The following is a 69,311-nucleotide window of genomic DNA, read 5'->3' as shown; positions in this document are numbered from 1 at the left end:
CAGCTTGAAGGCATCTGGAGGTGGGGCGGGGGGACGTTCTTCCCCGTGGGTTCCGGAGTGGTGCAGGCCCCACCCACAGCCTGGATCTTCTCATTTCAACACAGGGTCCCAATGATCTCCTTTTCCCAGCCCCTGGAGGTGTCCAGGAGAGATGGGTCATGGACATATCATATCCCATCGAAGTCTGGGTTGGGACCCATCCCTAAGGCCTGTCTCTCGTCTCTATTAGTGCACATGCACACACACATCCAGTGTACTGCAGGCCACCCTGGTGCTTGCACTGTGGACTGCCTCTTGGGTGGGCATCACACCATCCCTCCCTCTCCCCACGCTGGACCACTGGTATCTGGGTCCTCCTCTGCTCCAGCAGGCGGCCAAATTCTTCCCATATTTTTTTTCTTTTTAAGTGCAGAACACCTTTCTTCCACCTCTCCAAGGCGAATCTTCATCCTTCGAAGGCACACTGGATTTTCTGCCTCAGCTGAGGAGTTCTGAATCGAGAATGGTTTGCTCTTCTCCCCAAGGCTATGGTTCATCAAGCACAGGAGGCCAAGGACTGCCTGCAGTTCAGAATTTGAACGATGCCTGGTCTGAGGGATAGCAGAGAGATGGGAAGAGGAGAAGGGTCCCTGCAGACGTGCAGCCCAGACTCACTGGAGAGGCTCTTCCCAGACAGAGTCCAAGCCTGGGCAAAGGCAAGGACAGCGCTGCCCCCGCCCACCCCCTGGGGCAGGGCCAGAGTGGGGAAGGGCTGCTCTCAGGGCAGGTTTCTCCACCTCCACGTGGCTGACACTTAAGCAGAGAGGTCAGTAGCATCCTTGGCCCCCGCCCACTAGGTGACAAACGTCCCCCAATGCAAAACTGACTGTGATTGAGACGCACCACTCCAGGGAAACCTGTTAGAACAGGGCTGGGCGGCTAGAAAGAACCCCGCCTGCACACTCGTTACCTCTGGGCGGGGGGCAGCACCACGAGGCTGCAGCTGTTGGGGACACAAAACCACACCATCCAGACAGAGAAGGTTCCAGGCTGGGCTTCCCAGATCTTGGGGTGCTTTAGCCAGATTCAACTGGCCTTTTGCAAGTTGGGTTACACGTACCAAACCTACGTAGGTTCCACTCCACAGTGACATGAAACTGTACTTAAAGCTACGCCAGAATTCACGGGGCAAGAAAGCAAGCATGCTGACTTGTGGGAGCAAACCCCTAACAGGAGCGTAGGCCACTCTGCAGACCACCTGGAGCCCCCCGGGACACTGACAAAACAAGATCCCGTGTTACCGGGTTGCTGGCCCTGGCCAACCTTGGAGTGAAGGCATCGAGAGGCCTGGAACTGGACCCTTGGGTGACGAGGGGCTGTCCTGCCACCCCCGCCCCGCATTCCCATGCTGGGAACAGTGGGGGAACCTGCCCATCACACTGCTGGTGGGTCAGACACCCAGGCCTACGACGGGCGCAGAGTTTTCTTTTTCTTTTATTTGTCTACATTCAGCTTAATTCAGATGTACTGCCTGAATGATCCAGACATACAAAAAAAACCCCACTCTTTCCCACTGGTTTTTAAAATAAAATCTTCACTTATAAAACTGAAACACTAAAGCATTAAAATACAGAAAGCTCGTTTAACTCACTTCACAAAAGCATTAACAGATGATGTATCCCTTCTGGAGCTATTTAAAGACAAACTGAGTTAACGCTAACACCAATTGTAAATAGACAGAGGGATACTTAACTGTAAGAACTCAAACTCTACTCAGACAAAGTTGTAATGGCAACTAACAAACCATCGAAGACACAGAAGTCCCAAACACAGCTAAATAAGGGTCACAGGACGGGTCACGGGAGTGACCAGCTGCACCGCACAACACAGCAATGTGGACAGGTTGGGGCGAGGGGGCCTGGAGGGGCCAGCTGACATGTTAACTGTGATGCATAAAACTGAATCTTACGACGAGGGGGAAGTGCAGAAGGTACAAATCTTCACCCCTCGGGGGGCTTTATCTATACTGGTAGTTCATGCTGTGGTCTGCGTTTCTGCCGTAGCCGCCCTGTGAGGACTGGTAGGAGCTGGGAGGGCCGCTGTAATTCTGGCCGGACCCGGGGGAGTTGTAGTTGGACTGTGACGAGTAGCCTCCTAGGGAAGAGAGGGGTGGGTTAGAGCCAAGGGGCGCGGGGCTTGCCCCGCAGTCAGAGCTCCGGACCACAGCCAACAAACACCCGAGCCACGTGTGCCCACGTGGTGTCCGCGGGTGAGGCCACGGGCGGGGGGGGGGGGGCCTGCCCGTGGGGGGGCGGGGTGCAGGCACTGCCTTTCCTGCGCTGTCTGGTCTGGTCGTCACCACCACCCTGTGATGTGGACCCACGGACCCCGGTTTGTCAGGGGTGCGGGTGGGCCCGTATGGACAGCAGCAGTGGGAGCTGTATCTGGGGGCTGCCTGAACACAAGGCCGAGCCCAAAGCTCCTGGCCGGAGGACACACGCCAGACTGGGCCTCAGCCCTGTCAGCGTTTTTCCACACAGGTGCCAGCGTCTTAAGAGCGGGGCAGCATCTGGATGTCTGCTTCTGAAAAGCCGAGAAGCTGGAGGTGTGCCCGCAGCCATGTGCCCACGTCTCCGTCTCCTTGTCCCCGTCCCCACCCCGCATGGAAGCCAGATGGCACGTGCCGCTGCAGCCCTGCCTACGGTGCCCGCCTGCCCACGCCAGGCGTACGATACCCCTCACCGCCAGACCCCTCCCGAGCCGTGCTGTGCCACCTGCCGATCCAGGCCCACCTTGTTTGCCTTGGTATGAGGAGCCGCCCCCAGAACCTCCGCCGTAGCCCCCATGTGACCCTGGGTTGTAGGACGACCCGCCTGAGCCGTAGCTGTTCCCGCCGCTCCGGCCTCCACTACCACTGTAGTCTGGGGGAGAGAAGACAGTGCAGTTAAGGGGCCTCGGTGAAGACACAGCTGGGGCGGTCTGGGATCCTTGTGGCCCCAGAAGGGGCAGGCCCCAGGCTGAGACCACGGGCCTTTGCGTATCCCCCTCGTCCTGGCTGCTTAAATCTGGCACATGTCAGTTCAACTGAGGAATGCTAGGGGCGGGCCGGAGCACTGCAAGGTCCCCGTGCTCTGGGGCGGCCCGGTCACCAAGTTCTGAGGCCCTGTTCCACGCTGTCTTCCCACCCACTCCTCCAACCCAAGCTTCCCCCCACCTCGGGAAGCACACAGCAGCTTCTCCTCCCACCCACCTGTCACCAGGCACCCAGTGCCCTCCGCCCACACAGAACAGCTTCTTTAAAGTCCCTGCCCCACCCTGGGGGGGTGCCTGGGAGGCTCACTCAGTTAAGCGTCCCACTCTTGATTTCAACTCAGGTCATGATCTCATGGTTCATGAGATCAAGCCCCACGTGGAGCTCTACGCTAACAGTATGGAGCCTGCTTGGGATTCTCACTCTGTACCTCTCCCGCTTGCGTACTCTCTCGCTCTCTCAAAATACACATTTAAGGTCCCTGGCTTTCTCGCTGACCAACGTCCCTTCACAGGAAACAAGTGCACATCTACACTTTCCTACTCCGCTGCCAGGGCAGCTGCAGCCTGCTGGGTTTGTGCATGAGGTGGAGGGAGAGGTGGAGGGAGAGGTGGAGTGGAGAAGTAGCTCACGCGCCCTCAGGGGCCTGATACAACACTGTCGCCTGAGCCCTGGAGGTCACTTCACAGCAGCCGGCCCAGACTCAGACTCCACCCTTGTGCCCCAGCCTCAACCCACAGGCCTCCTTGGCATAGGAGCCTCCGCTAGGCCTGCCTTCGGAGGAGGAGATGGATGGGAAGGGAAAGGCACGGATCTGGGCCAAGGGAACCCTGCCTCCAGGGTTTCCCTACAGCCCACCCGACAGCCAGCACCACCCGGCTTCCTTCCAGTCCCTCAGCAAGAGGTCAGGGCAATGCTGAGCTTCCGCCACTCCACGGGATGCGCCGCTGGCCTGGACCCCGGCCAGGCCTCGGGGCCCTGGAAGCCAACTCACTGAATTTGCTCTCGTAGCTGTAGTCTGATCCGCCCCCGCCCCCGGGGGAGCTGTAGGAGTTTGAGTAGGAGGAGTAGTTGCCTTGTCCATGATTATAGCCCTTCTGCTTTCCCTGTGGGGGGCCGTAGTTGCTGTACTGGCCCTGGTTGTAGGACTGCTGCTGGCCTTGGTGGGACTGGTAGCCTGAGCCGTACGAGGGCTTCTGCTGGCCCCCATGGGGCTGCTTCTTCCCAGCGTGTTTCGGGGGCACTGGTGAGTTGTAGTTGTCGCCTTGGTAGTAGGAGCCGTAGCCAGAGGAGCCACCACCGCCCCCGCCGCCGCCACCACCGGCATTCCCAGAATGCCCTCCGTTGCTGTAGAACTGACCTAAACAGGAAGGCAGCGGGTCAGGCATAGGATGGGGGAGCCGGGGGAGGGGAAAGACAGGGAAGGTCGTGGCTGTGGGTCCTGAAGGCTGACCCGCAAGCCCACTGCCCAGGCCAGGGCAGAGGAATGGAGGTGGGAGGGCGAGGAGCAGTGGCTCCGGTCCTTAAAGCAGCCTGGTTTGGACTGGTCCAGCCTTCAGCTCCACTCACCCATCAGCTGATGACAACAATGGATCTTTGCCAAGCAGCGGCAGGACAGCACGCCAACAGCAGCTTTTGCAGCGGATGTCAACATTACAATGAGATGAGATCCGAGCGCGAGATGACATTCACGACTGTTACCCAGATGTCCCCAACGGTGACAGGGAAAAAAGCAAAGCCCCAGAGAAGCAGCCGGCCACCCCCACCTCCCCCCCGCTGTGCTGGGAAGAGGCTCTGCAGTCACAGGCCTGGGTGACCCCCAGACATTTAATGAGGCCCCTAAACCTGGTTTCATTCCTGGAACAACTAGTCTGACATGGTTGTTGGAGGAACAAACGGAGACTTGGCCAAATGACCTGGGGCGTCTCTCTGGTGTGACTCGTGCAAACGTGGGGGAAAGGAGACTGGCTAAAAAGTCAGGATCAGAACATCCAGGCTGGGCCTCAAGCTACAGCCTCAGACGGCCCCCCCAGAGGGCCCCTCCTTGTTCCCAGCACAGCTGCCGGGGGCAGGCAGACCGAGCAGGATTGACAAGCGTGCAGGGAGGCCGCCACATTCTCAGACCCTGAAGCTGAGAATGTCACAGTAAGACTCTCCTTGGTCACCAGGTGTAGATCCCACGAGACAGGTATGTCCACACCCCACCCCCACCAGACACTCAGGTGGGCCGATGGGGGATGGGTGGGCTAAAGTGCGGTGGGAGGAAGGGGAGGCCGGGGCGTGTGGGTGGCTCTCGAGCCCAGCAGGGCAATCCCCAGCGCTCACGTGGGGGCAGCAGAGCTCCTGGCTCCCGGGGCAGGGGTGCCTGCGGGCACACCTTTGCTGGTCGGTGCTGCCCATCTACAGACAGCCTGGTGCCCCTCCACCCCGCACCGTGCCCAGGGTGAGAGGGAGGGGGAGGGACACTCCCACACAGCCTAGCCTTCCTTCCCACTTAACATCAAGGGTTCCCCACCTTTTGGGTAGAGTTCTAATTTGGGAGTCATCACGTGCCTTCCACCCACTGGAGATGTGCACCCCACACTGCCATGTCTTGGATTGTTTGAACAAGAATTTGGATAAAACTGATCTGTGACATCAGTTTATTTTCTTCAGGCGGCCTCCTCCACCCCTCCACCCGCCCCCATCACAAAGCCAAAACACCAAGAAGGACATGGCCCACGATGCAAGGGAACAAACATGCGGAGGCCTGGCCAGGAGGCTGGAGGACAGGAGGTCCTCTTCAGACCCCCTCTCAGAACCCCGCCACCTCGGCTGCCCCACAGCCTAAACTGAACACCTCCTCGTCCCTCCTCAAGCACAGGAATGAATGAAGACGCCAAGTACTGAGGACTTGTTACTTTAACATGTATTGATTAAAAAAAAAAAAATAAAGGGGGGGGGGAGTAGTTTTCAACGTCATTTCAGGATAACTATTTCCTGGTATAAAAAGACATTATTCTCAAACAATAACTTTCTAAAAAAAAAAAATACATCATGCAAAGTTTTAAAAAGTTTCACTGAATGTTTCAAACCTCTGGGAACAAATCGTATAGTAACCATTTTGACCAGTTTTTGCCGAAGAAACGCAAAATCTTGCAAGTCAACTCAAAGACAGGCTTTGCGGCAAAGGCCTGCTGACCAGAGCCCAACCATGCCCTTTCCAAGAAGGACTTCCACTAGGAAATGGGGGTCTCAGCAAAGAATCCCACTGCCTCCGTGTGCCTCTGCACACAGGGAGAAGTCAGAAACTCCAGCCTGCACCCTAAGGTGAGAGGGCAGAAGATTCCAGACCTTCTGGAATCCATCATGGCTGCACACCCAGCAGCACAGGCCCCGCTGAGGCCGGTTCTTCAGTGGAGAATTGGGCTACGTATTAAGTCTTTCTGCTTAATTCTTTTTAAAGCCCCGTTAAAACAAAACAAAAAACAAACTCTAGAATCCCATGCATTTGCAGCTGTGATTAGGACTTGCAAAATTCCACGTTCTCTCTCCCTCAGAGCCTGTCTGTTTCCTGCACTAATAATGGAAGCACAGTTTTGATACCTTTGAGAGTTCACCTCTAACTAAACCAGCCACGAAATACCGCATTCCCAAACAAGAACCCACCAGAGCATTTACAAAAGGCGGGAGAGGTTAACTTAGCACAATGTACAATTCCCGATGTTCCCCACGTTTTACAAGATTTAAAAAAAAAAAAAAGGAAAAAAAAAAGCCAGTTGCTCTGGATTCAGATGTGATAAAATCGTTTTCATTACTGTCAAAGGCATCAACCAGATTTGGGAATTTGTTAAAATGTTAAAAATTCATACAAAACCTGCTGTAAATTAAGACAAAGGTAGATTAAAATGCATTATTATCTGTCTCTTAAATAAAGTAATGCTTTCCATAAAAAGCAAAGGTGGGCTTTTGCCTTGATGCTGACCAACGCTGGCTCTAGAATTCTGTGCAATTCTGCACAAAAATGCATTCTCTGAAAATTGTTTTCCACTTATTGTGAACTTCAATATGACCAAGTTCAAAGGCAAATCACGATAAAAACTGCCATTGTCTTAAATTCTGCAGGCTAAGAGTTTCAGACAAGCTGCGGTGACAAGCCACGGTTGAGAAACCCAGTGAAGCACAGGGGCACAGCACGGACACTTTGGGTTTTGGAGTTCGAGAAAATTGGAGTAAAAAGTTGATTTTGTGTGCAATACTTTTAGATGCTCTAGGAAGACCCAAAATCATGATAGCCGTAGCAGTCTGTGAAAAAGTCACCTACAAAAGGGGGAGACAGAGCAGAGAAAAAAAATTAGAATTCTTTTGAAAAATGGCACAGAGCGCCACATTTGAAATTCATGTTTTAGATTTCTCTGCTCCTGTAACCCCCCAGTGAAGGCTCCTTCTCAAGACAAGAGCTGTGCACTGTCAGGAAAAGCATAATCACAGGACTGGTGTTTCGCATGGCTTAAAGCAGAGAAATTTAAAATTCTGACTTTTAAGAAATTTTCAAGTCACACAAATACATGTGTTAACATTTAAAGAACACACTACACTCTTGCAGAATAGGGGCTTGAGGACCATCTGCCCTAATCACTGGGAAAAGGTGCGAGCCGCTCTTAAATCTCAAGGCGGCTGCTGCTGGTGGGCCGCCCCGTCCTAACTCCGGCGTGGGAGCTCCGCTGTAGCTTCCCCCCAAACCGCAGACAAAGAGAAACACACACTTACTGTAGCCTGCCGTTGCCGAGCTGCCTCCGTACCCATAGCTGCCATATCCGGCGCCTGGAAAGGAACAGACAGGGTTACGGGGTGGAAGGCGGGGCTGCCCTGCCCCCGCCTCTCCCAGAGTCTCCCGCCGGTCACCCGATCCCAGGGGACCCACACGCTCCCGGGAGCAAGCAGGGCCCGTGGGGACGACACGGGATGAGAGTCCTTACCGGCGTTCATGTAGCCTCCATGGTTGGCGCCACCAAATCCTCTCCCTCTCCCTCGACCTCGGATGTTCCCTCCTCTTCCCCGCCCTCGGAGGTTGGGGGGCGGGGGCACTTCATTATGCATGGGGCCTCCCATGCCGAAGCCAGGGTTATGTGGCTGCACGGGGAAAGAACGGAGACCAGTTACGTTCACCTCACACCCCAACCACGGGTGAGTTCGTGCCACGGCCGGAGACCACAGGGGCACCGCTTACCTTAGCAGCAAATTTCGGTCCACCTCTCACAGGCACGGGGGCTCTCTTCTTCTTGTTGGCTTCCAGGGCGAGAGGGGCATCGGGGAACAGCTTTTCTAGTGCAGCGAGAGCAGCATATGCTTTTGCCACCTTTTTGTTTGAGCCAGCACCCTGAAACTTCTGTCCATCCACCTCGACCTGGGAAGAACAGACGTGTGTCGGTGTGGCCCGACGCCACCCTCTCCTGTGGCAGGGGGACTCTCCTGGGGGAGCTGGCCGCTCACCTCCATGACGAAGCGCTTGTCGTGGCTGCCCCCAGTCTCGGAGATGAGCTCATACTTGAGGCCGCGCCTCTTCTCATTGAGTTCCATAACAGGGTTCTTGCCGTGCTTGGTCAGGATCGGCCCCTGCTGTTTTACGTTCTCAGGGAAAACAGAAAAGAAAACCAAAAAACTCAGCTAAGGGCTTTCCAGCACGTATAGGAAGGCAGCCACCCCTGAATCATGAAAAGACGCCCTCCACGCTATCTCCCCTGCTATCTCTCACCACCCTCGCCCCCCCTGGCCTCTGGGAGTCATCCGAGGGCCTCCCAGCAACGGGACTGCCTCCACCTGCATCCGACTTCTGGGGAATGACTTGACTTTGACCCAGGGCTGCCCCACTGCAGCCCTGGGCACTAGGTCAGCATCAGCAGGGCCCTCTTGGTCGTGGCTCAAAGGCTCACGCCCAGCTCCCTGTATAGGCTCCTGGACTGGAAGTTACTCTTTTTGGGGAAAATGAGCAGGACCAGTAACCACCCTGGTTTCATAGAACACAGAACTGCCTGCTGCATCCTGTCGGGCACTCCGGCACCCACCACGTGCTCACCTCGGCAGTGGGATCTGAGGGGAAGGTGGCGCTGGGGGTCGAAGCGGCTTCCACCACAGGTGGAGGGGCCACCACGGCCGGCTTCGCTTCCGTTTCCTCGGCCGAGTCCTCCCCCTTGCTGGACTCTCTGCCTTCAGCGCCAGTAGGGAGGCCCATGTCCTGTAACACCTGCAGGAGGGACACCCCCAGGGCCCCCAGTTAGGGAGGGCTTAGTACCAGGGCCAACCACGCAGCTCTCCCCCCACCCCCTGGATCCTGAATCAGAAGCTTCTAGGGTGGCATCCAGGAATCCAGAGGGTGTTTTCGTCACTAGCCATCCCGCTCCCTTTCCAGCACGAAACTCTGATGCCCAGCCACATCTGGGGACTCTCTGTCAGCCACAACGACAAAGCTATTCTTCCACGTATGATTTGGCACACATTCAAAAATCGACTCCTCTCAATTTTCACACACTCTCTCTAAGCCTCACGCTGTCCACACTGGGGGTTTTGAGACCGTGTAATGGTTCTGAAGGAGCCCGACACACAGAAGCACTTCTGTTGTCCTCAGAACAAGCACACGGTGCACAACACTGCTCACCACACTTACCTTAACGGCCACGTGAAGCTTGGCAGTCTTTTTGGACGGTCCAGAGGCCTCGAATGAGTTGCCATCTACCTCCACAGACATGGTAAAGATGGGGGCGTGGACTGGACCGGTCTGGGAAACCAGCTTATACTGCAGTCCTGGCTTCAGCTGGTTTAGTCTCATGAGAGCATTCATAGCCTGAGGCGGCTCTGCCTTCTCCTCTAGAGAGAGAACACCAACATCATTCTGGACTATTAGCCAATGCTCAACTGGGGAGGAGGAACCGCTGCTGGTGGCCTCCTATGGCACGGCACAGCGGCCCAGGCGCCTGCACAGGCCAAGGCCTCATCTGTGTCGTTCCCGAGTACACTCACCCCACTTTTTGTTCTACGTCTACGTTACGGTTAGTCATTTCAGAAAAGATCACATCTGAGAAAACTAAAGCCAAAGCGAGCATCTCGTCACTCTGGGATGACTCTTAATTGAGCCAGATGGAAGATACACTAAGGGCTAGAAGTGAATGCTGGTACCTTTCTTCTGAATCTTCTTCTTCTTTTTGCTGGGAGACTTTTCCTCCCCATCTTCCTCCATCGGGCGTTTCATGGGTGTAATGGCATAGGTGGTGCTGGGGGGGATTTGAACTGAAGGAAGAGATCACGAGAGAAAACAGCTGAGAATCCCTCCTGTGCTCTGCGAGGAGTCCGTGCTGCCGCTGCCCAGCCTGGGGCCCAGGCCCCACGGCATGCTTACCTGTGTAGTCCACTGGGTTTTCATTCTTTGGTTTCTTGGGCATCTTAGAAGGCAGAGGGTCCATACCCAGAACTTTATGGAGCTGGCCAAACGCAGCAAGCCGCAGAGCATGCTGGAGAAGGGGAAGAGGACCTGACTTAGCCACCCTGTGCTCCTCGCCAAAGTGTGTGCGCTTGCTAATACCTTCTGCAAGGGGTGGGAGCTGAGGGGGTTGCTAAGGGTCTCCCCTACAACAGCAAGGGGTCCCCCAACAGCCAGGGGAAGGCCTGACTGCCAGGGCCCAGCCTTGCTGTGGGGGAAGGCCAGCCTGTGACCACCCCCCTCAACAGGAATACAGGAGACCCCAACCTGGGGACTGGTTGCCACACGGAGCCACGTGGTGGGCCTGCAAGGGAAGGACCCTGGAGCAGTCCACACAGCAAATACATCTCCCCGCTGAACTCGGTGTCCAAAAACAGCACTCGAGCAGGCCGAGGGGATAGGCGACAAGCACGCGTGGCGCCAGGGGAAAGAAGCAGCCCAGATTGGGGCGCCCTGTATCAGGCACGATCCCTTCACCTTCGATCCCCAACCTGAGCCTACGAGTCCAGTGGCTACCCTGAAAATACCCAGTAATGGAACTGGAAGCCAGTGATTACAGACTGGGTAAGGGCTCACGTTGGCAATGGCGATGACTATACCTGCGCACTCTGTGTGATATCTTCCCGTTGCTGTCTGTCTAGATGCCCAATAGCATCAGTGGCTTCTTTTTCACAAGGGTCATAAATGCCAGAACCATCTGAAGGCAGGAAACAAGGAAGATATGCAGAGGATTATCTTTTAGCATCTCGGAAGAGTTGTGTTGGCTGAGGGAACCAGGTGCGTTACCCCCCACGCCCCATCCACACCCAGCTCTGGAAAACACGCTGAGCTCGGTGACCCACTCGGCATCCAGCCCATGAGAGAAATAATCCACGTGTCTCAGAGCAAGGAGCTCGCGTGGGAGTGGGTCACCACTGCCCCGGATCCGCCCTGAGTCACAGCTGCGGAGCCGGCACAGGGCTGGATATGATGGTGCAAGAGGGTAGTCACATGCTTCAGTCCTAGGGGGGACACGGGGCTGCTGCTGCCCTAACCCGGTCAAGGGACCCGCCAGGAAGTGGCCTCAGGGCCTCAATCCCTGTCCTTTCCCTGCAACTTGCAAAGCACAAGGCCCCAACCTGGCATCACGATGCCCGACGCCAGGCACTCCAGCACTCTCCGCAGGGCCTCGCCGGCACCCATGGGTCTGTTGGCTGTGCCGATGGACTTCTCACAAAGAAGCTCGAGGGGCTGAAAGGCAAGATGGACGGTTAACTCCACTGTCCAGAAGGTGGTCGGCCTGTATCGAGGAGCTGTCACTGTGTGTGTGTTTAGGGGGAGGGGGATATCAGAGCACTCCAAGTTCACAAGTTGAGGCTAAACCAAAGACAGGACAACTAGAGCCCAGCTGGGTAACTTTTCCTTAAAAAGATAACCGTTAAATCTTTCAGACTGTAGAAGCCAAGAAGCCAAGACGTGGCCTTTATGTAGGTGCTTGTATTTATTATGTAGCCACTTAAAAATATAAAACCCACTCTCAACTATGGGCTGTAGACAAACAGGCAGCTGGCCAGACTGGCTTATGGGCCCCAGAGTTTGCTGACCCCTTTCCAAGAGCAGCTACAAAAATGCTTCTTCTTGGAGTAGAGCATATCACAGGAAGTGCTACCTGGCCAGCCCTCTCCTTAGGCCAAGCTCTGTGCCCACCACGGGGTGGGGCGGGAGGGGGGGTTCTGGTCTAGCTCTCATCCCCCACCCAGGGTGTGGCACAAAGTGCTCGCTCAATATATGGCTAGCACAGGGGTGCCTCGGCCACACCCCGAAGCGCCACTCGGGCCCAGTTACCATAACGTACTACTGGGATATGGGAGAAAGTCTCTGTGCACACGAACCCCAGATGGCCACGGCTACGAGGTCCTTACCCATCCTCTGAGGGGACCCCAGGTGGGCACGCGGGTACACAGGTCCCTCAGGACCCGGATGACAATGACACATGACTTCAGCCCGTTGGCTCTGGCCTAGAGAACAAAGTACAGGCTCTTTACACCAAGGAACCTCCCTCAACACAAGGCAAACATGAAAAACACGAGTCTCAAGGCGCTACTTTGTCAAGGGTAAACGGTGAACGTTCAAGACCATCAAGTGCGTGGTCAGTGGCAACTTCACCAGGTGGACGAGAACAAGGTTACTCTTGGCACAAAGCAGCAGCAGCCCACCTACTCAGTCACAAGCCTCCTCTGGGGGTGTCAAATTTGTCTGTGCGCGCTCCTTTAGCAACTGCACGCCTGCAGGTACTAAGTGCGGCACGGCGATCTTCAATGTTACCGAAACTTTATGGTGAAAGTTAGCCAAGCTAAAACTTAGGAATTCTCTACCAAAAGACAAATAGAAGAACAAAATGCAAACCTGGAACCACTTGGCGTGTCGGAGGGACGCCAAGGCAGCAAGGCATTTCTGCCTGTCCAGAACGTCCGGGGGATCGTTGACTGATAGCGTTTCTATTCATGGATGGAATAAGAAGACAAGGCACAGTTTGACCAAGGGGTTTCTGTCAGGTGGAAAGGGGATGTGGCAGCTTCCTAAAGGGCAGCTGAGGCTCCCAGAATCTCAAGTCCTCTCCACCCTAGACCAGGGAAGGAGAAGCTAGAGTGTGTTTAACTCTGCCCTGAGGAGATCATAAAAATCGGAGGCCCCTCCAAAAAAACAAAAACAAAAACAAAAAACAGTAACAAAAACAAAAGTGGGAAATTACTCTAAAAGGAATAATCCCATGGGGGAGGGGGACAGATAGGTGGATCCTATCTTCTAATAGACAATTACCTTGCTTCCTCCCCATGATCTCCCAATAAATTAGCTATGCTAAAAATTTCAATAGCAAAAAAACACAAAAGCAAAAAAAAAAAAACCACAAAAAAACCACCAAAAAACAAAAAAGAAACAACCCTCCCTCCAAAAAAAAAAAAAAAAAAACCAAAAAAAGAACCCAAAAATAAAAACAACCAAAATAGGTGGGGGGAGTGGAAATGAACTCCCTCTCTGCTTCCCACAACGGCCATCCCCTGAGGCATCTGCAGCAAAGGGGACCACCTCCGCCCACCAGGCGGGACTGCCCTAGCCCCAGCCCTTGACAGAGAGAGTCCTGTTGGTCAAAGGTCCAGCGTCCCTAAATCGATAATTGGAATCAGGTATCAGAACCAAAGGTAATCAAATAGCAACAAGGGCGCAGAGTGTGAGCCTCTGCTGCAGCAGAACCGGGGCACTGTCACTGCTGCCAGTTGCGTGTCAGGGATTTGGATAAGGCCTGTTACCTTCACTCTGCGGTGTGAGATCTGTGATTAAAAAACATCCGCACGGAAGAGACGCGTGAGGGGCCCTTGGTGGCCTTTGAATGGTGAAAGCATTAGAAGTCTCTGAGGTTTTGGTTTGAAAATCACACAATTGTTGAAAACTTTATCCAAAACTCTGTATCAACTCTTTGCATTTCCATCACGGCAGCTGATAAAAGCAGCCAATGGAAGAGGACAAACCAAGAAGCCCTCGGTTCTGCTGCAACACAAGCTGTTTGCACAACTCCATCGTGATGTTCATGCAGAAACCATCTGGTTGTCTTCCGTAATTTAAAAGCCATAAAATCACCAGGGACACCCCTTTTCAAGGCCAAAGAACGCTCGACAGAAAAACCAAGTTTAACACTGATGAGAACATTCAAGGATTAAGATAAAAATGGTGCAATCCTCTATGAAAAGTGCTACTCACTTTTAGTGCAACCGTTTTGTCAAACTCCCAAGCACTGAAACTGAACGGGAGGTGTGACCTCAGAGTAAAGGTGGTCAAAGCTACACCGATATCCTTTTATCAAAGCAGTCTAAAACTGAATAGCACATTTGGCTGGCGAGGGAACACCAAGTTTCCAAAGTCCTGCTGGCCTTTCTCAGCCTCCCTACCTCCGGCTAATACTTTCTCCATTTCTTCTCTGACAACAGGGGAGGTCAGGTGGATGGTCAGGGACAATGGAGGCTCTTTTGTGTTTTTTATCACAATCGCAGCATCATCGACAGACTGGAGTATTTCGTACTTGTCTTCTGTAACAGCCTACAAAAGAAAATGCAACTTTCAAAACATACTTCTTCCTCAAGGCTGGCAATCAACAGCTGTATCTGTCTCTGCTGGTTACCACAGCACACATGTCAACTTCTTGGGGTGTGACATGAGAGCAGTGCCTTCATCTAGGGTATCAGGACCTCCCTCTTACTGACTGGGTCTTTAGCCACTTTCTGTGTACTCCAGAGCGGAGGTCTCTACGCAGAGAAACTTTCACGGGGAGCTTTGCAAAACAAAGCTTTAGGTTCTGGGCCAAGGAGACCAAGGGTACGAATCTTTACTTTGTCGCTGGCTAGTTGTGTAACTTTGGGCACATCACTTAATCTCATTAAGATGTTGGTGTCTAATTTCTAACATGGACTTAGTGACACGACCCACACCAGGAGGCCGCAGGAGGCTCACACGGACACCACACGGAAAGCACAACACCCAGCAGAGTGGGCATCCACCACCCGTATTTCCATATTGAGATGAGCAGCCATCAGTGTGGGGAAAAAAAACCGTGTAGTAAGAGAATTTGTGTCACGTTATGCGTTAAGAAAAAAAGCATATACTTGCTGCAAATGCACGTATCTACAAAAGGGTATGACAACACCCTGGCTTCCACTTTCTCCTTTATGCTAGTTTATGAGCGCTGATGAAGAGAATTCAAACTTCTATGATTTCTGTTAGGGAAAACATAAAGGAGGAGGACAGATGCACTCTGGAAAACCTAAAATGGGGTTTCTCCACCTCAGCACTACGGACGTTTTGGGCCAGAGCATTCTGGGCTGTGGGGCCATCCTCTGCACTGCAGGCCATTTGGGCAGACGTCTCCAGCCTCCTCCACCCGGCAGACGCCAGCAGCACCCCACGCCCCACTGCTGGGACAACCCAAATGGTCTCCAGCTCGCTAAATGTCCTCTGTGGGGACCAAACTGCCCCAGTCAGAAAACACTAATCTCAGTCAGTAAAAATACACTTTGTTTGTACCTTTCTTTAAAGATTGGCTTTTTACAAAAGGCGTCTTTCTTTTAGAAACATTCACAACAATGTAATTTTCATCAATGAATACGCTTTTTACAGACGCGAGTTAAAATTAACTTAAGAATTACCACTGGAACAGAAAAGTTTCGGGCTTCATTTCCCTGAAACAGCCTTCCAGAAGTGTCTGCTGTACTGCACTAGCTCTTACTTTTCAATTCTGACCACCATCCGAAATCCCAAATTATCAGTCACAGGCAAAGAAAATGCATGTTTACATATGAAAATGAACAGGGTGTTTCCCCAAGGAATGAGATTTCTTAGTTTTTTCACTTGCTTCTTTTGCTTATCCTGTTGCTAAATGGAGTGAATGTGTCCCAGGGGGGCAGCATAGGGTGGCGGCACATGGAGGTTCTAAAGCCCCAGAACTCACCAACCAGGGATGCTGAGGTCAACTACTCAGCTCCCTGCATCCCAGTCACATCTTCTAATATACTCAGATGATAAAGTCCTGTTTCAAAGGGTTGTTACGGGGACGAAGAAATAACATAAACAGCACATGTGGCCTAGGCTCTGGTGTAGTAAATGTTCCAGAAATGTCAGAAGCAATTATTTATGCGACACTTTTGTAACAAGATGAAGAAGCTGGTTTTATGTTTTAAGTAGGCTCCACACCCAGCGTGGAGCCCAATGTGGGGCTTGAACTCATCACTCTGAGCTGAGATCAAGACCTGAGGTGAGATCAAAAGTCAGAGGCTTAACGGACCGAGCCACCTAGGTGCCCCCAAAAAGTTGGTTTTTAAAAAGTTCTTGTGCCCAGTTTTGGATCAGTGGGGAAGAGTTAATAATTGCACCTTCTATTCAACCATCGACACCCATCGACTCAATTGGCTCCGGATGTAAAGTTCCAGCCCAGTGCAGCCCGGAGCACAGCAGACACGCAGTCTTTCCCAGATGAAAGAGCTCTGGGCCTATCACATGCAGCCAGGCACTGTCCGTAGAGCCTTAGAGTTCTGTGGCATCCACCCACACGTGCAAGGGTGGGTTTGGAGCCATCTCTTGGTGCACAGCACGAACGGGCCGCTCTTCCCCTGCCCTGCACCCTCAACATGCGCAGTCTGACCCCACCCAGTGGAGACGGTCACACTCACAGCGAGCTGGATGGCCAGGTTGTCGGCCACCTTGTCCAGGAGGGCAGTCGTGGGCTTCTCCTTACATAGCAGCACCAGCTCCAAATCCAAGTCCCCCTTGAGCAGCAGGCCCTTTGCCACGAGGCCAACACGCATCACGCCCCGCAGGGTTCTGGTCATGTGCTCCGTTTTCTGCTCCCTGAGGGACAGACCGAAGGATGCTCAGTGAGGGATTCAGCATAGTCAGGGATTCAGCATAGTCAGAACCCAGAGGCCACGGAAAGGCTGGAGTTTCTTAGAAAAGGAGACATTCACCCCTACGCTGGCCAGTCTCTCTACGAAAGATCCCCACCGCCCCAAAACCTCAAACTTACCCAGCCCCTTCTTTGGTCTCGTCCTCTGGGGGCACATCCACGTTCTCAGACTCGGCGTGCTCACCGCTTCCTTTCTCTTGCTCATCTATCCAGTCAGACACAGCTTTGAGAGCCCTCTCTGTGTGGGACACCATGTTCTGGACGGCCTCCAGTTCCTCTTGGGTTGGATAAACAGAAGAATGCTTTGCCATCACGTGGCGATCATCATTCACAAAAATTCGCATCGGACGCTGGAAATGTGGAAACTCAGTTAAAAACGATGCAGAGACTACACAAGTGTCCACTCCTCTTCCAGCCGCCCAACGCAGAATCAAGCTTCGTCATTTGTGTGCAAGTAAACCTAGGGGGACGCTCCTGAAGGTATGGGGAGCAGGACAACTGAATGAAAACGGCTGTTCATTCTCGAGGCAGCTGAGAGGAAGGGGGCACTTCAAGCATTTATATATATACGTATATACGTGTACGTATGTGTGTGAATTCTTACACTGTGCAGCAGTATTTTATAATTCAAAAAAGCTAATGAAAAAATAGGAGAATCAAATGCTTTAGGGAAATGCTACATCTTCGAATATGAATAAAGAAATAATATTTACAATTTTTAAAAACTTACCATTTTTACTTCTTTTTTCTGTAGTGTCTGGAAATCAAATGTTTGCTTATCTTTTCAAACTGTGACAGATTTCCTTGGTGTTATCAATACTTCAACTATCTATAAGATCAGAAAATCATTTTAGTTTCAAGTATTTCATACACGGATGAATTGTAGCAGTCAGATACTGAGAAGGATGAAAGACAGTGGTGCTGCCACGTGAGGGGCCCTGTTAACACAGCAGGACACATCCTTATTTCCAGGTAACCGCTGGTAAGCCGAGGCACAAACTAATTATAAAATTCCCTAAAAATGAAAACAGCTGGTTTCAGAATCCAACTCCACCCACATCTAGAGGATTTCTATTTCACCTTCTTTCATCTTTTACTTTTATTTTTTAATGTAAAGTATGCTAGATTTTGTCAAAGTTCATTTATTTATTTCGAAAGAGAGAGAAAGGGAGCACACGTGCACAAGCGGGGGTGGGGGTGGGGGTGGTGGGCAGAGAGATGGGGGACTGAGGATCCGAACCTGGCTCCTTGCTGACAGCAGAGAGCCCACTGCAGGGCTCAAATCCACAAACTGCAAGATCACGACCCAATCTGAGCTGTACTCAGACACTTAACCAACTGAGCCATCTAGGTGCCCCAGTATGCCCGATTTTTTTTAACGTTTTATTTATTTTTGAGACAGAGAGAGACAGAGCATGAACGGGGGAGGGGCAGAGAGAGAGGGAGACACAGAATCGGAAGCAGGCTCCAGGCTCTGAGCTGTCAGCCCAGAGCCCGACGCGGGGCTCGAACTCACGGACCGTGAGATCCTGACCTGAGCTGAAGTCGGCCGCTTAACTGACTGAGCCACCCAGGCGCCCCTGCCCGATTTTTTTTAAATGTTTATTTATTTTGAAAGGGGAGGAGCAGTAAGTTAAGCACCCGATTTTGGCTCGGGTCATGATATTGCAGAGTTCATGGGTTCGAGCCCCGCAACAGGCTCTCTGGTGTCAGCATGGAGCCCACTTCAGATCCTCGGTCTCCCTCTCCCTCTGTCTCTCCCTGGCTTGCGGGCAGCACACTCTCCTCTCTCAAAAAATAAATATTACAAAAATATTAAAAAGAGCGAGATCATGAGCGGGATGGGGGGGCAAACAGAGAGGGAATCCCAAGCTGGCTATATGCTGTCGGCGAGGAGCCCAACACAGGACTCGATCCCGCAAGCCGCAAGATCATGACCTGAACCAAAATCAAGAGTCAGATGCTCACCTGACTGAGCCACCCAGGCACCCCTAAAGTATGTCACTTTTCACAAATATAAAAAAATAAAAGCTTAACACGCCTCCAATAAATGATAACAATGCAAATACTCAGCAAAATCCTGGTGTTTGGAGAAGGAAAAGAGAGGGAAGGAGCTCTGGTCTTTGAGGGTCATGAAGAAATGGAAGGAAAGCAGGGGACTAAGAGCCCCAAAAGGTGTCTGTCAACCAGAAAGGCAAGAACCTTCTGAAACATCAGGTGGATGTGACCACTGCACCACGTGCCCCCCTCCGTGGGTTAAATTTTGAAGAGACCAAGAGAACTCAAGTGCACAACAGGAGTCTTTAGAACAGGCATAGCTGTAATTACCATTTGGGGCTCTAAATAACATGCTGACGACAACCTACTCATTCCTACTCTGTGCAAACAGTCTGGTCCACACTGACATCTTCCAAGTGAGTGAACAACACAGAAAATCCATCACAATGATACACAACAGATGAATCCACCCATCCCATCCAACCACAAAACAGCCAGCCCCTTCGATCGAAGCCAGTTACCAGCCAGGGCAGCAGTCTCCACCTTGTGGAAAGGCACACGCTTCAAGGATAAACTTGGACATGACTGGCCAAAACAAGAATTTCCCACAACACTTCAGGACTACCTAACGATCTAATTGCAAATTTGTAGGTTTCAAAGTGGAACTATAAAATCGAAGGGTGGAACGAGAGCTATGCAAGAGGACAAGTGGGGGTCAAGGGCTTCTTTGGGGGGCAGGGGAGGAGTGGAGGCCAGTTTCCACGATGCCCTTGGTAAATCACTCAGTCACCACCAAGTGGGAGCTCCCACACAGACCTGGACTTAAAACCCTGCCCGCCCAGCCGCTAGCTGCAGGCCCTGAAGTTTCCCCTGGACCTGGATGCGGCCCCTGCACCTCCGAAGGGGGGGTAAACATGCAACAAGTCAACCTACGGAAAACATGCAGCACAAACGCCATGGACCCTTCAAAATGGCACCAACTTTCTCTACCAACAGGATCTCTGTTTGCCAGGCTGCTGTGGGGCTAAGTGATGAGTGACGTACAGTCGGAAGTGCATCCTACATGAAGGAATTATCATTCGTTCAGTGAGGAACAAATGGTATCAAGGTCGTGCTCAAAAAAGAATGCTTTACTAATGTTACATATTTAAGACAAGTTGATGGTTGAAAGTACATGCCTGATATTCGCCCTAAAATACTCCAGTAAGGCAGACAATGGTGATGGGGAGAAAAATAAAACAAGACGGCAAAATGCTGATAGCTGTCGAAGCTGGGGGATGGGTATGCCTGGATTCATTCACCTACGAGGTCTGAAAACTTCCATAACAGTTTTCTTTAACTGCAGAATGTACTTAAGTCCTCCCACAAAAGTACAGCCATGGAAGGTCATCTAAAAATTCAACCGGAGCGCCTGGGTGGCTCAGTCAGCTGAGCGTCCTACTTCAGCTCAGGTCATGATCTCATGGCTCAGTGAGTTCGAGCCCCACGTCGGGCTGTGCTGACAGCTCAGAGCCTGGAGCCTGCTTCAGATTCTGTCTCTTCCTCTTTCTCTCTGCCCCTCCCTCGCCCCCACTCTCTCTCTCTCAAAAATAAACATTAAAAAAATTTTTTTTTAAACACAAAAATTCAACCAAAGCTCTAGAAACCTAGTTCTTTTTAATTTTTTTATTTACTGGTTTAAAAAAATTTTTTTTTATTTTTGAGAGAGAGAGAGAGAGAGAGAGAGAGAGAGAGGAGAGAGACAGAGCATGAGCAGGGGAGGGGCAGAGAGAGAATCGGAATCGGAATCAGAAGCAGGTTCCCGGCTCTGAGCTGTTGGCACAGAACCTGACACAGGGCCTGAACTCAGGAACCTCGAGATCGTGACCTGAGCCAAAGTCAAACACTTAACCGACTGAGCCACCCAGGCGCTCCCAGAAACTCAGTTCTAAACCGAGAAGCAGACCATTAGAGAGCTCACAGCCTGATGGTAAAATGGCCATGTCGAACGGCCCCCACTCCTGGCCATACCTATGCTGGAACCTCATTGAGCTCACAGTGACAGCTGGTAGGTTTAAAACCTGATTTATTTACTCAACAAGTACTCAGCGTGCACCTCCACGCTAGAATGGTGACAGGCATGGCACACAAATGCCTTGCCCCTCTGGGCCCAGTGGGCGATGCAAGGTAAAGAATCGCCTTCCTTCCAAGCCCAGCCAGGTGCCAGGAGCCGAGGCTTCACTCCACACGGACTATCTCTTCACGGTACACTCCTCCTCCATCACAAAAACATCAAATGCAGAAACTTAAAAAGTAACAACTTAAACCATGGTTTCAGGTGGCTGTGACCCTTTTATTTAGGGTTTTGTAGGACCGACAGTGTCTACCTTACTAAAAAGAGCTCCCCAGAGAAATGGTTGGCCTGCACCTAACACAGAAACTGCGTGAGCCGGGGTCATTTGCAGCGTCAGAAAGCAAAAGAGGCACTCAGACACTAATGCAGGTCATCCAAAGAACAAGGAGCTGACTTGTGAAGGCTCCCACTGGCCACATCTGGGGCAATGGATTACAAAAAACAAAACAAACATAAAATGCTTCCACCTGCACGAAGTTCTAGAACAAGCTAAACTATTCAGCAGCTGCATTAGGCAGATGGTGGCAGGCACACCTGGGATGGACGCTTTCGGGGTGATGATCACGGTCTATATCTTGGTAGGAGTTGGTATATTCAGTGGTCAAAACTACTTGAATGGTAGTCTCAAGACGTGTACGTTACTTCAAAAGAAAAAAAAGGGGGCTGTAAATAAATACTGGACTCTAGTTAATATTCAGATGGAGGACTGTAATTTTTTGCTACTTTGAAATGCATCATAAAAGTAAAGTGGATTAGACGTCAAAGAAACTCGATAAATGCATAAATAAATGTGGACTGAAGGATGACCAGAACAAATGAAGAGATGCGTGAAACAAAAGTATAGTCAAATGTCAACGGCAGAACCTGAGCTTTATATACAGGTGGCTGTTCACTGTAAAACCATGTCACCTTCGGTATATGTTTGAGAATTTTCATGAGATATTAAAAATAAACAATCTAAGGGGTGCCTGGATGGCTCAGTTGGTTAAGCATCCGACTTTGGCTCAGGTCATGATCTCGCGGTTCTTGAGTTTGGGCTCTGTGCTGACAGCTCGGATCCTGAAGCCTGCCTCGGATTCTGTGTCTCCCTCTCTCTCTCAAAAATAAATAAACTTTCAAAAAAATAAAAAAAACAAAAACAAAAAACAAAACTAAAAACAAAAACAAAAAAACCCCTAAATTGATTCAGCACATTAAATGCATAGAAAAGCTTGAGTCCGTAACGATACTTAAAAAAAAAAAACAAAAAACAAAACCAAACCCTACTTTGCCACCAGTGCAGAGGTGTATATCCCAACTTCCTACTCTGAAAATGGTGATTTTCCACAGTGGATGTAGGGAATCGCTGTAAGAACAAATGCCACCTGATAGACACTGGGAGTAGAAAAATCATTCTTGTACCCCTGGGTAAAAAGATGTTGTGACAAAAAACAGAAAAAAACAAACGAAAAACCCCAGCCCGTCAAAAGTACCTCAAGGACACACGTACGCCCCCAAATGCACCCGCTTTCATCAACTGTCCCGCATGTAGGTCTCCATCCGCTGCCTTCACTGTTAAAACTAAGAACGTGGGTGTGCCTCTGTCGAAGCGGCTGCATCTCTTGATCTTCCTCTGCTCCAAGAGGCAGGCCCCAGAATGAATCCCTGAAGAGACTCACTGGGCTGTGTGGCTGGCCCTGAGCACCCCACCTGGCCCATCTGTGGAACACTCACCCCCAGGCCCTCCTCCCTTAGACCAGACCTTGGTGGTGATGCCTCCTGATCCAGGGGGACAAAGAAAGTAAGAGCACTAATTATGTGAACTAAAACAAATGCTGAAAAACTGGAGACAATGTTCCTTTGCAGGCCAACAAATCTGGCCTCCCTGGTCTCTATGCGAACCCAGACCTGTCATCCAAGCCAGCTTTTCAGAAGCTAGCCGCTCTAGTCTTGAATACCAGGGAATCCCTCTCTTTAACAGACAGAGAGGTCTTCTGGGTGAACAGAAACCTCCTTTTCAAGATTTTTAGCAAAGAACACTGTTGGCAAGAGGTCCACCACACCCACCTGCTTGCCTACAGCCAACACTCCACTGGCCCCTGCCAACCAAACTTTAAACAGAAGCTGCTCCTGCAACCACCTTTATGATTCAACAGCAAGGCACAAGGAAGCCTGGCATTTTACCAGCCCAGCTCCTCTGAAAAGAAACCCAAGCGAGGAACAGGTGGAGTGGAGACTCAGGATTTTAAACATGAACTCTGGGTAGCTGGGGATGTTCTAACACGAAGGGATCAGGGTTTTTTTCCTTCTCAAATCCAGCCCACTCACAGCATGCAGAGTTACAGAAGTTTAAACCACAAAACCTTTGGCTTGCAACGTGCTGACCTCTTGCTAATTAGAATTCGACGCACCGCACTTGCTGCTGAAAAAGACACATGCCCAAGTTAGTCTGTAAAATGAATGAACAGGTGCAGTGGCAACACCGCAACAGGTATAGCCCCAACTATCTATTTCACAAAGTCCTACAGCTATTCCAGCAACTCCGGGGAATTGTCCTGAAGCGGATGCTCATCTAAAAGACTGAATGGATTAAGCTTTGAAAGGATCCAAACCCCAGCTCCTGGTTTCCCCATCTCCAGAGCTATCCTATCCTGGAGCACGAAGTGAAATGACATACACATGCTACTCTTTAGTGACTCTGCAAACCTTTACAGATTGACATCATCAAGGACACGTGGAAAATAATTTTAACAAAGCAACCCAGCCAAAAGATGCCAACCTAAAATCTGGTTATGGATGCCACTCGGAGAAATTTGAAAATCCAACACAGATCCGAACGCTGGTGCAGTGGTTCCCAATTCTGTCTGCAACAGTGTTTTTTACTGGTCCACAGGGAGGTGTAAAGTCAGGGATAATGATTTCCACAAATAGTTTCAATTTTTAAAAAATGTCCTTTTCTCTCATGAAAAAAAGGAGATGTTGTATGCTAATTAAAAACATATTTTTTGGGTGCCTGGGTAGCTTAGTCAGTTGAGCATCTGACTCTTGATTTCGGCTCAGGTCATGATCTTGCAGTTCGTGAGATCGAAGGCAGAGCCTGCTTAGGATTCTCTCTCTGCCCCCCCCCCCCACCCCACACCTCCCGCTCACGCTCTCTCTCAAAATAAACAGAAACAAAAAGAAAGGGAAAAAAAGATACTTTCCTTGACTAAATATAAAGCTGACAAACACAAATTTTTCTCCAAAATGTTTCTGAAACTCCACTGGCCTCCCACGAGACCCAGGAGTCCAGGCTCACTGGTACCGTAGAGCATTCATGGGTCTTGGGAGACAGAAGCCCCACGTTTGCATCCAACTGGGCTCCCCAACCTCGCAGCTGTGGGATCCTCCGGTAAATTATCTACCTGTTCAGAGCTGTTATGAAAAAGGAAATGGCAACACTAGCTATGCCCAAGAGCTGCAAACAGTAAGGATAAAAGGTGACTTTGTGGGAAGATGCTTCATCAACTGAAAAACCACAAATGTAATATATTAAAGGAGGAATTTCACCAACTCTTGGATGAACCGATAGAAAGGTTCTAAAATCTGCCTGTGAGAGGACCTAACAGTTAAGCGTGTATCATGACTCCAGGTGGGAATTACCAAACCCTCTTCCCAACATGCTCTTCAGGCAACAAGCAGGAGAGGAAGTAAGCTTAGGAAATCTTCCACACCTGGTTGGGGCAGGGGCAGGAGGGGTGACCCTCCCACATATCCCCATGGGGAAGCCCTGGATTTTTTTTTTTTTTTCTTAACTTAGCGTGCAGTATGTTTCCTTCTCCCAAAAGCATTCTTTTCCCCTCCCCAGTTACAAAGAAAAAAAGATGGTCTCTCAAAGGATGTGAATCCACAGACATGTGAATTATTTTGCTGGGTAAGTGTGGCACTCTTTTCAATAAAACTACTGCAAGATAACTATAGCTTCACATGCAGTATACAAGAAATAACAGGGATCACGTGTACTCTTTAAAGCAGTTTCCCACAATGGCAACATCTTGCAAACTACAGTACAATTCATAACCACAACACTCATGGTGATACAATCAGACAGACCACTGCCATCCCAAGGATCCCTCCTGTTGCCCTTGATTGGTCATACTCACCCTTCCACCACTCCTCATATGCCTAACCCTACCAACCACTAATCCATTCACCATCCCTACAGTTCTGACACTCCAAGAATGTTATATATATGGAATTCCAGAGTATGCAACCTTTCAGCACTGGCTTGTTTCATGCAATGTAACTGCCTCAAGATTCATCCAAGGTGTTATCAACAGCTTGCTTCTTTTGATCGCTAAGCAGTACTCCGTGTATGGACGTATCTTGGTTTAACCATTCACCTACTGAAGGACATCTACGTGGCTTCCAGTTCTTGGCCATCAAGGATAAAGCTGCTATGAGCATTTGTGTATAGATTTTTATGTAAACATAAATGTTCCTTTCTTTGGGAGAAATGCCCAAGGGTGAAATTGCTGGGTCATTCGGCAGTTGCCTATTTACTTTCTAAGAACCCACCAAAGAGTTTTTACAGAGCTGATTAAAAAAAGAAAAAAAGAAAAAAAGCTCTAAATAAATAAATTACATTAAATTAAATACAAACTCAAGTAACTTCATCAAAATTGACTCAGTTCATCTTCCCTCCACTCATCAGTTCACACACCTGCTCTGTGGGATGTGAGAAGCCCACAGACCTCCATTTACTGGACAGCTGTTACTTCCCCCTGCTAGGACTCTGCACAGGTCACCCACAGGACAAATGTTTATTAAGCGCCACTATGAGCCATGGGGCTGGGCTGGTTATTTCCACATTGTTGACATCTGGACTGTTTTCTTGAATTATGAATGCATAGCAAGGATTATTAACCTGCAAAAAATCTAGAAGTACCACTGAGAAGCAAACCTAACCCGCAACATTTTATTCTTTAAACACACACAGATCCAGGTAAGAGGAAAAAAGCAGTCCAAAGGAAGCAGCAGCAAAGCAGGTGGCCTGCAAAATTATCCCAGAAAGACTGAGCTCAAACCACAATCCTAATGAAAATAAGAAGAAAGAGGACTGTTTGGAATGTCAAGGAAAATTACAATGGATCTCAAGTTGTCCATAGCACCAATTCTCACTAACTGCCCAAGATTATAAAAATAATTTGGAGCAAATGTACATACTCTAATAAAAGTTACTTCGTAACTAAATGGTCCTTAGTGTTCATATATAGCACACAAGAAAATGGTCCTTGGACAATAAACTCATCTTCCTGCTAAAAACTAGTGGCTACATGGGCGCCTGGGTGGCTCAGTTGGTTGAGCGTCCCACTCTGGATTTCGGCTGGGGTCATAATCTCATGGTTCATGGGATTGAGCCCCATGTCCAGCTCTGTGACTACATTTTTCTTCATTCCATAAGCACTCAATGAGAAAAAAAAATTAAATTTCAACAGGACATCGTTTTCCCAAGACATCTGAAAACAGTAGATGTTAAAAGTCATTCTGAACTTCCAATCACAATTTATAATGGGATCACCTATAAAGCGCAACCTTGGAAAAATCTCACAGGGATTCAACAAAGCATAAAATGGCAAGGAACAATTTTTAAAAGTCAGTGCACTGACAAGGCTCCGTAACAAACACCTGTCCACCATGCTCTCACTATTATTTCGATAACAATGCTAGCACCACAAAGAATCAGCACGGACTTACCCTAAACAACAGAGCAGAGAGGGAAGCTAGTGGTTTCAGACAAAACCGTCAAGTGCTGCAGCTGGAATCTGAAGGAATCTCATCCCTTCAGGGCCCCAACCTGCTTCACTGTATGTAGATTCTTGTCAAACCAATGTCTGCCTTTAACCTGAAACCCCTTCACTAAAAACAGAAATCAAATCCTTTTTTCCCCAGGACTTGGGTAAGATAGAAAGCATCCAATATATACAGCCTAGAAAATCGTAATTCCCATGAAAGTTCAATCAAAGCAACATTCAGATAAAATGGCATGCAGATACGTGCATGTAATGTTAGATGGTGTGATTTACACATCCTTCAAAACTGCACAAAGTTAACCAACTTACTGACAGGAGGGCAACTCCAAGGAGGTATAAACCCAAGTTTCTTGGGGAAAGGAATTATTCCTCTGAGCCATGAAAGGTGAAATCAGGAGAAACTGGGAAGGAAGGTGAGAGAGGTAAATAAGAGGGACCTGATCCAGCCCAAAGAAAACTTCTAAAGCCTTTTTTCAGAGGAACATTTCCAACCCCCACAACTTGCTGAGGCCTACAGACAAGATGCTGCCTACTGTTTACCCAAAGAGAAGAGGCTTATAGACTTACAGAAAGCTCTTTCCTCATCACGGACTCCACCTGTTCCTACCTGGAGACGTGAAGCAGGGGAACATGGAAAAGAGCAACCATGAAAGTGACATCAATGTATTAGCAGCGGCTCTTGCCAATGTAGTTTTTTAACAAGGAGAATTAAAAAAAAAAAACTAAGAAACAGCCTTAGATTCTTCACTCCCGGTATTACAGACCTCGAAAAGAAAAAAAAAGCCCTCTTAAATATACTAGAAGCAGCTAAAGAAAAGAATTTTTGCCTATAGACACTAGACAAGTTCAATCAGGAAAAAACAAACAAAAACTGCAATTACCCACCAGTGTTCCAAAAAGAGTATGATTCCCAGACTTGTCCAAGCTCTAGGAGTAGGGAAACGGATGAACCCACACTCGGTGCCAGCAAGGCCACGTCTGGCAGTAACTGCCAGCCTCCAATCAACTCCAAACACCAGGGCCTGCAGAGATTCCATTCACAAATCCCAGGGACCACGATCAACTCACACGGTCAACCAAGAGCTCAGGGGCAAAGACTGCAGGACTAGGAACAGGGATAGTAACGCCTGTACCCAGGGGCCTTTTATTTATTTATTTCCCTTTTCTAGCTGTTAATGAGCTTCTGGTTCCCACACTTCATTCACAATCTGAGTGGCTGCTGTTACCTACATCCCACGAGACCACACACAAAGCATCACACACAAAGCACAGTGGCAGCAGGGTGAGCAATCCAAGGAGACTCCCAGCCACAAACACCTGTGAAAGAGTCTGAAGCCCTCAATTTGAGTCCCAACTCTGAGTGGCACCTTGGGTTTCCCCTGGAACCCAAATATGCCAAAGGCCACCCACTTTAAAGAGGAGATCATCCTAACCAATCAGAAAAAGATTCAAAACCACTGAAATACCGAAGTCCAGAAAAGAAAGGCTGATCAGGGAAACTGGTACTCCCTTATTGATCCATCACGTCCCCTGAGCAGAATCCCAAGCAACAATCAATCAACTCTGGAAATACTAAGAAATGGTTTAGCTCCCCAAGTCTAGACAATGAACTGGGGGAGAGCATGCTGATCACTGTACAACCCAGATAATTCATCCAGGCTCAGGATTAACTGTGGCAGAACTTCAACTCAGTCACTCAACTACTTAATACGGTAGAAAACTGTTTTAAACTCTCATGTTTGGGTCACAATCTTGCAAGTTTCAGTGTACCCAAATATCGCACCACATCACCATTTTGAGGGAGGATGCAAATCCTAAGCAATCTGGATAAAATTCAACATCAATGAAACACCTAAACTAATGAAAGGGAAAGCTTAAACCCTACGCCAATTTTGGGTCCTAATCTGAAGCAGGCCTGGCTGATCACAGATTGGAGAACCCCATACAACCGACAAAGGCCTCCTCTGCAATCAGCGTGGGAACAGGGTCCCAAGGAGGAGGTCCGCATCTCCACGCCATGTAAGGACAAAGGCGGCGACATTTCCCGCCTCGGGAACCTGGGACTCTCCTGGAACCCGGGACGGGACAGGGACAAAGACTAAGAAGGAATGAGGAGGGGGTCGCCCCTGCTGCGCCGGCCAGGACTCTACCGGCCAAGGGGGGTGTGTGCTCCCGGCACGTGCGCGCGTGCGCGCGGGACGCAGCAACAGACAAAGCCGGGCCCGGGGGACTCGGCGGCCGGGGGCCCGGTGCGCGCGCACCCCCCGTGCGAGGCGCCGCCGCCGGCCGAGGGGCCGCGAAGGGGGGGGGCGGATGCGCGCGCACCGGGCCCTCGCCGCCGCCGCCGCCATTTTGTTTCCTCGGCACAATGGGGGAGAGTAACGGCCGAGCGCGGGAGCGAGACTGGAGAGGGAGGAATGAGCCCGGCCCTGGGGCGAGAGAACCGGGCGTAGGAGAAGAGCGCGGGGCGCCTCAGGCCTTGTCACCGCGACCCCTCAGCCGGGCCCGCGCTGAGTGGGAGGACTGGCGGGGGGAGGGGCAGAGGCGGGAGCGGGCCCAGCCGCCGCCACATTGACGCTTACCTTGTCGGCGTTCCCTTCCCCGACCGCAACCGCCGCCGCCGCCCTCCTACCACAGCCCGCCGGGGTCTCCCCCCAAAAGCCACGCGGTGCGCACCGGGCTGCTGAGTCCAACTGCAATGGCGAGAAGAGGAGGAGGAGGAGCCGGGGCCGGGGGCGAGCGGGCGGGCGGGCGCGCGCCGGGGAGGTGCGGGCCACGTGATCGGCTGGAGCCCCGCCCCCTGCCGCCGCGTTGCCGCTTGACGCAGGCCCAGCCCGGGAGGGAGGGAGCAACGAAAAGAGATAAGGAGGTGGGCTTTAGTCACGTGGCAAGAGCGTAGCCGTTGCGTTCTGGTCACGTGGAGTCGAAACGTTTACCTCCCTTTTCGAGTCCTTGATCATGTGACAGTGGCCAATACAGAGTCTTGGCCACGTGACAAGGACTTTGGCGCTTTCCTTTGGTATTGGTAGGTCTCCATCATGTGATATGGTCGCCGTTCTTTTTTTCAATGGCGGTTTTAAGCGGCATCACCACGTGGTTCAGAGCGAGAGGCGGAGTCTCCCCCTGCTGCTAGTTTATGCGCCTGCGTGGCTGCCATCTTACACCCGTCCCTCGCGTGTACGTTGGCGGAAACCTCTTTGAGAGGCTGTCACAAGAGTATACTTGTAGTGGCCGATTCTTGGTCCGGGAGCTTCAACCTCCATCCGAGGCTACCTGGCGGAGCTTCCTCCATCTCCCCGTGTCTCTCGCTAGAGGCCTAGAAGACCCGAGATGCAGGTGTCGGGAACGGCCGGACAGATCTTGCTGCCCCGGGACCGGCGTCGGCGAGCGCTCCAGTTCTCAAGTCCTGCAATCAAACCCCCCAATGTAGTGTCCGGCTGCCCTGCCGGGCCCAGGCCTCCGAAGGGCAGAGCCGAACTACTCGAGATCTTCCAGTCGCCCTTTGACAAATGGAGAAACTGAGGCCCGACCTGAGGATTCACAGACTGCTCGTGGGAGAGCCGGGTCTGCAGGTCAGACGCTCGGCCAACCACAGCTCGGGGTTCATAAGTAAAGGCCTCAGAGCGTCTTCTATTTTAAAGGCTAATGTTGAATTCTCCGGGGCGCTTCGTGAGATCCCCGATGTACAAACAGTGTGTACAGTAAGCCCGGCGCCGCTTCAGTGTCAGAATCAAGCTAGCGCTTGACAGGCGTTACTAGGCATGTTGTCAGGTGCGATGCTGTTCAGAAGCTGCTGGGATTCGGAACAAGGAATCATTGGAAAGGTTTCCTACCTGAAAGAAGTCGTTCAAGACTTCAGGCATAACGTGGGACACGTGGGTGTCTCAGTTGGATTTTGGCTCAGGTCGTGATCTCATGGTTCGTGAGAACGAACCTGGTTGGGATTCGCTCTCTCTGCCCCTCCCCTACGCGCACCCGTGCTCTCTCTCACTCAAAATCTATAAATAAACTTAAAAAGATTTAAGGCATAATAACGATTTTCCTAGCAAAAATGTAGGGACGGTGCAGCTCCTTTGTTAATGACACAAGACCCATCGTCTGTTCCAGATTTGAGTCCCCTGTGTGACCAAAAACTCTACCTCTCTGAGCCTTCATTTCCTTTCTACAAAACGTTGGTTAAAAAAAAAATAATGTTTATTTATTTCTGAGAGAGATAGAGTGCAAGCGGGGGAGGGGCAGAGAAAGAGAGAGGGAGACACAGAGTCTGAAGCAGGCTGCAGGCCCTGAGCTGTCAGCACAGAGCCAGACTCGGGGCTTGAACCCACCAGCGAACCATGAGATCATGATGACCTGAGCCGAAAGTCGGGTGCTTAACTGACTGAGCCACCCAGGCGCCCTAATGGTGGTTTTTTTTAAAGCACTTGGCACATTTCTGTGTCTCAAATAAATGTCTCAGTTATTTAAAAGGTAAGGTGTAAAAAATGTTACTAAAATGGATGCACGCTGTACCTACTGCCTCTCTGTTTACACTTTACTGAGGGTTTTGAACAGATAATGTATTCGCCTGATGCAAGCTATCAAATATGCAAGAGTGTGAAAGGACAAAACCCATCCGCCTCCTCCCTACTTCTTGGCAGCCATTGTGAAGTTTTTTGTTTTACTCCCAGAGAGGCTTAATTATGTGTGTGTATTTTTTTTTTTCTGTTCTTCACGCAAATACTCAGCATCTTGCCCCCCCCCCCACACACACACACACACTGGGAGAGCTTTCCTAAATAGAGCTTAAGAGTGAAGAAAGGTATGGTAAATTTAATGGTCCATGTATTCAGGTAAAATTGGTTAAAGGAAGTTTGGATTGTGTAAGGTCACCCTGACGAGGTGATAACCGGCTGTAACAAGTTAGAGACCGGCAATTACGGACACCAGGGAACTGGCTCCGGGGGCTGCGACTCCACTGAGCTAACAGCGCTACCAAGTGGCAAAACAGGGAAGGTGTCTGGTTTTCTGACTCCCAAGTCCATGGCTGGTTAGATTTCTGAAGAACTTGCTTTTGAGGCTCTCAAGGCAGCCCCTGTAAAAGGGGCTCCATACGCATAAAGGGGTAGGTAGGATCGTGGTTACAAGCAAAGCCTTTAGATCACACTACAGTCTCCACAGTGGCCCAGGACAGGTTTGGAGAGTTCTTTGAATCTCAAGAGTTTGCTGAGGCTCTGTGGAGTGAGTGCTAGGGAACCTGTTATGGTTCCTATTGTTACCTGCTGGGACTGGTGCCTCGCACAACCTGGGTTTTGTAGGAAGAGATGCTGGGCTGCAGCGGAAGCCCTTAACAAACAAGTGCATTCTGTTGGGGCCACCCACCAGGAGCTGCGGGATAAGAGGTTTTCAGCCCAATCTTTTTATTTTTTTTTAAATTTTTTTTTTTTCAACGTTTATTTATTTTTGGGACAGAGAGAGACAGAGCATGAACGGGGGAGGGGCAGAGAGAGAGGGAGACACAGAATCGGAAACAGGCTCCAGGCTCTGAGCCATCAGCCCAGAGCCCGACGCGGGGCTCGAACTCCCGGACCTGGAGATCGTGACCTGGCTGAAGTCGGACGCTTAACCGACTGCGCCACCCAGGCGCCCCTCAGCCCAATCTTTTTAATTGTCCTTCATGTTTATACATTTTTTGAGAGAGACAGTGCAAGAGTGGGAGGGGCAGAAAGAGAGAGGGAGACGCAGAGTCTGAAGCGGGCTCCAGGCTCAGAGCTGCCAGCACAGCCCAACGCGGTGCTCAGACTCGCCAACCGCGAGATGGTGACCTGAGCCGTGACCTGACCCGAAGTCAGACGTTTAACCGACTGAGCCACCCAGGCACCCCTCAGCCCGATCTTTGGACAAGCTACATCCATCCTGCTCCTTGTCTGTGTTCTCTCCTTGGTCATCATGTGCAAGACTGAAGCCCCAAGGCGCCAGCTGCCCTCTCTTGCCCCTTCTCCACCCTGACCCAGCCTTCCACTACCACCCTTGCCTTTCCACTGCTTCCTGTTTAACAACCCCAGTATGCACTGTCTCTCACCTCCCTGCCCTGACCGATGGGCGCTGTCACCTGGCTGTGCGCCCCCTCTCCCCGTTCCAGCCTCTTTCTCAGTGGCTGAAGAATAAGGTCTGTCCCCTCCCCTCGCATTCCCTCTGTCTAGACAGGCTCTGTCATCATCAGGGACTGAAGCGTTCTCACGGACGTGCTCTCCTTTCTTTGCCTTCCTCCTCATCAGAGATTTCTCCTACTCCAGCCCCCAGTCCCACTGAGGAACTTTTCCTCCTGAAACCTTTTGGACCCGTGTCTCCTCCCTTCCTCCCCCTTTAGTGGGGTGGACGTGGGTTCACCACAGTGCTGTGGGGAACTTCATTTGATGAGTCCCTGGTGTCATATTCTGCAACTAAGCCCATGGCTTGACTGCAGTGATTGGCTTAGGAGTGAGTGACCGAAATCCAGCCAGTCAGGGCCCGTGAGCACCAGGCTGGGGACTTTAGAGGCAGGAGAAGCCCTTGTTTCTCTGATCTTGAAGCCAGGGAAATACAAGGTGTGGCGGGGGGGGGGGGCAGGGAGTGTACTTTGATGAAAGAGAATGAAACCAACAAGGAAGAAAACTCAGTTAAAAGATGGAGCAAGAAAACAACATGATGTTTGCTCCCAAAATTAAGCAAAGTGAACGTTTCCAGCACTTCCATTTCTGCGTATATGCCCACAAGAAATGAAAGCAGGTACTGCAGATACTTCCACACCCCTGTTCACAGCCTGATTCACAATACCCAAAATGTGGAATTAACCCAAGTGTCTGTCGATGGATGAATGCATCAACAACCGTGATGTATGCAGACAATGGAATGTTAAATATTATTCAGCCTTAAAAGAGAAGGAGGAGCGCCTGGGTGGCTCAGTCGGTTAAGCATCCAGCGTCAGCTCGGGTCATGATCTCGCGGTTCATGAGTTCAGGCCCCACATCGGGCTCTGTGCTGACAGCTCAGAGCCTGGAGCCTGCTTCAGATACTGTGTCTCCCTCTCTCTGCCCGCCCCCTCAAAAATAAATAAAGATTTTTAAAAATTAAAAAAAAAAAAAAGAAACCGTGACATATTCTACAACGTGGATGAAACCTAGAGGATGTTACGTTAAATCAAATAAGCCAGACCCAAAAGGCTAAATACTGTACGATTCCATTCATATGCAGTGTCTAGAATAGATCCATAGAGGCAGAAAGTAGAACGATGGGTGCCTGCAGGAGGGGGAGTTTGCGTTTAATGGGGACAGAGTTTTCGTTTGGGAAGAAGAAAAAGTTCTGGACATGGAGGTAGTGATGGTCGCACAAAACTGTGAATGTGCTTAATGTCACCAAGCTGCACACTTAAAAACGGTTTGGGGGGTAATTTTTATGTGTATTTTACGGCAATATTTGAAAGATTTTAGTTTGGGGCGCCTGGGTGGCGCAGTCGGTTGGGCGTCCGACTTCAGCCAGGTCACGATCTCGCGGTCCGTGAGTTCGAGCCCCGCGTCGGGCTGTGGGCTGATGGCTCGGAGCCTGGAGCCTGCTTCGGAGGATTCTGTGTCTCCCTCTCTCTCTGCCCCTCCCCCGTTCATGCTCTGTCTCTCTCTGTCCCAAAAATAAATAAACGTTGAAAAAAAAATTAAAAAAAAAAAGAAAGATTTTAGTTTGGCTCCATGCCCAACGTGGCTTGAACTCACGCCCCTGAGATCGAGAGTTGCATGCTGTATGGACTGAGCCAGCAAGGGCCCCGGCAATACTTTAAAAGCAAAAGATGCAGTGGAGTCAAGTCATGGCCACATCAGTTGGAGCCCCGGGACGCTGAGACTTGGGGGGAAACGTTGGCGTGGCCACACGGTGACGCTGTCATATGGGCCAAGCAGATGTAGGACCCCAACCACATGGAGTTCATCGTCTTCACCCTCCAGGACCCTCTTGGCCATCCTGAAGTTCCTGCGGGTCTGGTTCTTGCTCTTGCCGCCGTCTCACAGAGCAGCCGGCCACCTGGGACTTTGGCCTGCTGGGTCTCCGTTTGCCACTTTGTTCTTCTGAGAACCACGCCTTCCCTTAGGGAACCACCTCTCTGCCATTTTGTTCTCCCACCGCCCAGCCTCTGCCCTGGATCTGGCTGAACAGAGCCCCGCTTCTTACCCGGCCCAAGAATGGTTCAGACGTGGTGTTTTTGGCAAAACCGGCCAGGGCATAGGCAGTTCTGGGACTTGCCTCCAGTCTCCTGAGAAAGAAAAGGTCTGGGGCGCCTGGGTGGCTCAGTTGGCTGAGCATCAACTTCGGCTCAGGTCATGATCTCACGGTTTGTGAGTTCGAGCTCCGCGTCGGGCTCTGCTGACAGCTTGGAGCCTGGAAACCGCTTTGGATTCTGTGTCTCCCTCTCTGCCCCTCCTCCACTTTCGCGCTCTCTCTCTCTCTCTCTCTCTCTCTGAAGAATAAATAAACATGGAAGGAAGGAAGAAAAAGAAGAAAAAGAAAGAGAAAGAGAGAAAGGAAGGGAGGGAGGGAGAAAGAAAAAGAGAAAGAGAGGAAGGAAGGAAGGAAGGAAGGAAGGAAGGAAGAAGGAAGGAAGGAAGGAAGAGGCCTTTCTGACCTGGCAGCTGGGCTGGGAGGGTGTGAGCCTGGAATACAGTTTGATGAGCCTTTCCACACCTTCCTCCAAGCATCCTGTCACCTCAGGGCCTTTGCTCTGCTACACACTCTGCCTGAAATACTCTCTTCCCTCCGGCGTTCAGAGCCCTCTCCCTCTCTTCTCTGAGTCTCTGCTCCAGTGTCCCACCTCAGAGACGCCCAGCTGCCCTAACCACCATTTCTTAAACAGCACTGCCGGATTATCCTGCTTTGTGTTACTTCAAAGTGTTTATCATCACCTGTTATATAGTTATTATCTGTTTCCCTTTAGCTAGAGAGGAAACTCTTGAGACCAGGGAACGTGGTTCTTGTTCACCCTGGCTTAGAACAGTCGAAACAGGGAAGAAGTGAGTGAGTGGGTCACCCACCTTGCCTGGCCCCCACTGCACCCAAGTCAGCCCAACCTCATGGACAGGAGCCAAATAGGAAACTCCCATTTCCCTTAAGCCACTTTTTTTTTTTCCTTTTAAACTGCACTATTAGTTTTTTAAGTTTGTTTATTTTGAGAGAGAGAATTCCAAGCAGGTTCCACACTGTTAGTGCAGAGCCCAATGTGGGGCTCGAACCCATGAACTCGAACCCATGAACCGTGGGGTCGTGACCTGAGCTGAAACCAAGAGTCAGATGCCCAACCAGCTGAGACACCCAGGCACCCTAAGCCACTTTTTTTTTTTCAGTGAAGGTGTAATATACACAATCATTTAAGTGTACGTCTTGGTAAATGTTTACATACACACGCCTGTGTAAGCACCACCCCGATCAGAATAAGGGACATTGGCACCCACCCTCCCCCAGGAAGTTCCCTCCTGCTGTCCTAGCCAATCGCTGTCCCTATTACATCACCAGATTAGTTTTACCTGTTCCAGGATGTTATAGGACTGGAAGACATCTTTGTATCTGTTAGCTGCCTGAGCCACTTTTGAGATTTCTGCCACCCTGTAACTGACCAGCACACCTGTGCCTGTGTGCCTCGCTTCTAACAGGGCAGTGGTCTCCGTCCCCCTGGCCCGGCCTCATCGCTCCAAGAATTCCAAATCTCTACCTCTCAGAGTTGCAAACCACAGAAATGAACGCTGGCCAACCCAAGCAGAAAGGAGCTTGAGTCTAGCCTGCTGGTAACAGACCATCTGAGAGGGTCGGAGAAGCTGGCACTGAGGCTGTGCAGCCACGAGCTGCTGCTGGGGACACAGTAAACAAACCACCCCATGGCCCTCCCCTCGCGGAGCAGACTGCGATGGGGAGGCAGGTGCTAAACAATAGGCAAAGTATGTAGTATGTCCCATGGTGGCAAGTGCAGTGGGCAAAATACAGCCGGGGGGTGGGGGGGTGGGGTGCGGGACTGGGGCAGGTGCAATTGTAAGTTAGGCAGTGCACAAGAAAGTCCTTATGGGGAGCTGAGGGACTGAGACCAAGCAGACTTCCGGGCAGAGGGAACAGCTGGTACAAAGTCCCAGAGGTTGATAGCGCTTGTGGAAGGAGCAGCAGAGGCCTGAGGGGCTGGAATGGGGCCAGTGTGGGAGGAGTTAAGGAGGGCCGTCCAAGAAAGGGTGGATAGGTCCTGCAGGTCCCCGGAGACCCACACCACGGAGACCTCGGCTTTCACCCCAAGTGCTTTGAAAGCTGTGGGTGGAGAGCTAGCATCCGTCCCTCCTGTGTCTGCCCCTGCACATACCCACAAGCCCCTGCTCCTCCAACGAAATCCACTCTGTTCCTACACCTCACACCTCGGTAAGTGTGGGAAAGAAAAAGAAGACACTCACAATGCTAGCATTGCTCATTCACGCAGTGCTCTCCCAATTTTTCACACCTAGTTATGGCTTCCAGCATCTCCCCGCGCTCTGCTCTCAGCTGATGACCTTCCTCCTTCCTGCACTAGAAAATAGTCGCTCCCGTTCATTTGCACCCACACTAAAGCCAGGAGCGCTTGTGCCCACACTTCCTGCCTTTCACTTGGCTCCAGACGCCGCCACTCTCTGGCTCTCCCCTGAGTCCGTCCGCTTTTTCTTTTTCCCTCTCCCCAGAGCTCTGCCTCGCCTCTCTCTACACTCACTCCCCAGGTGATCTCAGCCAGCCCCTGACTTGAAAGACAAACGTGGAGCGTTCCCTCTTAAATGCCTCCAGCCTAGAATTCCTTTGTGAGGTCCTGACACACACATCCAACCATCTATGTGCAAATCCAAAACGAACCTACCTGCCCAGATCCCTTCAGCTCTGCTTTATTTTCTCTTTGCCCGGGCTCTGTGTGCTTTTGCACGACTGCCTGTACACCAACTCTTCCCCAGAGAACTGCTCCGGGTTCTGGACAACATTGCCAACACACTCAAGAGGATCAGACCAGGGGCCCCTGGGTGGCTCAGTCGGTTAAGTGTCTGACTCTTGCTTTTGGCTCAGGTCATGATCTCACGGTTTGTGAGTTCGAGTCCTGTGTCGGGCTCTGCGCTGACTGTGTGGAGCCTGCTTGGCATTCTCTCTCTCTCCCTCTCTCTCTGCCCTTCCCCCACTTGCTCACACATGCTCTCCCTCCCTCTCTCTCTCTCAAAATAAATAAACATTTTTTTAATTAAAAAAAAAATAGAGGATCGACTGGGTCACACTGGACACTCTGCCTGCACACTCAAGAGAACCAGAAGTGCCTGGGATTGTAGGTGCCCGGGGCCACCTTTAGTCAGTGACCTACCAGTTCAGGACAGCCCCGGGATGTGACCTCCTCCCAAGCTCCCTGCGGGATCAGGCCACAAGTGCCCTCTCAGGACTCTTGTCTGAGCTTGCCCCCTCTCAGCCCTGCTTCCTCCTGCTTCTCTGACTCCTCTTTTTCTTGCACAGGCAATCAATCAGGTGAGCTCTGTCTTCAGATTACATCCAAAATCTGCAGGCTTTTCCTCACCTTCACCAAGACCACCTGAGTCCAGTCCCGCCATCGGCACGTGCCCAGATTAGTGCCGGTTACTTCTTTTTTTAATCTTTTTTTTTTTTTTTTTTTTTTTTTATAAGTAGGCTCCACATCCAGCCTGGGGCTCAAACTCATGACCCTGAGACCAAGAATTGCATGGTCCACTCGCTGAGCCAGCCAGGCACCCCCGCAGTGACGTAACTTCATTGGTTTTCCTGTTTCTGCTTCTGTGTGGTACAGTCTCAGAACACAGCAGCCAGGGAGTTTGGAGCATGTGTAAGAGACTGGAAACTTACATGCTGGCGTGTACTAATGTACTAATAACAACGGGTAACGCTGTGTACTTCCCCCAGACCAGGCACTATGCTAAGCCCCTTGTAGTCATTCAGTTGTTCTGTGCCTGTATGGTGAGTACCTGCTGTATACCACACACCCTGCCTGGCTCTAGTTTAAGGTGGTAAAAAAGGGGCAAGATCGGTGTCCCCTTACAGCTGACATTCTGGGTGGGGAGGCTAACAATTATTAAGTGAAAATACAAATAGATAATTGCAGATTGTGACAAATGCCATGAAAAAGAAAGAGAAAGAGGGTGATGTGTGGTCACCAAGATAAGCCAACCTCAGACAAGCACAGAAGGCTTCCTGGAGGAGGTGACCCCTGAGCTGAAAGCCAAAGGATGAGGAGCTAGCCACACAAAGGGCCAAGTGGGGAGCATTTCAGGCACAAGCCTTGGGGCCAGCGTGTCCGGAAGGGTCAGCAAGGCAGGGGTGATGGGGAAGGTGGAGCAGCGCCTCGTGGGCTGGAGGGAAGACTTGGGCTTTTCACTTTTATTTTTATTTGTGAACATTTATTTATTTTTGAGAGACAGAGCGTGAGCTGGGGAGATGCAGAGAGAGAGAGGGAGATACAGAATCCGAAGCAGGCTCCAGGCTCTGAGCTGTCAGCACAGAGCCCGACATGGGGCTCGAACCCACAAACCACGAGATCATGACCCGAGCTGAAGTTGGATGCTAAACCGACTGAACCACCCAGGCGCCCCTTTGACTTTTCACTTTTTTTTAAAAATTTTTTTTAACGTTTATTTATTTTTGAGACAGAGAGAGACAGAGCATGAATGGGGGGAGGGTCAGAGAGAGAGAGAGGGAGACACAGAATCAGAAGCAGGTTCCAGGCTCCAAGCTGTCAGCACAGAGCCCGACGCGGGGCTCGAACTCGTGAACCACAAGATCGTGACCTGAGCCGAAGTCGGACACTTAACCAACTGAGCCACCCAGGCGCCCCTTGACTTTTCACTTTGAATAAGGAGGAAGCCATGCAGGGTTCTTAAGCAAAGAAGGGGTGTGAACTCACTAGGGTGTTCATAAGCATCGTTCTGCACCTGTGTGGGGAACTGTGGAGAAGGGGGGGGTGGTGATGGCAGGAATCAGGGACCAGGGCAGGGGACGGCATTGGTTCAGGTGATGGTAACAGGGGCTGGGAGCTGAAGATAATGGACAGAAGTGAGCAGATTTAGGGGATATTTTGGAGGCGGGGCTAACAGGAACTGGGGACAGGGAAAAGACCAAACTCAGACAATCCAGGTGAACAGGGGACCCCACAAAGTGTCCATATGGAGTAGCGGGAAGGTCTGGGGTCAAGGAGACCGGGGTTGAATTGCCTTCTAAGCCACTTTCCCACTGTGCCACCTTTAGAAATGTAGCCCATCCACCTGGGTGGCTTAGTTGGTTAAGCGTCCGACTTCAGCTCAGGTCATGATCTTGTGGTTTGTGAGTTCAAGCCCCGCGTCGGGCTCTGTGCTGACAGCTCAGAGCCCGGAGCCGGCTTCGGATTCTGTGTCTCCCTCTCTCTCTGCCCTTGCCCTGTTTGCACTCTGTCTCTGTTTCTCAAAAAGTGAAGAAACATTAAAAAGAAATATTAAAAAAAAAGAAATGTAGCCCACTCTCCAGGTCTTAATTATTGAGGAGAGTGACAAAAGTGGTCCATGGGGACGCCCCGGTGGCTCAGTCGATTAAGCGTCTTACTCTTGATTTCGGCTCAGGTCATGATCTCATAGTCCGGTTTTTGAGTTTGAGCCCCTCCTCAGGCTCTGTGCTGATGCAGAACCCGCTTAGAATTTTCTCTCCCTCTCTCTGCCCCTCTCCCACTTACGGAAGTTCCCTCTCTCAAAATAAATCAACTTTAAGAAAAAACGTGGCATATGGTATGCAGGTAGGAAGTACTCGAAAAATGGTGGCTGTTTAAGAAAAAATTACAAGGGCAGGGATATAGAGAAAGGCGGCAATGCGGGACAATGTGGGACAGAGGGCCCAGAGGTGGGCAGATAGCTTGCACCAGGGGGCAGCAGTGGGCCCCTAGGCAGCAGGACAGGGTTCAGTTCTTTGCAGTTCTGCGGGTCCAAAGGGGCTGGACTAGACTGTGGGTGCCTCAGGTGCCTGGGCCTGGGGACAAAGGCCATGTGACTGAGGAGGTGGGGGGGGGGTAGACAGGCCATCGTCGCCTTCTGGAGTGTAGGGATGAGAACCTAATAAGGGCTATTTGTTCAGAAGAAACCTGAGCTACCCGCAGGGTACCATTCGGGCTGACTCGGGGCCAGCAGACAGAAGGCTTCCTGCCCTCCCTCCTTCCCCTGAGAGCCTCGCCCCAGCTCAGAGAATGAATCCCAGGACAGTCAAAGCTGGGGTTCCCCCTACCAGCCTCCTACTCACTCCACAAACACTCCAGGCCCGGGCTCTGTACAATAGGCACTTTATTAGTGGTTGGAATGCAGTTAACACGCAAGAGTGTGCAGACAGAACGAGGGGGCCTGAGGGATGGCGGGCAGACACAAGAGACTGGGACCCCAGGCCTGGGTTTCTCCCTCTTCCGGACCCTAGCACGGTGCTGATGAAGTCAGGGGCCTGGGACGTGGCGAAGGGGGAACCAGGAGACCAGGTCCATGGAGTTCCACAAATTTGGCAAAAGAATCCTCGAGGCGAGGTGACTGGGCAGAGGCGGCCCGGTTTGCTCACGGCATCTGCCCCCACCCACCCCTTCCCCTGAAATCGCCCCTTGGGGGATTCAGGTTCTTTCTCTCTTACAAAGAGAGCTGTGTCAGTAACTGGCAGCAGAAGGGGGGAAATCGGGCCCAACTCCTCCAGCCAGCCAGCAGGTTCCCATTAAACAGCCATTAGCGGCCTCCTCCCTCCTGCACCGGGTCTGCTCCCAGCTGCCCTCCCCCAACAGACTAGCTCCCTCTCCTTCCGTGACAGCCCTGCTGTGGCCTCCCATGCCAGGAGACACCCCCACCTGGCCACCCCACTCCCACCCCAGCCACGTTCGGCGGGGAGGGGACAACAGAAGGCACTCCTCAGCTGGCCCCGGCTCAGCCGTTGAGACAGACAGGAAAAAGCTAACAGACCCTTTAATGCACGTCCAGGTTAAAAAAAAAAAAGAAAGAAAGAAACGCATGTGGCAGCCTGTGAGTCAGCCGTTCAGCCATGGAGAAGGGGCTTGGTCCTGGCCGGAGCAGACACGAGAGAACGGGGGCCTGAGGAACCGCAGCCCGCTTCGGCCACCACTCTCGCAGACGCAGACACTGCCCCGTTGGAAGGCAGCGACAGGAAGCGGGCGGCGGCCCACAGAGGTCGGGCCCCACTGCAGGTCGGACGTCAGAGGCCTCGACGGACTTCTCCCGGTCCAGGCCAGCGAGAGCTGGCGTGACTCGTGCCGTCTCGGGGCGCCGCCAGGAAAACTCCGAAGGCCCCTCGGCACAGGGGAGGAGATGCCCCGAATCCTTCAGGTCCCTGGGGTCCAGTGATGACCGGACAGGTGGGGGCGGGGCGGGGGGGGCGGCAGTGACAGGACTTCACGTGAGCCCAGCGGGCCAAGGATTCTGGCCCAGCTGCCGAGCACCCGGTGTGAGATTTCTGGAGAGGTGTGTGGGGCGTGGGGGAGCGGGGCCTTTAGGACTCCGCCAGCTTCTTGTTGGTCTTGTTCAAGAGCCTCTTGAGGTTGGGAGACATGAAGTAAGGCCTCTCGGCTGAGCCATCATTCCTCTCCAGGTCCTCCACTGCGGAGAGAGGCCCCAGAGACCGTGGCATGAGGGGAGCCCCCGGGCAGGGGCCTCCGGGGACGGGGGTGGGGTGGGGGGGACGGGACGAGGGCCACAGAGAAGCCTCAGAGGATTAGGAAGCAAGACACGCCGGGACAGGAGAGGGGCGAGCCGTGGAAGGCTCGGGAACGGGACACACACACGCTCCCCACGCTCCCAGGCAGGGGAAGTCCCGCATGCACCCCCAGTCTACGGGGAGGAAAGGAGGAGGCCTGTGTGGCCCCCACGCCTCCCTCCCTCTCTACTCCTCGACTTCTGCCCGCTTCCCCTCCTCCGCACTCCCCTTCAACAGGATGTCTCTCAGCTCGGGCGACATGAAGTAGGGTCGCTCCTGAGAGCCGTCATTTCTTTCCAGGTCCTCACCTGGGCTCCCCCCAGGAACCGGCAGGGGGAAAATGGGGTGGTCAGGAAGGGAGGGAAAGAGGGAGGCAGGGAAGAACAGGGAAGCCAGCAGGCATGGAGTAGAGGAAGAGAAGAGAAAAAACAAAAAACAAAACAAAAAACAGACAGATGGAGAGACCAAAGTTAGTAGCAGCCACAGATCCCCCCCAACAAAGCCAGAAACCCCAAAGCCGAGGGCCCAGGGGCAGAGCGTTCTAGCTGCAGGCCGGACCGGGGCACAACGGGATGGAGCAGCTCCGAGCGCAGGGAGGAAGCCGAGAAGGCATGCCAGGGCCCTCGGACGCCCGGGGAAGCTGGGGGCACCTGGCCGTTGGATGCATAGCCCCATCAGAAGATGTTATGCCCAGAGGGGAGAAGGCAGTCAGGGCCTGGCAAGGGTATGGGTGAGGGGTCACTCACAGAAGCAGAGGAACAACGTGTCCACACACATGCCGTAGACACTGAAGAAGCCATGGGCAATCAGGTAGGAGCCGATGATCACCGTCTAGGCAAGGGGAGCCAAGATGTTTCCACCCCAGCTCCCAGGGCAACTCCCACCCGCCACACCCTCCCAGGCTGGGATCAGGTCATTTCCCTGCCGATAAGCCCTCCTTAGAGTAACATCCAAAGTACTGCCATTCACTCCTTGCTCTCTTCAACCCCAGAGCCTTTGCACATGCTGTTGTCCCAACTTAATCTAGTTTAAGGTCTCCTTATCTTTCTGCTTCCAGCTCAAACGTGGAGTCCTCAGATACCACTTCCTCTACGAAGCTGCTTCTGACAGCTAGACCCTGGCTGCAATTTTATGCATGTTTAGGGTACTACAGACATAACGCCCTCATCTCCATCAGACTGTATCTGTCCCACTTACTCCTACACCCCCAGCAATTTGGAGGCTCACAGGGCCTTGGCAGGTATCTGACAAACATTTATGGATTGAAGGAAGTGGGCCATGGAGAGATTAAATACCTTGCTCAAAGTTACCATCTTAGAACGAGCAAATAGAGAGTCAGATAAAATTCTAGGTCACTGGGCTCCAAGGCCTGCACTGCTCTTAGGGTGCGTGACATTACCTCCACGGCCCCATCACCTCCCTGCCCCTATCTCCACCTCCTTCCCCCCACACCGGTTTCTTCATTTCCTGGCACAGTCCCAGCTCACGGCCCCCGAACTTGTTCCCTCTGCCTGGATGTGGCCTGTTATCTCCTTCAGATCTTAGATCTGACATCACTTCCACAGTGAAGACACCGGGCCTCCCAGACCTGCCCAAATCCTCCCGCACAGGCTCTAACGGTTCCCCGTAAGCCTCGCCGGTGGCACGAGTCAGTGTGCAATCGTGCAGCCACCCGTATCGTTACTGACTGATGTCTACTTGCCTCTGAACTGGAAGGCCCCCTGGAGGGAAGCCCTTCCTCCCCCTGTGTCTGGCACACAGTAGGTACTTACTACGTGTTTGTGGGACTGAATATATAATCAATCCCCCACCTCTGACCTCCATCCACATCTGTCTAGTTAAAAGAGACCAGGAGGACCCCAGCGCCTCCTTCTCCCTGGATCCCCACCCGTCCCCAAAGGTCCATACCAGTATGGGGACCCAGTAATAATTGAGGGGCGGCGCTGTGTCCTGCACAATCCTGATACGGTGGGTGAAGAAAAAGAATGCCAGGATCCCTGGAGAGAGGGAGGTAACGGAGATGCTTGAGGGTTCTGACTAAAGGAAGCGGCCCCTCCCCCCAAGAAGACCTCAGACACCATGGCAGGCGTCACAAAAGAAGACGTGGGGCCCGACAGCACTTCACAAGTCACCCCAACCACAGCCCCCCCAGTAGGCTGACCAGCGGCACTCACCCACACTACCCACGATCAGAAGTTTGCCCAACAGGAAAAGGAAGTCGGTGACTTTGTCTAAGACGGCCACTCTGCAGGGGACAGTGAGGAGCAGGCATGAATAGGGGCTCAGGGACCGGGGGGAGGAGGGAGGCAGCCAGAGGATGGTGCTTTCTCTGACCTGATGATGTTTCTCATGAGCAGGAAGAAGGCATTCCTGGCCGAGGTGCAGAAGTTGGTGCCGTAGATGGCAATCTGGAAGGAGAAGGAGGAGGAGGAGGAGGAGGGATCAGGCCCACCGGCTGGGAGCGAGGGCTGCTCTCAGCCAGCAGGAGTTGGCGGGTTGGTTCGGGGTCCCAGGTCTACTCACCATGATGTAGGCATTCCTGTTGAGGAATCTGATGAACTTCTCCAGGCACCAGAAGCAGCATTTGAGACAGGTCATGAGGAACTTGGCAAACCTGTTCTCTGCAGCTAAGAGAGAAGAGAAGGACGCAGAGGTGAGGGGAGACCCCCGGTAGGGACCACCCTCCACCCTCATAACATGCATGCCATCCAGATTTCCGGAGCCTGCCTTCTCAAAGAGACTGGGAAAGGAAACTTGATCCAGAACCCTCGGGGGGCCTGGCCCTCACCCAAGTAAGAACCAACCGGGCCAGGGGCTCGGACCCCTACGAGGGGCCCAATCTTGAAGCCTTTCAACCCAGCTTCTAGGATAGGGACCAATCACAACCCACACACCTGCCCCGGCCCCGCCTCCCAAGCAGAAGCCAATCCTTGCAGCCTCCTTGGCCCCACCCCAAAGAATAACCAATCCAAGCTCCACCGCAGCAAAAAACAAAAAATAAGTCTTAGCCCCGCTCTTCTCCTCACACACAAATCCTAGTCTCTTCAGGAACCAATGGTGCCCCAGGCCTCCTGGTCCTGCATCCGCTACCCCAGGGTTAAGAACTCCACCCATTGGACTCCCTCAGCCATTCTTCCACCTTAGGAACTGATCAAGCTCCCTACAAGCAGAAACCAATCACAGTCCCATTGCCTTAACCCCGCCCCCCAGCCCCACCTCCCACTGGCCATCGTGAGCCACTGGTGGGCCGCACCTTTAAGGCGCTGATCCAAGTATTCGAGCATCACTCGGATGATCTGCACAATGGCCAGAATGAGGGCGCCAAAGGCCAGGGAGCCTGTGTGGTACCTGAGGGCCAAGGGGGTGGTCAGCGGCCAGGCCAAGGCTCCTCCAGCCCATCTCGCCCCCAGCCCCAGACCACCCAGCGTCCCACCTGAGCGCCCGGCCGAAGGCAGAGAAGAGTGGGAAGGCAGGCAGGTCGTCTGGCTTGTGCAGGGCCCAGTAGTAGGAGGCGAAGGCCCCAGCCAGCGTGACCTGGCCCAGGGCCAGCACGAAGTTGGCCAGCCAGAAGAACATGAAGGCATTGAAAATCTGCAGGCCCAGCAGGGCCCGGTGGTAGCCGGATTCACCACCATAGAAGGCGAACTGGCAGTGGGCACCGGGGCACAGGCGAGATTCATTGGAGGAGGCGAAGGTCTGCGGGAAGGATGGGGAGCCGGGTCACAACATAGGGGCCAGGGGCTCAGAGGGGGTTCTGGGCATCAGGCCCGGGTCAGGTAGCTCATGGAGTGGGACAGGAGTCATGGGAGTCAGAGTTAAGTCAAGGGATTGGGAGTTCCGTATAGGGGCTTTTAATAGGGGTTCTAGAAGCAAGACGGGATTGTTGACTCCACAGGTGTCGATGAGGCAGGATAACCTATCCTGGGGATCAGAGTGGGGTCATGCATCCGTTGAGTGGTCACGTGGACAGGACAAGAGTGGTAGAGATCAGTATGAGGACCACAGGGGTCAGGACAGGGGCTTATGAAAGGCAAGGAAGGGGTTCTAGAAACAAGAACTGGCTATCATTGGATTAAGGGCGGGGTGTGGGGCAGGAAATGAAGTCAAGGGGAGAAAGGTGGGTGTGGCCCAGCATTTAGGGTGGGGTGGGGCTGCCCAGTTGGAGCTTTTCCCCTCCACACTCCCCACATCCAGCACAGGGCATAGAGCAGGCACTGAATGTTTGCTGAATGGTCCCCAAGCGGGGAGATGGCAGGTTTCAGATAGCCTGTGGGCTGCTGGGGAAATAGCCGACCCCCACCTCAGGGTTGCAGGTTTTCCCGGCAACTTGGCAGGTGCCGTCATCAAAGATCTTATAGACAGCTTCGTTGGAAGTGGACAGGAAGCTGGAGGTTCATTAAGGAACCCAACATGTGGGACTAGGGACCCCAGAAAGGCTCCATTCCCCCCACCCCCTGCCACCAGGTTCCGGCCCTGCCCCCAAGCTGCAGGTCACTTCCAGGCAAGTTTGGCCCTTAGCCACCCGCCCCACCCCGGGGGGGGGGGGTCAGGGATCCGGGTCTGACGGTGGATACACAGCAGTGCTGGCCCAGTAGGCGATGCAAAGACACAGCAGGAGGAAGGTGACCAGTGGGTAGAGCAGAGAGCACATCACGTATCCCACGGCCCTGGGGAGGAGCAGACACAGGCATCAGGGCCCCAGCAGCCCCGGGGCAAACCCCAGCCCAACCCCGGGCACCCTGGCACCCACCTGCTGGCTTCTTTGATGAGTGCGATGGCGATGAGAATTCTCTTCCGCAGAAAGATGAGCAGTAAGATGATAACAGCCTCAAGGATGCTCAGAATGATCACTGCGGGAGGCAGAGGGTGGCAGAGGCTGCCAGCTGCCTGTCCCCGCTCCCTCCCAGGCCTCACCGGAGGGCAGGATGGGGGGGCTGGGACTCACTGAAGGCCATCCAGGTCTGCCGCAAGTGCAGGTACACGCGGAGGTCTGTCTGGAAGCCGAGGTCCACCAGGGAGATGTCGGAGCCGGCCTCGCCACGCAGTCGCGTGTACTCCATGTAGCAGTGAAATATTCCTGCACAGGGGACCGACCTCAGCCCACGGAATGCTCCCCCGACGTTGCAAAGCAGGGGGAAACACCCCCATTTAGCAGAAGCAGAAACCAGAGCGGACAGAGGCTGCCAGTGCTTGCTCCTGGCTCAGAGCCTTTGCACTTGCTATGCCCACTGCCTGGTACCAGACTCCTCACACCTTCCTTGTCTCTATTCCAATGGCACCTTCTAACGAGACCTTCCCAAACCCCTTCTCCTGTTTCAAATCACACACCCTCACACTCGACTTCTTATCCCCTCTCTCTGCTTGGACCTGCTAGAGAGTTTTCTAGTTTATTAGTATTATTCTTTTTTAAGATTATATTTTTATGTAATCTCTACACCCAACCTGGAGCTCAAACTCACGACTCCGAGATCAAGAGTTGCACACAGCTGGTTTATTATTTCTGGTCCATCTTTCCCCGCATCCCCCAGGACCTAGAAAACTTCCTAGGACACATAGGCGCTCAATACGTGTTTGACGCACGCATGCCTGTAGGAATGAGTGAGTGACTGAATAGGTATCAGGCTGCTGTGTGACTTGAGGTTTTCCTTGCCACCTTATAACAATGATTCGTGGGTGGGGAGGAAGGATATGGGTGTTAACATTCAGTGGGGCCGTATTAGGGACTTTTCATGTTCCCCTTTGCTCTTTGAAGAATAAAATTGTAAAATCCAGATAAAGTAAAAAAAAAAAAAAAATGGGGGTGCCTGGGTGACTAGGTTAAGCGTCCAACTTCGGGCCAGGTCATGATCTCACGGTCTGTGAGTTCGAGCCCCGTGTCGGGCTCTGTGCTGACAGCTCGGAGCCTGGAGCCTGTTTTGGATTCTGTGTCACCCTCTCTCTCTGCCCCTCCCCTGCTCATGCTGTGTCTCTCTCTGTCTCAAAAATAAATTTAAAAAATTAAAAAAAAAATTTGCCTAAGATGTCAGCACCCAGCCAGAAACCAGTGATTAACGTGAGTGGTTTTTTTTTTTTTAATTTTTTTTTTTTAACGTTTATTTATTTTTGAGACAGAGAGAGACAGAGCATGAATGGGGGGAGGGGCAGAGAGAGAGGGAGACACAGAATCAGAAACAGGCTCCAGGCTCCGAGCCATCAGCCCAGAGCCTGACGCGGGGCTCGAACTCACGGACCGCGAGATCGTGACCTGGCTGAAGTCGGACGCTTAACCAACTGCGCCACCCAGGCGCCCCACGTGAGTGTTTTAATATCTGTATCCTCACACTGGATTGCCTATCAGACATCTTTCCCCTGGAAAGTTTGTCTAAATAATCAAAATACAAACCACTGAATTCTGAGCATGACCTCTGGGTTCCACGGGCCTGAAATCTACAGCCCCCCCCCACCCCCCCCCATCTCATCTGCACACTTTTTCTCATTAAGCCTCCTAACTAGTAAATACTAATTATCCTCACTTTATAGAGGAAGAAATTGAGGCACGGGGAGGGTGAGTCACTTGCCCACGGTCACGGAGGAAGGAATTGGCAAGGCCAGCATTTAATGCCCAGCTGTCTGGTGCCAGAGCTCGCATCTTTAATCACTGTGTTAAGCAGTCTGCTTGAGAATGCTTTTTGATGTAGATAAAACACAGCTCCAGGTCCCAGCCTGGAAGGCTACGAGTTAACCCATCCCCCCATCGATAAACACTGAGGTTGTTTCCAAGCGCCTGCTCCCATAAACAACACCGAGATGAACATCTTCACAAACACACCGAGTAGAAGAACGGAGAATGTCTCACGGCTTAGGACAAGATTCTTGCCGGCCACTGTCGGGTCAAAGGGTACAGGCATTTTGCAGACTGGGGGGTGGGGAGGGTGCCGGGAGGGGGGACGCACCGTAGCCCAGCACCAGAATCACCATGATGATCATCACCCAGACCATAATGCCAGCCAGGAAGCGGAGCAGGACAATGAACAGGAGGCTCATCACCATGGCGATGACCAGGCCTCTGGGGATAAAATGGGGGCATGAGCACAGCGATCGTCTCACCAGCCCCAGGACACACAGACAGGAAGGGCCACCTTCCCTCCCGACTTACATGACGATCCAGTACCAGGAAACTGTGTAATCTTCAAATATCCGCATGGCCAGCTGCCGCGCCTCCAGGACCCCATTGGCCTTCCTGGGGAAGGGCAAACAAGGCTGGTGTCAGAGCCCCTCCCTGATCGGGCCAGCCCCAGGGGATGCCCTGTCCCACCCAGGAAAGGGGGACACCGCTGTGATGGGCGGCGGCGGTCCTCACTTGGCGCCCTCCACCAGCTCTGTGATGTTTTTTCGAGAGCCGTGCCCGTCCTCATAGGTTGTCTCGTTGCCCACCATGAGGACCCCCTTGTGGGCGTGGATGGCTGGGAAGCATCGCCGGGCCACTGCATGGAGCAGGGAAAGGGACCAGTCAGGCTGAGCCCCCGAAACCTCTCCCCGGCCCACCCAAGCTTACGGAACCCCAGACTCACAGGGCTTGCTGGGGATGAGGACAGCAGGGCAGTCGCCATCCCGAAGCACTTCAGCCACACCCTGACAAGAAAGGGGGGGGGCGGTTAAAGCCCCAGGCCAGCACTCTGCCCCCTGCCCCCACCTGGGCTCCCCTCACCTTGTTGCCCTGGAAGCCAGGCACGCAGAACTGCTTGTAGTATTCAAAGTCCTGGGATCTGTGAGCGTTCAGGTAGGTGAGGTAACGGTCGGGGCATTTCTCCACGCAGATCTTGGGGGGGGCAGGAGGCAGGGGTTGGGTGGGATCAAGACAGACACCCGATCCCCACTCAGGACAGAGGTCCCACTTCCCATTCACCAGGGAAAAGAAGGGGCTGAGAGAGAGAAGCTGTCGCTATAGGGAGAAGAGGCCCCGGCGACAGAAAGCAGGGACAGCAAAGAAGATGGGGAGAGGCCACATTACCTGGGGGGTGGGGCACTGGAATTCCAGTAGGACCAGGGGGCTGGCACACTTCACAATGTTGAAATAAAACAGGTAGGGTTTGTTCCTGGGGTTGGGGAAGGGAGATGGAAACTGTCACGATGGCATATAAAATGCCTCATGAAAACCACAACCTTAGCAGCGGCCACTCCACACCAGGCGCCGTTCTAAGCTCTGCCTTTTGGCCTATCTAACCATCACAACAGCCTGTTATCGTCCCCATTTCAGAGCTGAGGAAAATGAGGCCCAGAGAGGTTGAGACACTCGCCCTGGGTGACACAGCCAGGGAGTGGCACAGCCTGGATTGAACTCGCTTTTGGCTCATCTGTTCATCACCATGTGACACCAGATCCAGGACTGTCTCCTCTCTGTCCCTCGCCTAAAGTGTGAGCGACCACACAAGACTCTTAATGTCTCACTTAGTGCTGTGTCCTCCGGGCCTAGAATAGTAGCTGGAGAAAGTGGGAGCTTTATAAATACTTGTTGACTAAACTAATGGACGGATGGAGGTGGGGGAAGCCTAGAACCTTCTCCCCCGTGCTCACGAAGCCTTCCCGCCCATGCCTCCCCAGTCCCACCAGGCCCCAAGGAACCAGACTCACGCATTTTTTGTGCCCTTCTGCCCGCAGAACTCGCCTCGGCTATCGGTGGGGTAGATCACCTTTCGAGGGTCCCCATGGGTCCAGGCTGTGGAGGGATCCAGCGACACTGAGGCACGGCCATCCCTGAGCATCATCCCCGTTCCTGTCCTAGAGGCTGTGGCTTGCCCCCCCCCCTTGGAACCCCAACCCTGTGCCCTCCTCCACTCACCTATGATGCCTACGGCCACATAGCCCACAATGGCCAAGAGGAGGAACACACAGCAAATGATGTCTGTGCAGCCCCTGGGGAACAAAGAACAGCATCTGGGTGGGAACCTTGGGGACTGTGTATCATGGACCCTATGCTGCCCGGAACACATAACGCACATCCACGCATTCCTTACTGGTGTGAATGCTGTACCAAAGAGCATGTACATTTCGCCTTTTTTTTTTTTAAAGCAACCTCTACGCCCAACAAGGAGCTGGAACTCACATCCCAAAATCAGGAGTCCCATGCTCTACCCAGACAGCCCGGCACCCTTACATTTTGATACCTAATGCTACACTGTTTTTGAAGCGGCTGGCCACAGTGTTCAGCTCTCTTCTGATTCAGAGTGCCCATGTCCCCACACCTCTAATAGCAATTGGCAGTAATGTTTTTTAAAATGTAAACTATTTTGGGGCGCCTGGGTGGCTCAGTCGGTTAAGTGTCTGACTTCGGCTCAGGTCATGATCTCATGGCTCATGAGTCCCAGCCCCGGGTCAGGATCTGTGCTGACAGCTCAGAGCCTGGAGCCTGCTTCAGATGATGTCTCTGTCTCTCTCTGCCCCTCCCCCGCTCACAAGCTGTCTCTCTCTCTCTCTCTCTCTCTCTCTCTCTAATATAAATAAACACTAAATTATGCAGGAATGCATGCAATGAAAAAATAAGTCACCCACATGGCCCCTCTCCCTGTAAGTAAACTTTGTTAATGATTTTTCTTGTTTTCAATTTATTTATTTACTTTTTTAGTAATCTTTACGCCCAACGTGGGGCTGGAACTCCAGACCCTGAGATCGAGAATCACATGCTCTTCTGACTGAGCCAGCCAGGTGCCCCTCTCCTGAGTCTTTTGGGCTATTTATTGGATACAAATGTTCAAAAACCATTTTTTGTTGTTGTTAACTCAAGTGTGATACACTCACTGTTCTGTGTCTTGATGTTTTTCACTTAATATTTTGTCAGTGATCCACATCACCACTTACAAGGATTTTTGTACGTTTTAACAGTTGCGGAACAGTAGGACCCAAAGATCCACTGTAACTTATCAAACTAGTTCCAGTTCCCAAAGATGCACATTCAGATTGCTGGGTCTTGTCATTTTCAAAAAAGCAGCTACATCATCCCTTTTTGTCCAGGTGTACAAGGTTGATGGAGAATTTTTTTCCCTAGAATTTTACTCTTTGGAACAAAGAGCTGCACAATTATTACTTTTTTTTATTAAAAAAAATTTTTTTAACATTTATTATTGAGAGACAGATAGACACAAAGCATGAGCAGGGGAGGGGCCGAGAGATGGAGAGACACAGAATCGGAAGCAGGCTCCAGGCTCCCAGCTGTCAGCACAGAGCCTGACGCTGGGCTCGAACTCACGGACCGTGAGATCATGACCTGAGCGGAAGTCGGAACCTTGCCGGACTGAGCCACCCAGGCACCCTTAGAGCTGCACATTTAAAAATTCGTATTTCCGAATTCCCTCCAAGAAGACACTGTGCGGGTTAGATTCAAAACAGCCTAAGTGCCAATCTTTTTCATCTTTGCTAATCCATGGTGGCGAAATTCTATTTGGTTTTGTTTTATCCATTCCTTTACCTATCAGTGAGTTTGAGTACTTTCCCATAACTTCACTGCCTATGGTATTTCTTGTTCTAGAAATGATCTCTTCCAGTCTTTTGCCTGAGCTTAAAAATGCATTTGTAAAGACTCTTTGTATATTAAGGAAATTAGTTCTTTAATTGTCAAGTTGCAAATATCTATCACCAGTTTGTTGGAGAGCAGATGGGGGGGGGGCTAAAGAAATGGGTAGAGGCAATTCCAGCAGAGACCCCACCCCTCCCAGGAACCCAGAGCCCTTACCTGTGGTAAATGGGTCCTTTGAAGGTAGGGTCATACTTCTGTGGTGTTCCTGAAAATCAGGAAGATTGAGCAGGGTGACCAAGAAGGGGATGGGAGCCCCCCCCCCCCGGAGAAGCCCCTAGGGGTACCCTCTGGCCCAGGGAAGAGTAACTTCCAGAGAGCCAGCGAGTTTTTTCTGCCTCACCCCACTTCCAGGCGACCACGCCCGAGCCCCCAGTGCTGGCAGGCCAAGGCAGGGGGAGCAGTCGCCCACCGAGAACAGCCCCGAGTTATCCCCTGGCGGCTACCCACTGGGGAGGGCGCTGGACTGGGGGGGTTGGGAGCCAGGTAGGGAGGGGCGGGTCCAAGGTGGGATCTGGAGAAGGTTCCGGCAGGAGTACCGGGGAGGGGGCTACGAAGACAGGCTCTTCAGGTGAGGGGGGCTGGAGGGACCTCTGAGAGGCAGCTTCCGGGCAGGAACAGGGCGAGGGGTGCAGGCACGTGAGCATGAGGCGCTACAGGCAGAGATCGGCACGTCTGCTCCCCACTCTTGCTCCCCGCGGGGTCCTCCCGCTGCCCCCTCCAACAGGCCAGGCCCGGGTGCGCAAGAGGGGCGCTGCCTACCGTGCTTCCCGTAGTAATGCGGCCGCTCGCCCCCCATCCCCGCGGGCGCCCGGCACCGGCGCCGCCCGCCTGCTCCGAGCCCCCTCGGCACTGGGTCCGGACGCGCGGGCGTCCCGAAGGCGGGACCGGTGGACCCACTGGCGGCGGCTCCTCCCAGCAGAGAGCCAGGCGGGGCGGCCCAAACCGGTCTGACCGGCCCTAGCGGAGCAGTTGCTTCGGGACGGACTGGCCGACGGACGGAGGGAGGGGGGAGAGGCCCGGGCGGGGCCGCAGCTGCTCCCGCCACTCACCCGCCACCCCCGATTTAGCCCACTCCGCCCCCCCCCGCCGCTCCCCCTCCTGCCCAGCCCCCACCCGGGGGACTCTGGCTTCACCCAGCGGCCTCGGCGCGCCCCCCGCGTCCCAACCGGACGCCGCCGCCTGGAACACCTCTCAACCCTGGAAGGGCGCCTGAGATTGCCCCATTCTCCAGGTACGGAAACTGAGGCGTAGGGAGGTAACTCGAGATACGCGCCGCAAAGCAGGCAGATGGCTGCACCCAAACTCCCAAATATAGAGTATTTGAGCTGAAAATTCTCAAACCAGTTTTTTTTTTGGTCTGCATAAAAAAAGAAAAAAAAAAAAAGAAAGAAATGCCAACAGTTAAACGTTTGGGAAACTCCATATAAAAATCCATATCGCCGGTCTTCTGAAGACTGGCAAAATGGGACCTGCAGCCCAGATGCCACATCCCTGCCTGGCACTGCCCTTTGTGGCCCCCAGGGCTATACACCTGAGCTCACCATCCCAGCACACATCCCGACTGTGAATCCTGAAGCCAGTGTTCGGTAGAACAAGGATTTATTCAGCGCCTACTGGGTGCAGGCCCAGGGCTGGGCGCTGAGTATATACAATAGCAAATGGGAGCCCAGTCTTGTGCGTCTGTTCTTGTGAAGCTCCCCTTCTAACCCCATGGCCCTAGATTCAAATGCTCCTTCTGCCCCGTCCAAGCCGCAGGGCGGTTCAGCCGGTATCTTGCCTGCCCTGAGCAGTCTCAACTGTGAATTGGGGCTGAAAGTATAAAACCAAAACCGGTCAAAGACCAATCACAGGATACCAGGAGGTATACAGTTGGCATGGACGTTCTACAGTTAGCGTAAGGGTGTTTAACTGATGTGGAGGTATACAGTAGGTATGGAGGGACGGCCAGTAGGGGGCATACAGCCTGGCGTTATACAGTTGGTGTGGAAGCATACAGCCAACAAAGAGGTATACAGTTGCCATGGGGGTATTTGATCAGTGTGGGGTACACAGCAGGGGTGGGGGTATACAGCTGGTGCAAGGAATATAGTCAGCAAAGGGTTGTGCAGCCAGTATGGGGTATACAGTCAGCTGAGTATATTATACACCCCCACACCAACCATCCACTCCCCAAGCCAACTGTATACTCCCTCAGTCATGTGTCTGTTCTCTCTGTACCCGCCCCCCCGCCCTGCCCAAGAGCTCTCTTTGAGGCCAGCTGTACACTTTACAGTATAGTGGATTATACGTTTGGTGCAGTAGATTAGCAGGAACACACATTCAGGATGAGGCATACAGTCAGCAACGGGGTTATATAGTGTGGTCATATGCAGTTGGTGCTCGATAATTGTAGCTGCTGCCTCAGAGCCAAGCATTCCCTGGCAGGGCTCTGGTCACTAACTCAGCTTGTCCCTAAAGGAATGTACCTTCCCCCCAGGGGCCTCCAGCTGTGGAAGCCCCACCTGACCCCTGGCCCACAGGCTTCAGCAAACAGGAGAGGTTCAAGGCTCCAAGCCATGCCCTTGGGTGACCAGGCCTCCCAGAGAAATGCTGTGGTTCCTGTGGTTCCTGCCAACCCCAAGGCTGGCTGGTCCCACCCACCCAGTCCAAGCAGTGGACAAAAAAAGGCTGCGGCCTCTTCCCAGCTATGCTAGGTCCCTTGGGGACACTCCTGCAGACTCAGGACTTCAACCACCAGCTCCACCCTGATGATTCCCAAATGTCGGTCCCCTGAACTGCACGCCCCTGTGACACCTGTCTCTTGGGGGTTTCACAGGCATCTCACACTCAGCACAGTCACACCCAAGCCCCTGATGGTCCCCGACCAGCCCCAGCTCAGAAAAGGCAGCTTCATCTTCCCAAGTGCTCAGACCAGAAGCCTGGGACGCCTCTCTTTCCTTCACACCAGCTCTGCCATCAGAATCTTCAGAATCCAACCACTTCTTACCCCCACCCTTGTCACCAGTGCAGGCATCTCCACCCGGCTCTCCCAGCTCCCAGCCTTCCCCTCACCCTCCTGTCTGTTCCGCCCATAGCAACCAGAGGAGTCTGTGAACATCTGAGTCAGGGTATGTCTCTCTCTCTGTCCAGAACCTTCCATGGCTCCTGCCTCACTCGGAGGAAAACCCCAACTCTTCACCATCATCTAAAAGGCCCTCTGTGCTCAGCCCCGCCTCCTTGTTCTCTCCCCTTCACTTGTTTGTTTCAGCCTCCCTGGCCTCACTAGCTATACATAAACTCACCAGGCATGGTCTCATCCCAGGACCTTTGCACTGGCTGTTCCCTCCGCCTAGAAATCTCTTCCCAGAGATGTCCATGTGGCTCTACTTCATGCAGGCCTCTGCTCAGTCATCCCCTCCTCAGAGAGGCTTTCTCTGACCATCCTATCCAAAACAACATCCCTTTTCCCTCTGTCCCATCACCCTGTTTTGTTTTTTATCACTACTTGGCACATCGCACATTTACATATTGCTTGTTTATTGTCTGCCCCCTTGCTGTTCATAGCACAAGGGCAGGGGTTTATATCTGTTCTGTTCATAACTGTATCTAGGGCCCAAAGTAGCACCTGGCACTCAGTTAGTGTTTGTTGAATGAACAAACCATGTATAGGTAGCTAAGACTGAAAGTAGAAATGTAGCTTAGAGTTTTCTAGTATTTAAAAAGTTAACTTGCGGGGGCGCCTGGGTGGTTCAGTTGGTTGAGTGTCCAACTTCAGCTCAGGTCATGATCTCGTGGTTCGTGAGTTTGAGCCCCACGTTGGGCTCTGTGCTGACAGCTCGGAGCCTGGAGCCTGCTTCAGATTCTGGGTCGCCCTCTCTCTCTGCCCCTCCCCTGCTCATGTTCTGTCTCTCAAAAATGAATAAACATTAAATAATTTTTAAGTTGATTTGTGAATTTTATACATCAAGAATTTAATACTTGATAAATGTGGAATTTCCAGTGGGCAGGGAGAGGATAAATCAGGTCGTGGCCTCGATTGCGTTCGGAAGAAAAAAGTTAACTCCACTCCCAACACATAGCAAAACAAATTCCACATGGATTAATCATGCAAGAGAGATAAAGACTCAAAACTATTGGGGCCTCTGGCTGGCGTGTGACTCTTGATCTCGGGGTCATGAGTTCGAGCCCCACATTGGGTGCAGAGATTACTCAAATAAATAAGTAAAAGTGCTTAAAAGAGAAAAAGAAAACACCTCAAAACTATCACAAGTATGAAGGGAAAAACACAGGAACATATTTCTACATCTGATAAAAGGTGAGACTGGTAAGGGTGAAGAAGGGATAAGGGGAGCGCTGGAAGTTTCTCCATGTTAGCTGAATGCCAGCCAGACTGGCAGAGTGGAAGGAACCATATAAGAGTGGGTGGTGCTGACTACGGAGTGTCTTTCTGACTCGAGCTCTGTCCTCATTACAGTGGAGGTCCTATCATCAACCCATTTTACAGTGGAGAAAACCAAGGCCCAAGGAGGAGAAGTGGCTCGCCCAGTCATCTACCAACCAGTAGGAGATCCTTACTCCAGGTCCGATGGGTGAGTGGGAGCCACTGAGAGTGTCTGAGCGGGAGCATAACCTGGCCAGGCTGGGCAGGGGAAGACACACAGCGAGGTTTCAGCTCTCAGAGAAATTGGTGGCTGTGGATGAGACAGTAGGGCCATGACCTTGCTGTGTGAACTTGAGTTATCTCTGTAAGATGGAACTAAAGATGCACAGCGGTGCCTGGCATTGGCTTGGCCTAGGGCCTGGCCTTGTTGGTTCTTGAGAAATACAGGAGGGAAGCTTGGTGTGAGCATGTTACGGGTTCCATTAGCTCTCATTAACTTTAGCAGGTGGGAATAGGGGGAGGGGCAAGTTGAATACTCCTGGATTCCTTTTTTTTTTTTTAAGTTTATTTATTTATTTTGAGAGAGGGAGTGAGAGAGAGAGAGAGAGAGAGAGAGAGAGAGAGAGCGAGCAGGTGGGGGAGAGGCAGAGAGAGAGGGGAACAGAGGATCTGAAGTGGGTTCTGTGCTGACAGCTGACAGTCCCAACACAGGGCTGGAACTGATGAACTGAGAGATCATGACCTGAGCTCAAGTCAGATGCTTAACCCACTGAGCCACCCAGGTGCCCCAAATACTCCTGGATTCTGATCATCGAGCCTGATCCAAACCCTGCAGGATGAGAACTCGCTGAATCTTTGCAACAATCCTGCAAGACGATAACAGTGCAAATGCCCCAATGCCTCCATTTTACTGACCGCTTCACCATGTGCCAGGCGCTTTTCCAACACGGGGGTGCATGCTTTTCCCTCAGTTCATCCTTACAATAGCTTTGTGAGATTGATCCCATCGTGACCTCCGCTTGAAAGATGCGGAAACTGAGGCCCAGAGAGAAATGACATACCTGTGGTGAACAGTAGAGCCGGGGGCTGCCCAGCTCATGAGTTAGGACCTGTATGAATTTCCTGTGCCTGCTGTATCAAAGTGCCACCGAATGGGTGGCTTAAAATGGCACAAATGCATTATCTTCCAGTTCTAGAGGTCAGACATCCCAAGAGCATCTCCCTAGGCTAAAATCAAGGCACTGGCAGGGCTGTGTTCTTTCGGCTGGTTCTGTGGGAGAATCTGTTTCCTTACCTGTTCCAGCTTCTAGAGGCTGCCAGCGCCCCCACATTCCTTGGCCTATGGCCCCTTCTCCATCCTCAAAGCCAACACACCCGTCAAGCCCACGTCCACCACATCTCCCTCTCTGACTCGTTACTGCCTCCCTCTTCCCTTTATAAGGGTCCTCCCTTGTCCTTGGGTCCACCTGTATAATCCAGGATAATCTCTCCCTCATAAGATCCCAAATTTAGGGGTGCCTGGGTAGCTCAGTCAATTAAGCATCCGACCTCAGCTCAGGTCATGATCTCACGGTTCATGAGTTTGAACCCCGCGTCGGGTTCTGTGCTGACAGCTCGGAGCCGGGAGCTTGCTTCGGATTCTGTGTCTCCCTCTCTCTCTGCCCCTCTCCCGGTCGCACTATCTCTCTCTCTCAAAACAAAATAAACATTAAAAAATGGGAAAAAAAAAAAAAAACAACCTAAATTTAATCTCATCTGCTAATTCCCTTTTGGCCTGTAAGCTAACATAGTCACAGGTTCCAGGAATTAGGATGTGGGTATGTTTGCGGGGGTGGGGGTGGGGGTGGGGGGAACCGTGATTCTGCCGATCACAGTGTGTAACCATCTAGGCCAGGGGTTGACAAACTGTCATGGGGCGGGGGTGGGGTGAGGGGGCAGGGTGGAAGAAATCACCCACTGCCGGTTCTCACATGATCTAGAACAAAGAATGGTCTTTTTTTTTTCTTTTTAAGTTTTATTTATTTATTTTGAGAGGAGGCAGAGGCAGAGAGAGGCAGAGAGAGAATCCCAAGCAGGCTCTGTGCTGCCAGTGCAGAGACCGACTAGGGGGCTCGAACCCACAGACGGTGAGATCATGACAGCCGAAACCAAAAGTCGGATGCTCAACAGACTGAGCCACCCAGGTGCCCCTGGTCTTTACATTTTTAAATGGCTGGAAAACGTCAAAAGAGGAAGACTATTTTGTCATGTGAAAATTACGTGAAATTGAAATGTCAGTGGCTGTAAGTCAAGTTTTCTTGGTACATAGCTATGTTCGTTCCTGTTCACGTTGTTTGTGACTTGCTCTCGGGCCACAACAGCAGAGCTGGGTTCGCGAGATAGACTATACGTGGCCCGCAGAGCTGATAATACTTACTCTCTGGCCTCTCTGTAGAAAAAGTTTGCCGCCCCTTGGTCTCTAGGCCATGAACCAGCAAGTGTTGAGCCGGGTTCTGTGCCAGCAGGTTTCATGTGCTCTCTTTGTAACAATCAGGAGTGGTATTATTGCCCACAAAAGGGCTGGGTGAATGGACAAGCCCTTTCCCTCTCCAGGCTGCCATTTTCCTGCCTGGAGAATGGAATTGATAGCTGTATTTGCTTCGTGGGTGTTGTTAGGATTCAATGCTCAAAAAGCACTTAGCAAAGTCTGGGGTTCAACAAACACTAACTAGGAGCATGGTCCCATGTGATAGAGAGGGCCAAATGAGGCTCAGACCGCACAGCTGGTGAGGGATAGAGCTATGTGAATCAAACCAAGGCCCCTCTGGCTCCAACCCAGGCCTCTTCTGTGGCAGATACGGACAGAGGCAGAACTAAAGATGTAACAGTATGGGGGGAAGGTGTGGAAAAGCTGGGCCAATAGACCAGGCTGGGTGGGGGACCCTTGGGTCCTGGCCTTGCTGGGCACAAAGGCCGTCCCAGCCGGTGCAGTGGGTGTAGGAGATAAGGAAACTGATACAGGCTGCCCAGTCACAATGCTGGAGCCAGGACATCAAGTGCCACCCAGCCCCTGTGGCTTCCAGATAATTGGCCAAGTCCCCAAGGCCTGCAGCAGCCCAGGGCCTCACCCACACAGCCAGGCCGGCTCACTCAGCCTTCCCAGAAGTCTGTGCCTGCCTGGGCAGTGGGATCCCAGCCACCCAGATGAGTCCCTTTGACCAAGAGTTTGGGGAGGAAAGAGTCTGAATAGGAAAGGTGAGAGTCACAGTCCTGGTCACAATGCTAAGAGCAAAAAGCAAAAAACAAACAAACAAACAAAAAAACCCCACAAAAACAGAGCACCTACTGTGTGCTGGGCCTGTGCTGGGCACCAAGCCAGACATTTATTTCTTCAAGCTCATGCCATCCTCACAAGGCTCTCGGTGTACAGGACTCAATACAGAAACCAAGGCACGCGGATGCTTCCTGACTTGCCCCAAATCACACAGCCAGTTGGAGCTGGGATTTGAACTCTGCCCCTGACAACCATGCCCTTGAACTCTACGCCCTGTGAATAACCCCCACAGATTGAGCATTTACCATGGACCCAGCGCTCGGCTAAGGGCTGAACCCGCATCAGTTCACTGAACCCTGAAGACAGCCCCAAGAAGGAGCCAATGCTGTTGTTAACCCCATTTTATGGATGGAAACACTGAGGTTCAGGTATATGAAAGGTTCAGGGACACAAAAGGTGCAGGTGCTAAAGGGCTAGGAAGAAGGCGGCCGGACTGGAGCAGAGGCGAGGCTGGATTCTGGGACCTGGCAGAGTCAGAACTCTGTGCTTAGCTCTTCTGTAGATGTGCTCATTTACTTAGCACCTTGGTACCAGGTGATTCATGCCTCTGGATAAGTGCTGTCGCCTCTGTCCTGGTCTGGCTTCTGCCATTGCGCCTCACGGGGGCCAGAGGGTGCCTGTGGGCACCCGAGTCAGGCCGGTTCCCTCTTCTGCTCAGAATTCTCAATGGCTCCCACCTCTCTCAGAACAAAAGCCCAAGTCCTCTCCGCGGCCCACAGACCCTGTACCCTGTGCACAGGCCACGCCCTCTCCCTGAAACATTCTTCACAGCTCCCTCCTTCCTGCCTCTGATCACCTTAGCATGGTCTTAAAACTTTTAACTCCGCCTCAAGGCCCTAGAGATTACTCCCACTCCTCTTCCCTGCATGATTTTTCTCCTGAGCCCGTCTCTGACATTCCAAGAATTTCCCTCATTTATCTCAGCATCTCGCCTGTTTCCCCCTTAGTATGTCCGCTCCGCCACGGCAGCACCTGCTGCCGCACCGCACCTGCCCAAAAAGTGACTTCGTTGATATTAAGTAAACGGTGTGCTTATCGAGGTAAAACGCCGCAACCAGAAACAACCCTTCAGACTAAGAAGAATCACTCTCCCTCTCACCCTTGGCCCAGAGCCCAAACTTCCTCTCCCTGGTTTCCCTTTCCTCCTTCCAGACAGTCTAAGTACACATGCAGAAGCAAATTTGTAGCTGTTTATGCCCCCACGCCCTGTTTTGCTACACATATTCTTTCCTACTTTGCTATTTCACATGCTAACATAAGGAGGTTAGATCTACTTCAGCTGTTTACAGGACAACATAGTATCTCACCCTGGGAACAGGACCATTTTTCATTAAGCCGGCCAGAGGAGCCTTAAAAAAATACCGTAAAGATGCCACATACACACACAGAAACAGGCTAAGCTTGTGCAAAAGATTTCTTGGTTCTGCTACCTCTGCGATGAGGGCAATTAGTCGAGGGTATGTAAAGGGCTCTTTCACTAGGAAGACTAAAATATTCTGTGTGGTTGAGGGCTTATTTTTAATTTTTAGCCCCTCCCCTCTGCCCCCATGAGAATATATTTATTTTATTATGTAAGAGACTAAAATCCTATTTAAAATGAGGGGGGCGCCTGGGCGGCTCACTCGGCTAAGTGTCCGACTTCGGCTCAGGTCGTGATCCCGCAGTCGGTGAGTTCAAGCCCCGTGTCAGGCTCTGTGCTGACCGCTCGGAGCCTGGAGCCTGCTTAGATTCCGTGTCTCTCTTTCTTTCTGTTCCTCCCCCTCTCGTGCTCTGTCTCTCAAAAATAAGTAAATGTTAAAAAAAAAAAAAATTAAATCCTATTTAAAAACAACTTTCCCTTTGGGGATTGACTGGGAAGGAGCATAAGAGAACTTCCCGGGGTAATGGGAAGGTCCTTACTGGAGATGTGCAAATTTTCTTCTGTTAAAGGGGAGATAGTTAAGATTTGAAGCTTTGGGTTTCACATATCATGTCTGTCGCATATTCCTTTTTATTTTTTAATTTAAATTTATTTATTTATTTATTTTTTAGAGACAGGGAGAGAGGAAGGATCCTGAATAGGCTCTGTGCTGTCATCATGAGGCAGGAACTGGATGCAGGGATCGATCTCACTGAGATTTGTGACCTGAGCGGAAATCAAGAGTCCGAGGCCCAACTGACTGAGCCACAGAGGCGCTCCTTTTTTTTTTTTTTTTTTTTAACAACAATTTACAAACAATGGAGCCATTCTTAGTCCATTGGCCTTACAAAAACAGGCCACAGCACAACAATGTGAATATACTTAACACTATTGAAACATACAAGTAAAAATGAGTAAGATGGTAAATTTTAGGTGTTTTTTATGTTTTTTGTTTTCTTTTTTTTTTTTTTTACCACAAAAGATTAAAATAATAATACGGATTGGCCCTCCTTAGGCATGAGGGGCTTGTGGGGTGCTGGGAATTTTTTTTTTTTTCCCTCCCGATCTGGGCACTGATTCCATGGGTGTGTTCACCATGTGAAAACTTCTGGAGCCTGATGCATTTAGGATTTGTTTCCTTTTACGTATGAACTGTCTGCTTCAATAAAAAGTCTCAAATATTCTTCCGGAGGGACGCCTGGGTGGCTCAGTCGGTTAAGCTTCCGACTTCGGCTTGGGTCTGATCTCACCATTCATGAGTTCGAGTCCCGCATCGGGCTCTGTGCTGATAGTTCGGAGCCTGGAGCCTGCTTCAGATTCTGTGTCTCCCTCCCTCTCTGACTCTCTACCGCTCACACTCTGTGTGTGTCTCTCTCTCCCTCAAAAATAAATAAACGTTAAAAAAATTTTTTTTAATATTCCTCTTGATTGGTTAAATATAAGATTGGGTAAATATAAACTGTTCCATCCACACGTACATTATACGACTGTCAGAAAAACACCGAGGAAGCTTTCCAGGCACGGACATGAGAGGTGTCTCCAAGATACATTAAACAAAGAAACAAAAAGCGACAAACAAACAAACAAAAAGCAACATGTGAGGGGCCCCTAAGTGGCTCAGTCGGTGGAGTTCCCAGCTCTTGGTTTTGGCTCAAGTCATGATCTCACAGCTGGTGTGTTTGAGCCCATTGTTGGGCTCTGCACTGACTGTGCGGAGCCTGCTTGGGATTCTCCCTCTCCCTCTCTCTCTGCCACTCCCCTGCTTGCCCTCGCACATTCTCTCCCAAAATAAATAAACTTTGAAAAAAAAAAAAAGCAACATGTGAAACAAACACCTTTTCATTCGGTAAACAGCTGTTGAGTACCTACTATGTGCCAGGCACTGCGGATACACCTTCAAACTGAACACACACAATCTTGCCTCAGAGTTTGCATACTAGGGATTTGCTGGCATTTTTGCAAAAGGGGGAAAAAACAGCCACTAGGTAAGGAATATGTATATAATTGCATGCGAAGTTCTAAGGCCTAGACTCCATTTGGAAGAAAGCACTAGATGCTGGAACACTGACGCACTTTGCCAAGAAGGTTGTGTCATGCTGAGAGACGGAGCGCAAGGGAGACCTTTCATGATAAAGCCACACAGTCTTTGTATCTTTTGGATTTTGAAGCATGTGAATGTATCACCTCTTTTTGAAAAAAATAAACTTTCAATTAACAAGTAAATGTCCTCTCCCAACAATATATTTTAAAGTTTATTTATTTTTGACAGAGAGAGAGAGAGAGACAGAGCATGAGCAGGGGAGGGGCAGAGAGAGAGGGAGGCACAGAATCCGAAACAGGCTCCGGGCTCTGAGCCATCAGTACAGAGACTGACGCGGGGCTTGAACTCACAAACCATGAGATCATGACCTGAGCTGAAGTCGGACGCTCAACCGACTGAGCCATCCAGGCACCCCTCCCAACAATATATTTTAAAAATCAAATGCCAGATCCTTGCTGTCAGCTGAGTTGGACTCTAGCAAATGGGGCCAGGGAATCTGTTGTTGTTTTTTAAAATGTTTATTTATTTTTGAGAGAGAGAGAATGGGGGAGGGGCAGAGAGAGAGAGAGAGAGAGAGAGGATCTGAAGCAGGCTCCGCACTGACAGCAGAGAGCCCAACACGGGGCTGGAACTCATGAACCATGAGATCATGACCTGAGCCGAAGTCAGATGCTTAACTGACTGAGTCACCCAGGTGCCCCTGGAATCTGCTTTTTACACAAGCACCATTACTTTTTTCCCACCTTCCCCCCGTCCCCTATCAGAGTGTATTGTTTTAAGTTCTAGAATCTTTTTCCATGCTCATGCCTGGGTGGGTGGGAAGGATGGCAGTACCCATTGATGTCATCCGTCAGGGCCAGGAGCCATTTCCCAGTTTCCTCATATCATCTAAATATGGTGTCTGCAGAGGAGGGAGCTTCCTGCCCTGCCCAGTCCCACCAAGTCTATGCCTAGACAGAGAGGGCTGCTTTTCCATCAGCTCTGGAAAATCCATGTCTCCGACATTATGGGCCCTAGAGGCCTCTTGGCATGTAGAGAGCCTACCAGCCACTGTGCAAAATGCCGCCCAGGAGTGAGTATGGTCTGCCTAGACCTGCAGACAGGGATAGAGTCTCAGAGAGGTCGCCAACTCTCCCATGGTCACACAGCTCCTAAGTGTCAGAATCAGGATTTGAACCTGAGTCTGTCTGACTTCACCCCCTGAGGTCATGAAAGCTGATGGATGGGAAGGCATTGGGATACAAGGGCTGTGTGAGGGCTGGGATATGGTTTTTTAATGTTCTTTAATGTTTATTTATTTTTGAGAGAGAGACGGACAGCGTGCAAGTGGGGGAGGGGCAGAGAGCGACAGAGACAGAGAATCCGAAGGAGGCTCCAGGATCCGAGCGGACGGCACAGAGCTCTGATGCAGGGCACGAACCCATAAACCATGAGATCATGACCTGAGCCGAAGTTGGACGCTTAACCCACTGAGCCACCCAGGCGTGCCCCTGTGAGCACTGGGATCTGTGAGCAACCCTTGCAACACTGTTCCCAAAGGAAAGCCCCTCGTTTCCTGGCAGTGACTTCATGGGGCAGCCTGAGGGCTCCAGGTTTTTGGTTCTGATGAGAATGAACTATTATTTACGAACTACGTGAGATCCCCCACTTCAAGGAGTCAAGCCGGGGGGGCCCCCTGGAGGAGGTGATGGCCTGGCTTGCAAGACATAGCGGCAGTCTCCACCTCAGGCTTCCTTGGGCGTCATAGAGAAAAATAATTAAGCAACTGGCTGGTTTATTTGCTGTTCCTTCTGCCTAGAACACACTTCTCCCAAATTCTCCCATGGCTATTGGCTCAAACTCCAGCCCTGGGTCACCTAAAATAATCCTAGATGATTCTCCCACACACATGCTGTCCTGTTCCCTGCTCCACAGCACTTAACAACAACCTAAAATCATACATTTATTCAAGAATTTTTCTGCTTTGTTCACTGCTGTGTTCTCAGTGTCTAGACCGTGCCTGTAAGATGCTCAAAAAATACTTGTTGATGGAATGGGCTCCCGGCGCCCAGCGTAACCTCCGTTGGGCACAGAGGTCCCCTGTCTGGAGTGCGGGTCTGGCAGGGCCTGGGAGGGTTTGCTCAGGCCCATCTATGGCTGGTTCCCTTTGGCCAAATTCAAGGCTTGATGAATCACATCCTTGTCCACTCTGACTGCCATCCCCCACCCCAGCTCCTTAAAGACATCAAAGGTCCCTCAGGTGCTGCCCACAGGCAGGCAGGGCCTGACCAGGGCTCCAACCTGAGATTCCCAGTTCAGAGACAGCCAGCCACACCCAAGGGACGCACAGCACCCACCGATACAGGGTCTGGGGTTTGAGCCAAACCCAAGAGCGAGGAGGCCCCTCAGGACATTGGCTGGCAGGGAGGGGAGTGGCTGGGTGGTGGCCAGGTCCCTGTGTTTCCCTCTTGGCTGGGCTGGGCAGGGAGGGTCCCAGCCTCCCCCATCTGTTTCTCTCTACAACCTGCTGAGGCCACTGTGGAGGCAGTGGGGAGGGAGGTACGTCTCCAGTCAGCTTGTTTTTCTTGATTATTTTGAGTGGTTTCCTGCCCCCTCCCCAAAGCCTCTGTCTCACAGTTTCCAGGAAGTTCCTGTCGCACAAGGAGGGGCAGCAGCGCCCCTTTGCCCCAGGGGAGAGCTGCGTGGGACATGTGCCCAGCTCAGCCCTGGGACCCAAAATGGAGAAGAGAAAGGAGAAACTGAGGATGGCAACCCCCCTCCGTGGGAACCCTGGGAAAGGCGGCACTGCAGGGCGTGGGTAGGGAGGGGCCTCATCTTGGCCCCAACCTCAGGGCCCGGAGGCGAAGGCCACCCACCCCGGGAGGGGGGGGTCCGCGTCGCAGGGACTTTGCGAAACGGTAGCGGGCACCCCCCAGCCCCTTGTACGCGGCCAGGAAAGTTTCTCAATGGTTTCCTCTTCCTTACAGCGACCTCAACGAGGGCGCCCTTCTTTCTGTCCTTCCAGGCCGCTAGCAAGAACCGATGGCCTTCCACCCCAGCATTCGGTCTGCCCAGGCTTGCCTCAGTTTCCCCATCTGGCCAGAAGCCCGAGATGGCTACTTCCAGGGGGGTGTGGGCAGCAGAAAGAAGCGGACTAAGGCGACCAGAAGAGGAGGGGGATTTGGGGAAGTCGGGGCCCTGTCCCTTTTCCGAGCCCCGGTCGCCAAGCCTCCCCTCCCCCGCCTGGCATCTGAGCCGCCCAGATAACGGGACCTCCCCGGGTGGAGCATGCGCCGTGCGTCCTGGCCCATCAGCCGGAGGGGGTGCGGGGGCTCCCGGGAGAGGGGACGCAGGGCGACCCGGCGGGAGCAGGGGGGCGTGGGGTCGGCGCAGAGAGGAATGCTGGGCCGAGAAGCCGGAGGGGGGCCCCCAGCTGCAGCGCGGGTGTTTGAGATCTCCGATGTCCCCCTCCCCCAAAGCCCCCCAACTCAGCAGAGGCGGTCGCGGGCCAGAGGCGGCTCCTACCGTAGGCTCCGTCCTTCCGCTCGTCCTCCATGGCCGCGTCGGGCGAGGAGGGGAGTCCGAGCCGGAGCGACCCCAGCCCGCGCGGGCGGGAGGCTCCGCGGGCTGCAGCGCCCCGCCCCGGCCCGGTCCGGCCCCGCCCCGCCCGCCCGTTCAGCCCCGCACGCTGCCTCCAATGGGAGCCCGGAGCGGGCCGGGGCGGGGCGGGGGGCGGGGCCGGGCTCGGGAGAGGGTGGGGCCCCAACCTTTGTTTCCCATCTGGGCTCTCGGGAGACTCTCCAGCTTGGCGTGTTTGGTGGGCTAGGAGCAGTGGTCACCCATTCATTCGTCCGCCCACCCATTCACTCATCAAATAGGTATTGAGCGGTGACTGTGTGCCAGTGAAACAGACAAAAAGATGCCTTTTTTTTTTTTTTTTTATTCATCAGATCGGCAAGAATTTTAGTCTGGTAGGCTGTGGGACACAATGTTACCCGGCAAAAAAGATTATATCCAACCGTGTTCACCCTGTGCGATTCATCTCTGCCATCGACCCTGGAGAAGCCATCGGAGGCGCGTGTGCATGGGGAGCACCTGTCAAAGGTTGCTACCTGCTGCTTTGATAGTCATTGTGAAAAACGGGGGAGGCTTGCACGCGCGCGGACAAAGGCGCGCACGCAACTCGCTGAGAGGGAGGGAATACTATGCAGTGAACAAAAAGAATGACGCCGTCAAGGAAATGCAAATTAAAATTCAGAGATATGCCACCACACACCCACCAGAAGAGCTACAAGTAAGAAGGTGAAGGGTACTAAGTATTACTTAAAGAGCTGGAGCAAATGAGACTCTCCTGCACTGCTGGTGGGAATGTAGACTGACACAACCACTTGGGGGAAGGGTCTCTTGGGGCGCCGGGGCGGCTCAATTGACTCAACGTCTGACTCTTGATTTCGGCTCAGGTCCTCATCTCACCGGTTGGTGAGTTCCAGCCCTGTGGACCGGCTCTGCACTGACAGCACGGAGTCTGCTTGGGATTCTTTCTCTACCTTTCTCTCTGACCCTCCCCTGTTCACCTTCTCTCCTCTCTCTCTCTCTTTCTGTCACCTCTCTGTCTCAAAAATAAATAAACAAAAATAAATAAATGTTATAAAAAAGAAAAAGTTTTTTTTAGTTTCTTATAAAGTCTAACAGGTGCCTACCATATGATCCAACCATTTTACTCGTAGGTGTTTATCACAGAAAAATAAAACCATAAGATTAGGAAAGAGAAAGAAAGAAAGAAAGAAAGAAAGAAAGAAAGAAAGAAAGAAAGAAAGAAAGAAAGAAAAAAGAAAGAAAGAAAAGAAAAGAAAGAAAAAGAAAGAAAAGAAAGAAAGAAAAGAAAAGAGAAAGAAAAGAAAGAAAGAAAAGAAAAGAAAGAAAAAAAAGAAAAGAAAGAAAGAAAGAAAGAAGATACAAAGTCTTGTATACGAATGTTCACAGCAACTTTATACAGCTTTGTTCATAACGGCCAGAAATTGGTAGGAACCCAAACGTCCATAAATGGGTGAAGTCACACTTCAACAGCTGTGAATTCACAGTTCAACACACTGTGGTCCCACCCATACCGTAGAATAGTCCTCAGCAATCAAAAGGCATCGATTACCGGTAAGTTCAATAGCGTGGATGAGTATCAAAGACAGTATTGTGTCAAGTGACAAA

General features: G+C 51.9%; 2 protein-coding genes and 1 long non-coding RNA gene across 10 annotated transcripts; 1 reads left to right on the top strand and 2 right to left on the bottom strand.

Annotated features, from left to right (window-relative positions):
- Window positions 1-1,455: 1,455 nt before the first annotated feature.
- On the bottom strand, window positions 1,456-29,500 carry ILF3 (interleukin enhancer binding factor 3). 4 transcript variants are annotated; one of them, XM_047095479.1, is made up of 20 exons: window positions 29,355-29,499; window positions 17,621-17,719; window positions 17,011-17,240; window positions 16,658-16,835; window positions 14,387-14,534; window positions 12,849-12,940; window positions 12,365-12,460; window positions 11,582-11,693; window positions 11,063-11,160; window positions 10,383-10,494; window positions 10,163-10,273; window positions 9,654-9,853; window positions 9,066-9,233; window positions 8,483-8,620; window positions 8,220-8,396; window positions 7,969-8,122; window positions 7,760-7,813; window positions 4,005-4,370; window positions 2,772-2,900; window positions 1,456-2,133 (listed from the first exon to the last, which is right to left on the bottom strand). In XM_047095479.1, the coding sequence occupies exons 2-20, from the start codon at window positions 17,621-17,623 to the stop codon at window positions 1,997-1,999; spliced, it is 2,703 nt and encodes a 900-aa protein (XP_046951435.1). In that variant the 5' UTR covers window positions 17,624-17,719; window positions 29,355-29,499; the 3' UTR covers window positions 1,456-1,996. The 4 variants fall into 4 exon arrangements, with proteins under 4 accessions (XP_046951435.1, XP_046951436.1, XP_046951437.1 ...); XM_047095480.1 differs by having other exon boundaries at window positions 8,483-8,608; XM_047095481.1 differs by lacking the exons at window positions 1,456-2,133; window positions 2,772-2,900; window positions 4,005-4,370 and adding an exon at window positions 6,779-7,309 and having other exon boundaries at window positions 29,355-29,500.
- An 11,551-nt stretch (window positions 29,501-41,051) lies between these two features.
- SLC44A2 (solute carrier family 44 member 2) lies at window positions 41,052-67,746 on the bottom strand. Of its 2 annotated transcripts, none has more exons than XM_047097714.1 (22): window positions 67,635-67,745; window positions 53,174-53,222; window positions 51,287-51,360; window positions 51,079-51,163; window positions 50,459-50,543; window positions 50,156-50,266; window positions 50,019-50,079; window positions 49,808-49,931; window positions 49,604-49,687; window positions 49,401-49,513; window positions 47,414-47,545; window positions 47,219-47,318; window positions 47,043-47,135; window positions 46,769-46,853; window positions 45,902-46,164; window positions 45,722-45,816; window positions 44,992-45,095; window positions 44,803-44,876; window positions 44,643-44,713; window positions 44,377-44,465; window positions 43,215-43,299; window positions 41,052-42,371 (listed from the first exon to the last, which is right to left on the bottom strand). In XM_047097714.1, exons 1-22 carry the CDS (start codon window positions 67,663-67,665, stop codon window positions 42,265-42,267), a joined length of 2,115 nt encoding a protein of 704 aa, XP_046953670.1. In that variant the 5' UTR covers window positions 67,666-67,745; the 3' UTR covers window positions 41,052-42,264. The 2 variants fall into 2 exon arrangements, with proteins under 2 accessions (XP_046953670.1, XP_046953669.1); XM_047097713.1 differs by lacking the exon at window positions 41,052-42,371 and adding an exon at window positions 42,397-42,776 and having other exon boundaries at window positions 67,635-67,746.
- On the top strand, window positions 66,579-68,611 carry LOC124525178 (uncharacterized). 4 transcript variants are annotated; one of them, XR_006965403.1, is made up of 5 exons: window positions 66,579-66,668; window positions 66,747-66,927; window positions 67,135-67,404; window positions 68,060-68,213; window positions 68,570-68,611. It is a non-coding gene; the product is annotated as an uncharacterized LOC124525178 (long non-coding RNA). The 4 variants fall into 4 exon arrangements; XR_006965402.1 differs by having other exon boundaries at window positions 68,060-68,403; XR_006965400.1 differs by lacking the exon at window positions 68,570-68,611 and having other exon boundaries at window positions 68,060-68,563.
- Window positions 68,612-69,311: the final 700 nt, after the last annotated feature.

Source organism: Lynx rufus, unplaced genomic scaffold (assembly GCF_022079265.1).
Source record: "Lynx rufus isolate CCGP_SWC_20201006 ecotype Redwood Valley unplaced genomic scaffold, mLynRuf1.p SCAF_4, whole genome shotgun sequence".
Lineage (NCBI taxonomy): Eukaryota > Metazoa > Chordata > Mammalia > Carnivora > Felidae > Lynx > Lynx rufus.
The sequence above is the reverse complement of the archived record's forward strand: the minus strand, read 5'-3'. Positions and strand labels throughout refer to the sequence as shown.

Coding starts and splice junctions, on each gene's coding strand:
- ILF3 (XM_047095479.1), bottom strand. Junction 12,941..14,386: donor GGAGAAAGTATTAGCCGGAG/GTAGGGAGGCTG, acceptor ATCCATGAATAG/AAACGCTATCAGTCAACGAT. Junction 9,854..10,162: donor GAAGAAGATTCAGAAGAAAG/GTACCAGCATTC, acceptor TTCTCTCTCTAG/AGGAGAAGGCAGAGCCGCCT.
- SLC44A2 (XM_047097713.1), bottom strand. CDS start 67,665: ATGGAGGACGAGCGGAAGGACGGAGCCTACG. Junction 47,136..47,218: donor CTCATCAAAGAAGCCAGCAG/GTGGGTGCCAGG, acceptor GCTCCTCCCCAG/GGCCGTGGGATACGTGATGT. Junction 45,096..45,721: donor CTTGGATCAGCGCCTTAAAG/GTGCGGCCCACC, acceptor CTTCTCTCTTAG/CTGCAGAGAACAGGTTTGCC.